This window comes from Callorhinchus milii, unplaced genomic scaffold (assembly GCF_018977255.1).
Source record: "Callorhinchus milii isolate IMCB2004 unplaced genomic scaffold, IMCB_Cmil_1.0 Scaffold14, whole genome shotgun sequence".
Lineage (NCBI taxonomy): Eukaryota > Metazoa > Chordata > Chondrichthyes > Chimaeriformes > Callorhinchidae > Callorhinchus > Callorhinchus milii.
In genome coordinates, this window is record NW_024704755.1 from 6,522,439 (window position 1) to 6,594,527 (window position 72,089).

Genomic DNA, 72,089 nt, shown 5'->3' on the forward strand with positions numbered 1-72,089 from the left:
TTGAAATTACAGAATCGTAAAATTTTCCAGCACAGGTGGCCATTCAAAACAACATGCCTGTGCTTGCTTTTTGAAAGAGCTATTCAACTAGTTCCATTCCACCCCTCTTACCCCCATCGCCCTGCAAATTTTTCCCTTTTTGTGTACCTAATTCCCGTTTGAAAGCTATTATTAAATTAGTCACTTCTGCTGTGTGCAGTTGGCTGGCGCATTTCGCCCACAAATATACAGTCAATTCACTTTACAGTCTATTCTGTGAAGTGCTTTGAGACGTCTAGGAGACGTGAAAAGGGCTATATCAAATCCAAGGATTATTTTTATTGTTATTATTATCGAATCTGCTGCCACCACCCTTTCAGGTAGTGCATTCCAGACCGTAACAATTCTGGGTAAAAAAAATTCTCCTCGTCTCCCCTCTGGTTCTTTTGCCAATTATCTTAAATCTGTAAAATGGATCTAATGTTGTATATTCTGCTACCACAAGAGGTCTAAGAGTCCGTCACTTGGTTCTAGATTATGGTTGCATCACCCTTTCACGTGCATTCGGTGTAGATGCCATTGCAAGTGACTGAAGAACGAAATCATCACAAACAATTGGAGTGAAAAGGATGTTCGTACAGGAGCGAATTGGCCTTGTTCATACATTACCCACTCGGATCAGGTCACCAATATTTGCTCAAGTCTTCGGTCGTTTATCTTTCGATCAGATGAAAAAAAAAGCACTTCTGGCCCAGTTAGACTAAAACTAATTAGAATGAAAGAACTCGCATTGTCACAGCACATTAACTCGTCAAACATGTCAAAGTGCGCTCAAATTGCTTTTAAACAAGAAGAGTTTATCCCAACCTTCCAAAATGGACAACATAAACTGTTGGATTAACGTGATGGTGTTTCAAGGAGAAACATTGGAAGAAATATTTGGTTAAAAAANGATTTGACTAGGTGGAAAATAGTGAAAAGGTTAGAATTGGAAATATTCAGACGCCGTCTGGGGTGGGGGGGGCACTATATAAACCCAAGTTGTTGTTGTTACTGTACAAATAACTAAAATGTACATTTATTCTGAAATGATTGATTTGGCGGATGCATTTATTATCGTCTTCGCCACCAACATGATCAAGCCGGCTTTCCCCCGCTGTACCCAGAATTGTTACGGTCTGGACAGGAGGGCCTCGGTCTTGTTGACATCCCGACCGAAGAAACTTCGCTCTCATCCTGCGCTTGACGTGCGTCCGACGGACATCGGGGTCAGGGCAGCAGTGGTCCCGCAGTGGACCGGGTGGGAGGGGGTGGTGGTGGAGTCCAGGGTAGCGGCAGAGACGTCTTGCGCCTTCACCTGGAAGGCTCTACAAGAGTAGACACGCGCACACAACACACCTAATATATACCTGTGTGTGTGTGTGTGTGTGTGTGTAAGATACTGCAGGAGGTGTGGGAACTCACAAGCACAGCTGAGGCTCTTATCTGCATCGTGGCACAGAACATCTACCAACCTCTCAGGCACAGTCACTTGCTGATCCTGTTTGGTGTTGCATCATTCCGGACACATAAGTCCACAGTGCCAATAACCTGCCGGATTTAGAGTGGGTGGTGGGTGGGGGGTGATGTAAAGAGGAAGGGGAGTCAGAGAAATAAAAGGAGGGACTGAAATTTGCAATTTCTTACAAGCTGCTTTTTTCTCTCTCTCTCTCTCCTCCTCCTCCTCCTCCTCCTCTCTGAATGTGCATTATTTTTATATATATATCTCAAGCAAAAAGGGGGGGGAAAGGCCACCCTCTACATCTGTGGGAAGGTTTCTGCCATTTCTTAATACTGCACCAACTGGAGAGAGAGAGAGAAGAGAAGAGAGGAAGAGATTGAGAGAAAAGAGAGAGAGAGAGATTTAAGAAAAGCCCAGAGAGAGAGAGAGAGAGAGGAGAGAGAGAGACAGAGCTGTTTGGTTGCAGTGATAGATACAGGAGCGAGTGAGTGAGTCAGTGCTATTGAGAGAGGGAGAGGGAGAGGAGAGGAGAGACAGACAGAGAGAGGGGAGAGATAGATAGATAGAGAGAGAGAGAAAAAAAGGAGGGATAGATAGATAGATAGTAGATAGATAGATAGATAGATACAAAGAGGAGAGGAGAGGGAGAGATAGAGAGCAGAGGGTGAGAAAGAAGGAGAGATAGATAGGATAGAGAGAGGAGAGAGAGAGAGAGACAGAGAAGGAGAGATAGAAAGAGGAGAGATAGAGAGAGAGAGAGAGAGAGAGACAGTGAAGGAGAGATAGAGAGAGAGAGAGACAGTGAAGGAGAGATAGATAGATAGATAAATAGATAGAGAGGGAAAGAGGAGAGATAGATAGAGAGAGAGAGAGAAAGAAAGAAAGAAAGAGAGATCACAGCCCTCCCTCCCTCCCTCTCTCCCTCCATCGACATGTCCAACGCGAGGAAGAGGAGCTCGGGTTCGCCCCGAGAGGAGGAGGAGGAGAAGGAGAAGGAGAACGGCACCGACGGACCAGGAGGAGGAGGAAGAGGAGGAGGAGGGGAGGAAGAGGTGAAGGAGCGCATGTTGGCGGCGGCGGCGGCGAACGGGGAGCCGCTCACCTCCCGGCGGCGGCGGCGGCGGCCGAACGGCGGCGAGAAGGAGGACCGAGGAGGAGCGGGAGCGGGAGCGGCGGCGGCGGCGGTTGACGATGAGGAGGACGGAGGAGGTGAAGACGAAGAAGCCGCCGAGGGCGAGCCCCGGGAGGTGGCGCTGAAGCAGACCATCACCCTGACGAACGGGGTGGCCATCGTGGTGGGCACCATCATCGGCTCGGGCATCTTCGTGACCCCGACCGGGGTGGTGAAGGAGGCGGGCTCGGTGGGCTTCTCGCTCGTCGTCTGGTCGGTGTGCGGCGTCTTCTCGACGGTGGGCGCCCTGTGCTACGCCGAGCTCGGCACCACCATCAGCAAGTCCGGGGGCGACTACGCCTACATCCTGGAGGTGTACGGGCCGCTGGTGGCCTTCCTCAAGCTGTGGGTCGAGCTGCTCATCATCAGGCCCAGCTCCCAGTACATCGTGGCCTACGTCTTCGCCACCTACATGATCAAGCCCGCCTTCCCCCACTGCCCGGTGCCCGAGCAGGCGGCCAAGCTGCTGGCCTGTCTGTGCATCAGTGAGTCCCCCCCACACACACACACACACCCCGGGGAGGGAGGGAGGGAGGGAGGGGGGGAGGGAGGCCTCTTCTGCTGCTGCTGCTGCTGCTTCTTCTCGTTCGTCTCCTTCCTCCTCCTCCCGCTGTCACCGCCATCGCCATCGTCGTTTTCACTCCTCTCTCTCTCACTCCTCTCGCTCTCATCTCTCACTCTCTCATCTCTCTCTCTCTCCGCTCTCCTCTTCCCTCCCCCTCTCTCCATCTTTCTCTCTCTCTCTCTCATCTCTCCCCTCTCTCCACTGTCCTCTTCCCTCTCTCTCTCTCTCTCTCCACTGTCCTCTTCCCTCTCTCCACTCTCTCTCCACTGTCCTCCCTCCCTCTCTGTCTCGTCTCTCTCTCTCTCTCCACTGTCCTCTTCCCTCTCTCCACTCTCTCTCCACTGTCCTCTTCCCTCTCTCCACTCTCTCTCCACTGTCCTCCCTCCCTCCCTCTCTGTCTCGTCTCTCTCTCTCTCCACTGTCCTCTTCCCTCTCTCTCCACTGTCCTCCCTCCCTCTCTGTCTCGTCTCTGTCTCTGTCTCTCTCTCTCTCTCCACTGTCCTCTTCCCTCTCTCTTTTCATCCCCACACACACACACACACCCTACACACAGACACACACACAGACAGACACAGACATCCCCCAAAACTCGTGGCGCAACGTGCGCGCACCAAGTGTCAAACGCAGCGATTGCTTTCCGGGGCTCTCGGCTCTCAAAGCGCAGAGAGAGAGAGAGAAAAAAATGTCTTTTGGGTTTTACGCTGTAGCTGAGGCTTTCGGCGTTTCATTCATATATATATATATATATTATTTATTTTTTTTGGGGGGTGTGTGTTGGTTGTTGTGCCAAATGCTGTGCTGGAGAGATGGAGTCTGATCCCCACGTGCGACCCATTGCATTGCTCTTCCGCGTTGCATTAACCATTTAATTGCGCAACTTGTGGTTCCTCCACTCCATTCATTCCCTCTTCCTTCCTCACATGGGTTCAGCAATGACTTTCATTGTGTGTGTGTGTGTGTGTGTGTATACGTGTATACAGTGCGTGTGTGTGTGTGTAAAAAAAAGAGGCTATATTCCCAGGAGGAGACCCTGGTTTGACTCCCTGGTTGGGCGAAACCTTGGCCAAGTTTTCCTTTCTCCCCAATCCCCCCTTTACCTAACAGTAAACTGTTTACCTAACAGTAAGCAGCAACCTGGTGGTTAGGCGACCGGCGGAGCGCTTTCGCATGGGTCATAATCTCCTCAAAACAAAATAGTCACAATACTATTCTGTGAAGCACTTTGAGGCGTCTCAATTACGTGGTAAAGCGCGGTGTCGGACGCAGGGGTCGTATATCTTTCACTCCGATGTAAGAGTTGATACGCGGGGGGGGGGGGGGGGGCGGGGGGGAGTTATGACGGTGGACGCTTAACTAGGATCTGTCTGCGCTTCTTCTGCCACTCTGCTCCCACCCTCTGGAACTCCGTTCCGCAGTCCCTCCACTTCGCCCCTCCCTTGCCTCCTTCAAGACCCGTTTCAAGACCCTACTCTTCGACCGTGCCATTCGTCATGCCCCTACCCTCCCCGATCCCAACCACCAGCTCTGGTCTGAAACACTGATTGTCCAGCGCCATGGGATGTCCTCCCGGCGTGAAAGGCGCTATACAAATGTAATTTTGTTGTTGTTGTTGTTGTTGCACTTTCCAAGCTGTGAGTTTTGAGAGCGACACGCGACAACCAATTGTGCACAGCAGTATCCGACAAACAGTCGTAAATTAAGGGGTGAAACTCACACCAAGTCAAGCACTTTGAGATGCCTCGACGACCTGATAAGGATTTATTTCAAATGCAAGGATTATTATTATGAGTTCAATCCACCAGTTGCGCAATTCAAATCTAAATGCAAAGTGATTAAGTGAGACGCCTAAATTTAGCTCCCCTTCTCCGCTGTCTTTTTTCCTTCCTCCCTCTTGCCCCCTCTATTCTGCTCATTCTCGATTTATATATACATTGTGGGGTTACTTAGGCACCAACAGCTCTATAGTTTGTCGCCCAAGTGTTTTTTTCTTGTGTGAATCCAGTCAGTGATTTTCTGTAAGCTATTCTGCTGTTGAATGAATGGCCATCACATCTAAACCTGATCCTCTATTCATTCCAATACTGACTTCTTTCTCAAAAGTTTATAATGACTCCCTCATTGAAATCGTTCATTCATTTCATGTGTGCAAATTGACTGCTGCCTTTGCCCACAAAATACATAATGAGCACATATTACAGTAAATCGCTGCATCACTTTGAGACTTAGTTCTGACATAGAAGGCACTATATGCAACAATGATGATTATTATTATTGCGAAGCAGTGGAAACTGGATCAGTATTACAAAAAAAAGGGGATTGCGCTGTATTGTTTGTATTTTAACTTTTTGGTGTGGAACAAATTTCTACATTAAACATTACTTGTCCCTCCACATACGTTTGATAAAATTTAGCACTTCAACCACATCAGAATCCTAAGCAAAAGCTGATTTTTAACAAAAATAAATGGCAAAATGTTTATGATATTAGAAAAATGACACATTCAACGTTTTCTTCTATATAATTATCCTTGCATTTGATATTGTGCCTTAACAAACGTCTTCAAGACATCTCAAGTCATTTCACAGGATACATGTTAAAGAAGTTTTATTCCTAAAGACTGACTCTAACTTTTAAATTGTTGTGGCTTGTACTTTTCTCGATAATATAACTTCCACATGATCCTTTAAAACGTAATCACTGAGTGGTATATCTAGCATGTACAATGCAGGTGGGCAGTTCAGTTGGTGCAATGCAAACATCATTTGCCCCTTTAGTAGACTGTCACAAATTAGTGTTTGTTATCTTATTATTGTGAATGACATAGATGGTTTTAAGTTATGATTGAACCTGTGACTTTCTGGTTTGTGTTTAGTGCTACAGCACATGATGCATTTACTCCCTTGGCCTTTGAGGGAACCTGCAAAATGCATTGCAAATGCAATGTATAGTCCAATTCCCTTTTGATCTTCCTGATTCTATATCAATTAATAATAATAATCCTAGCATTTGAAAAAGCGCCTTATCACGTCTTCGAGACGTCTCAAAGCGCTTCACAGCATATACTGCAAAGTGAATTGACTGTATATTTTATGGGCGAAATTAACATTACACAAGGCATTCCCAATAATAAATGAAGGTTGCATTTTGATGCAATTCCTTTCACATTAGGAGGAAAGGGTAAAATCACTCCATCAGATTCACTGTAACGAGCACGTATTGTTCCTACTAAATTGAAGTCTCAGCCCATCACAACCGGGTAAAAGAAGAATGTGTTCTTGTATGTTTCTTTATATTTGTAAAGCTATGGTGAACACGATAAATTTTAAAACCAATTGATGTAACATTAAAAACTTGGATGTTCTTTCTAAAGTGTTTGACAATATTTAGGTGCTTTACCCTTTTTTAAAAAAAAGTAGCAGAATACCTTTATCAAACCTTTTGACTCCTTGTTGCACCTGCATGACTTCAGTCCTAAATGCTAATTTTATAAGATCTGGCGTTTCTATCTCTTATCCACCCTGGTGACGTTTAAAACAGTCAGGACTACTATATGTCAATTTACTTCAGACAAGGGACAAAGGACAAATTAAACCAGTGAATAAGGTTTTGTGAGCACCACTTCACCATTCATTGAATGTTTCTTCAGTGTGAGCCCAGAAAGTGAGCATTACAGGTAAATTGACTATGGAATGTATTACAGCTCAGCCCGAATTTGTTCTCGTCCCTTGTCCCAAATCGGGAGCAAACTTGTTTGGAGTTTGTTTTTTCCTTAGCCCGGGGAATGCTGAATCTAGCTGTAAGGTAACAGTTATCAGTTCAAAGGTGGATGTTTTCAGTGGGTGTGTGCCTCAGGCAAATGAAATAGGAGGGAGCACAATGAATTTTAAAAAAAATGTCCTTGCTCCGCACGCTTCTTGTTTACCCAACAGTAATAGGAACCCAGTTGTTAATCGATCAGCAGATTGTTCCCAGAGATAACCCTTTTTTTAAAAAACAATTTGATCACTCAATCCACGACTGTGGGACACTGCTGTGCACAATTGGTTGCAGTCAATTCACTTTACAGTATATTCTGTGAAGCGCTTTGAGATGTCTTAACAATATGCTGAGGTGCTATATCAAGTACAAGGAATATTATTCTATAATATGTTATAATCCATGCATTTGGCATTGTGCCTTTCACGATGGGAGGAGATCTCAAAGAGCTTCATGGGATTGATAGTAAAGTAGTGACTGTGTAATTGTAGGCAAAATATTAACATTTGTAGAAAACAATTGTGAGTTTTATCTTCCTTATTCTGGCTTCCCACTATGTATGATATGCTTGATATTCATTTTAATCCAACATAATGTGGCTCGCCAGATAAACATGGCAAATAATTTTAGCCAACAGATTCTTTTGACACAAATTCACGAGAGAAGAGGCAGGCCTATTGTGACCAATGCTCACCATGAGTAATTTTAACTGTTTTATGTAAATAAAGGTCTTTTGAGTTGTGGAAATTCTGTTTCCAGAATAATGACATTATTGCTTTATGGTTGAGGAAGATTAACAACCATGATGCAAATTTGTCTGATGCAAGTTTGCCATAACCTTGCATGAACAATGGAATGACTCATGCAGTAGAAAAATGACGCTACGAGTAAATTTGTATGGTAAATTGAACCATGCTTCGCAAACATGAATGAAGATTCATTGTGCGATACTTACCTATATGTAAGAAATAAGAACCCGGTTGTTAGTCGATTGGCGGATCGTTTTTGCAGGGGTAATAATTCCTTAAAAACATTTTTTAAAAAATTATAAATTGGTCACTCAATCCACATCTGTTTGTGGGACACTGCTGTGCGCAATTGGCTGCCGTGTTTGCCTGGAAAATACAGTCAATTCATTTTACAGTATGTTCTATGAAGCGCTTTGAGACATCGCAAAGTTGTGATAAGGCGCTATATCAAATGCAAGAATCATTGTTATTATTTATACTGTCTCTTTTTCTTCTATTCCCCCCCTTTTCCCTAGTGTTTCTCACAGCGGTGAATTGTTACAGCGTAAAAGCAGCGACAAGAGTACAAGACATTTTCGCTGCAGCCAAACTGCTGGCTCTGGCTCTCATCATTATTGTGGGCTTTGTGCAGATCGGCAAAGGTGAGTGCTTCCTTATGTTCTGGTTGTTACAGATTTTATTGATTAAATTAGGTTAATCAAATCTGTTGTTCTAGTCATGGAAAGTTACATGCAAATTAAAACAGGGTAAAACATTGTATAATCCTGCCAACAATAGGGCAAGGGGCTTGCAGCAAGTCCCAATTTGCTGAGCGGAGGCAGCAAGCAGCAGAGTGGGGCAGCAGAAGATCATAGAGATACGGAGGTGCGTGGGCGTGAACACAATTTAATACAATATTTTGAATGATGTTTGCGTAATGGCAGAGGTTCAACGACTAAAACTATATTTAATAGATGGTGAAAGATGACTTACTATTTATTGTGATAAGAATTAGGAACTGCTTTAATTGTTCACTATATTTTTCTTTTGCGTTTAGTGGTAACAAAATAAGCGTAAAACCAGTCACGGTGAACAGTTTCATTGCCTTTGGCAAGTGAAGTCCTGTAGCTCAGTGGTTAAAACACCCACCTCACAAGCAAGAGACCTGGGTTTGATTCCTGGCAGAGGGAAATGTTTTTCAAGTTTCCTTACTCCACACTCCCCTGTTTACCTAGCCATAAGTAGGAACCCGGTTGTTAGTTGATTGACTTTTCCGAGGATAATAATTCCTTCAAAAAAATATAATAAATTTGTCACTTCAATCCACGACTGTTTGTGAGACACTGCTATGCGTAATTGGCTGCCACATTTCGCCCACACAATATACAGTCAAGTTACTTCACAGTATATTCTGTGAAGCGCTTTGAGACGTCTCAAAGACATGGTAAGTTGCTATATTAAATGCAAGTGTTATTATTGTTAGCATTTACAAGATCTATGTGCCTGAGTACAGAAATACGATTTTATGAGGTCGCTTATAATAATAATAATCCTTGCATTTGATATAGCGCTTTTCACGTCGGGAGGACGTCCCAAAGCGCTTCACAAGAGCACACTGTAAAGTGAATTGACTGTATATTTGTGGGCGAACGCGGCAGCCAATTGCGCACAGCAATGTCCCACAAACAGTCGTAGATTGAAAATGACCAATTTATTATTGTTTTTTGTTTTGGAGGGATTATTACCAGGGTCAAGTATCTTGGCATGGTATTTGACTAGCACCAGACCAGGCCTCTGCTAATGCTTCTGTACAGCTGGCTATTAGGGATAGCATAATTCTATGAATTCTATGCCGATTCAGTTTATTTTCTCATCATGTGGGGAAGCACCTGGTTTCCACTTACTGCCTTCCCACAAGGAATACTTAACAGCCCAAGGTCTCTCTACTTTTTCCCGTATTGATCTAAATTTCTCTTATGATCTTGTGACTGTCAGGATCTGCATTAATTTCCATTGCTGGTTGTTGAGTACCTAAGGAGGAATGACTATGGACTGACCCATTGCATGCAAGCTTCAAACAGCTGAACGAACACAGTTTCTGAGCTCAGAATTCTTTTTTATAGCTTGGACTTGGCTGCAGCTTATTGAAAAAGAATGACGGCTATTGTTTTTTGTGGGGGAAAAAAAGCTCCCAAAAGCTATATCCATAAATAAAAATGAAGTATGTTTGATTTGTAGCACAGCCCTGAGATGAGGACAGAACAATCTGTAATGTTCAAGCTACAGTAATCCGTATAACTTACATTCTGTCACATGAACAAGCCATGTTACTCATGCACAAAACTGATTATAAATTATAATTTATAATTATATTATATTTATAATCTTTTATATTTTATAATTTATGATTATAAATCTGATTTATAGGTTATAAAGCTCCCAATTCTGCCTTAAGTCTATGTCAATCTTCATTAAGTAAATTAAGCTATCGACAAAGCTGCTTTCTCTTGTCAGAAGTTCTTTGAAATAACAACTAAACATTGCTTTTTGCACCAAGTCATTAAAACATTACAATAGTTTCCAAAGTAGTTGGAAGTCGTAACAACTGCAGTAACATGCCCAGAAGTTATCTTGAACTGGCATCTGAATGGCTGGAAACTGCTCACGCAATGCTTGTTTGCGGCAACAGAAATAAATTCTTGTCATTTTACCATTTTGTTGGCGCTCAATCCTTAGCCAAAACAGATAAAGATAGATGTCTGTCTGTACAGCAACTGAATGTCAGGTAGGTTTCAAGACTGACCTTGCATGATCTCAAGTCATTCTTCTGCCCGTTTTATTCTGCAGCACATTTGCGACAAATTGCTGCAGAACATTTGCGGCAAATGTGCGGCACCTAAGAAATACTGATTGAAATCTAATACTTACATACTTCGCACCTGCGCGCCAGAATTTTAAGAAGCGTCACGAGGAAATGGCCTTGTGATAATGTTGGTGACGTTCTGCCCAGTGCGTCATCTTGAAGGAGGCCATCTATACAGAGGCCGATTTCTGAAAGAATTCTACCCAAAGCATCAGGAAGCAACTGTAAACCATTAAGGTACGGTGTGTGCACCCATCCATGGTCTTGAAGAGACTGACCAAACCTATTGGAGATATCCTCTTCATCCCCAAAAATTGGGATGGACCCATATTTGGAGATACCCCCACCCACCCATTCAAATCTGGGACCCAGGCTTTTAATACATGCCCAGTCCAAACTCCAGAAATTCGGCCACTTCTTACTCCCATCTACTGCCCTAAACCAAAGAAAACCAAGTGTAGCTAAACATCTGGGGGGTTGAAGCCGGCTGCAAATAGGGCAGGAGTGATTGGATGTGGATCGTGCGGTAGTGACTAAGGGAGAACGGAACAATCTGGTCTTTGCATACATGGAAATCAACAAGAGAAATTTCTCCAAACACCAGTGAAGGAATAGGAAAATAAGTAGATTATGCCCTGAAGAAGAAAGCATGGAATGTAGCCAGTGCTTCAATCTTCAGGGCAGTTTGCCAAATGGCATTTTCTTTCATCTCTTGTCCTGTTTGCAACGATATAGTTGTTGCCATGAAAGATTTATCAAGAGTATCACTGTATGCAGAGGGCATCTTCCTATATGTCCCAAATCCCACCACTTACCTCGCCTGCATCTTCCAAACCATGGAGGAATTAGTGGAACTTTCTACCAAGTCTGCTTTAAAGGACATTCTTCCCAACCTCTTCCAAAACAATTTTATGCAGAGTTTAACAGATAAATCAGACTTTCCATCTCCTTGTTGAGCCAGATAAATATCAACAAAGGCATAACCAAATAAGCAGAGCTCTGTAAAAGGAAGATCTGAATCTTCCCAGCTCTAAATATAGCATCACACCAAGGAATAAGCATTTTGGCGTGGAATTGATGCAGAAAAAAAAGAATTGTTCCTAAAAGTATGGTGAATCTCATTAAATCATCATTGTAACCTTATTTTTCTGCTTTTATCAATACTGCAGTAGTTGTTCCCAAGGTCATAGAGTTCTATAGGTTCGTAGTGATTAGTCTACATGGAAGTGACAATCTCAGCAACCTGAGGCAAGGGTGTAAATACTGCCAAGCAAATCTGAACCCAAAAAAATTCAGCCATTATTATTTACACGTAAATGTCCTGGAATAGTTACATTCTCTTTTTATCAACTTGATATAATCTGGTTGACTAAAACAATGACATTATCAGCTTCACACAAATGGAGCCATTGTAACATGCAGAATATTTATAACAATACAAAACTCTATTAGCATAGTGCTCCCATGTTGCAATTTATTCCCTCTTTTAACACAAACCAGAAACAACTCAAGGTTGGGACCTTCTGATAATACAGAATTGAAGGATTGTTGTTGCAGCAGATTTTACTAAGCTTGGCTTTAATCAGATTAGTTAGAAACCTGCTGGTCTTGTGTAATTACTTGTTAGATCAGAGGTAAGCTGAAACGTATTGAAATTTATTAATGTGAACTGAAACTTACTGTTTTATGATTATCTACTTTCATCTTCCTTCCTCCCCCCCCGTCTCTCTCATACACACACACACTCGCACACACTTTCTGCAAAGCAAGATTGTTCATGCCTTGAGCACGGACAGTAAATGTCAGCAGCATCTGTATGGCCATTAGGAACCAAGTCTGCCCTAACTCCCAGCTGCCACCCCCGCAGCTTCCAACCCCCAACCCAAACCACACCTCAGGCCCCCCCATCCCCAAGTCCCCAGGCCCAAACTCCCAGCCCTTCAAGCCCTCACCTAATAATCCCACATGTTCTTTCCATCAACCACAACAACTTGCATTTATATAGCATCCCTAGCGTCCCAGAGTGTTCCATCAGACTCCTTCCTTCACAACAACTACTTGCACCCTTCTCGCAGGTAACATCCCAGAACACTTACCACTGTCACGACTGACAGCAACCGAGGCTCTTGCTGTGATGCAATCAATGACTACCACATGACACATTCACCAGCAGCACTAAGATCTCAGAGCAAGGGAAGGGATTCAGGCATATTTGTGTACTGAGAAAACATTTGCACTTGCCTTTCTCAATCAACAGGGCTTAATTTTGCTGTTGACAATGGCTATTATTGCTCCGTCAACATTAACTGACAACAGACTCCAATATGATCACTGCATGCTCAGTAAAAGTGCTGTGTTCATATATGACTGCATCTCTACATGGCTTAATGTCATCAGAATTGGCATCTACAAACTGAGCCTGTTTCAATAATGGCAATAAACGTGCAAACCCCATAACATTTTTAAAAGTAGGTTGCATGCTGTCATTATTCAATGCAATAGTTCCTCCTGTTCCCCTCACCCCAACCTTCTGTTACCTACTACCTGATGTGAGCATCAAGTTCTCTCTTACTTACATTGATTACCATTTGCTTCAACCATAGCTTATGCAGTGCTTTCCACATTCCCATCATGCTCTTACTTAAAGTTCTTTTTCTCTCTCCCCCCACCCCCGACCACCACCAACCCAGAAATACTCAAACTGCACGGTAGGTCAATCAGCATCCAATAGCGCTAAATAGGTTGACATTGCACTGCAAGTTGGTTTTGTTTTGAAAGAGTATTCTGCTCACTGCTTTTAACTACCACTTCAAAGAATGCTGTCTGTACCTGGCTCAGAAAATCACAGTCATATTACTTCAAGTAAACCCTGAGCTAATGAAAGTACTTTAGATGTTGGCATTCAACTATCTTTTGCAATTCCTCACTGAGATTGCGAATTTTGGAATGCTGACTTGAAACTGAACCAACTGTCCAGGAAACCTGGATTTTAGGTTTGTCTGGCTGCTCACTCAGTTGCTAGTCTCATGATGACTTTATTTTAAAATTCTTCTTGTTCTTATCCATCAAACTTTTATCAGAGTCCCATAACAAATGTGTTACAGCACTTGCCTTGTAAGTGAGAGGACCCAGGTTTGTTTCCCGGAACATGGCAAAACTTTGGGCAAGTTTCCTTACTCCACACACCTCTGTTTACCTAGCAGTAAATAGGAACCCAGTAGTTGGTCAATTGGCAGATGGCTTGTTGTGGGTAATAATACCTCCAAAAAAAAATAATAATTTGGTCACTCAATCCACGACTGATTGTGGGACACTGCTGTGCACAATTGGCTGCCGCCTTTCACCCACAGTCAGTTCACTTTACAGTATAATCTGTGAAGCGCTTTGAAACATTTCGACGACGTTATAGGGCGTTGTATCAAATGCAAGCTATTATTATCAGGGCGTAGATTGATTGGTTTAACATCGAAGGCGTATCACAGCTTGTGACATGTCCCAGAGGAAAAGGAAGCAAAATATTAAAAGTTTTGATGAAACGAGAACGTTTAGTTTAACCTGTTGATCAGATTGATCAGAACCCTTCCTATCCAGGCATTTTGCTGACGAAACTTACCTTGACATTCATCTCGTTGGGTATAAAAATTGTTCCCACAATGTCAGCTGAAATCTCATGAGCTGAGAATAATGATCGAAATTAGAGTATGTCAAGCACTCTTATGTTTCTTTTAGTTTAATAGGCACCATGTTGCTGTGAGATTCCTAATGACTCATAAGAACAAGACCTCAATTGTTAATCTGGGCCTTTTTCAAATAAAGGCAACGCAATGCATTTGCAATTTATTTAAAAAAGAAATTAACTTTTAAAATTCCCTGTTCAAATACATGGCTGGTATTGTTCAGTTTGTGTTTTCCCATAACCTCGTCTGGTCATGAACTGTGGAGGAATGAAAGCTTTTGTTTACTGAGCTGAATATTAAATCATTTCTAATTGCAAAAAAGAAGTTCATGCATTAATGAGTTTGTCTTTGCATATGAGCTCACACTTAGGAATGAATGAGGGCCAAATGTTAGGCTTCCTACCATTCACAGTATACTACAAATGAGTGAAGGTTACTACTGGGTTTAGGCCAGTAATGAGCTCCCCTTGCTGTCACTTGCCACTGCTGAGAAGTGAAACCACTAGGACAAGCCAGTAGGGCTAAATGACCAGTTTCACTGCTGTAATCTATAGCAGAGTAGTCCAACTAGCAGCCCTCAGGACGCATCCGGCCCTCCCTCCATTTCATCTGGCCCGCCTGCTCCCTCTATAACCCGTAAATGTTATGTTACTTTAAGGGAAACACAAAAATATTGCTTATGCGTTCCGCAGACCTTTCTCAAGTAGGGCAACTGGCCCTCAGTAGCCAAAAGGTTGAACCACCCTGATCTATAGGCTTACATAGAAGGGCTGCAGCACCAAAACAGGCTATTCAGCCCAACTTATCCGTGACTATGTTTATACTCCACATGAGCCTCCTCTCCACTACCCTTCTGTTCCTTCCTCCCTCGCGTACACATAAAGTTTACTCTTAAAATCTTTGATGCTTTTAGCTTCAAGCATGGCTTCCACATTCTCTCTACTCCGTGTAAAGATGTTACTCCTCAACTCCCCGTCGTTCAGCAGTAACACAAACGCAGCACTTTCGATCAGTATTTCTGGCTGAAATGTCTTTCCTTTGAAACCACGTGTCTGCTTTTCAAATGATTAAGATTCAAATTGGTAAAAAGATATGAAAATCTCATGCGTTGAATGCGTTAATTTGGTGGGCACCAGCATAGTTTTGGTCCCAGTTGTCAACCTTGAACTATTCAACATTTTCTTTTTCAAAAATCTTTATCTGTACCAACAGATGTTGAAGTCCAATTCATCTTTATTCAGTTTGACTCAAAGTGTACAACGTTCATGAGTTCAGTTTAAACAGCTTGACCCAAATTCCAATGCCAGACAGCAGGAAAATAGTACCGACTGCTCATTGTGTGTGATGGTTGTAAAAACTGTCCATTTGCTCGATGACCAGAGAATTTCCCCCTTTGGCGATGAGTTTAGCCATTATATTTTGCTTTGTGTACCGTCACAGGACAAGTTGTTGGATCTGTTTTACTTTGAGATGTGTGTGGAGATGTTCTGTCTGAAACTCTCGCTGTAACTCGAACTTGCTGTGTGAAGTAAACAGGGTTTTTGTAGAACGCCTTTTACCCCAGTAGGCAGGCATGTATCGCTGTGGTTTTGTGTGTGTGTGTGTGCAGACTGTGCTGCTGTTATGTGTCCCACCCATTTGGAGATTACAGCACCTTGTTAACAGATTAAGTGTCTCATCTGCCACCTTTCACAAAGCCAGGTATCTCAAAGCACCTTCTAGACATCTCAAAGCGCTTCACAGAATATACTGTGAAGTGAATTGACTGTATATTTGTGGGCAAAACAATACCATGCTGTGATGACTTAACCTGCTCTGTTATACCATTGAAACAAAAATCGTTTTTAACAATAGTTTCAGTTTAATTATAAAGTCTCACTCGGTGTAATCAGGAAATCAGCATGTGACTGTTGGTGGGTTTGTCCATTAGTCCCACACATCTAGTAACAGTTATTTTCAGTACAGTGAACCAGAACTGGGTCTTTCAGATAAAAAGTTACACAAATGTGCTGCACGCAATTTGGTAGCAGTAACAGCAGCTGAACTTCAAAGTCTTATATTGTTTAACTTGCAAAGCTTTTTGGAGTCAAAGCCTTGCTTTGTTCACCAGATTGGCTGAAACCAAACCTTCAGTCATTAATGCAGATTAGGTCACAGTGGTGTAGCCGAGCTGTGCTGATTTATAATTACAGCTTCTGTTTGTTACACTTGATCCACCAGTGAGTTGACTCCTAAGCCAGTCAGTGTGAGTCTGGGACAGTATTTCAAGAGTCTTTGACTTGGACACTCGGATCCTGCTGCGTGGGAGACAGTGATACTGTGACCATAACAAAGTGCTGCATTGTATCTCGGGCACAGTTAATATCCTGTGTTAATTTAAAGATGTAAACTGAATAAATTGTGGTTCATTCATTCAGAGACTTAAGATGTCAGCGCCATGTGATGAAGTTAATAAAAAAAGATACAATTTCCCCAGCGTATTGGAATATTTAATTGGGCTGTCGTAATTGGAATTTTATCTTTGTTAGCAAGACGAGCTGCAGACCCATTAAGTATGGCTCTTCATAACAGTACGATTCAGTGTCACTAAAAAAACGACTGAAAACCTGAAAAACCTTAGCCGTATCAATGAACCCAAGCTACCTTTACTTGGAGTTGTGTTTTGACTCTGTGAAGTACCAGGGGGTAGGGTTGCATTGTTGGAGGAGCAGTGCTACAGATGAAACGATAAACCAGGTTCCTATCGGCCTGTTCATTTGGTGGACATTAATGGTCACAGGGCACTATTCAAAAAGAGAATGGCTTTTCTCCTCCACAAGTTTTAAATGAAGCCATTTAACAGAGGTGCAAGTTATGACAAAACGGTTTTAATACATCAGGGTATAGAGTCTAACCCAAATTCCTGAGATAGAATAATAACAACAACAACTTGGATTTATATAGTGCCCTCCACGCCAGACGGCGTCTCAGAGTGCTTTACAGTAACGGATCCCGGGGCCGAGCCGGGGGGAGGGGGAGGAAGAGGAAGGTGACCAAAGACGTGGTCGAAAAGAAAATTCTTCAGCAGAGACCTGAAAATAGGAAGAGAGGGGGCAAGGTGAAGGGAGTGAGGAAGGGAGTTCCAGAGCCTCGGGGCATAGTGGCTGAGAGTGGAGCGGAGGACTCGGGGGATGAGGAGGAGGCCAGACCCGGAGGAACAAAGGCAACGGGTACTGTTTTGAGGAGAGAGGATGTCAGAGGTAGGGGGGAGCAGAGGAGTGGAGGGACTTGAATGCAAGGGTGAGGATCTTGAAGTCAATCCTCTCTGGGACAGGCAGCCAGTGCAGTCTGGCGAGGACTGGGGTGATCGGGGAGCGGAGTTTGGTGCGGGTGAGAATGCGGGCGGTAGGGTTTTGAATATCTGGATTTTATGGATGGTAGTGGATGGGAGACCGCCGGAGACCGGCGAGGAGGGCGTTAGAGTAGTCCAACCGAGAGATGACAAAGGCATGGACCAGGGTTTCAGCGGCTTTTGGACAGAGGTATTGGCGGAGACGGGTGATGTGTCGGAGGTGGAAGAAAGCGGTGCTGATGAGGGACCAGATGTGGGGGAGGAAGGATAATTTTGGGTCGAACCTGATGCCTAGGTTGTGTATGGGTTCGGAGAGTTTTAGGGGGAGGTCAGGTAGATGGAGGAGGTGAGGGCCGTGAGATTTTAGACGTTGACGAGAGCCAAAGAGTATGGCTTCCGTCTTGTCAACATTCAGCTGAAGGAAATTTGCGCTCATCCAGCCCCTGAGGTCTGACATGCAGGCTGACAGTACATCAGGGGACTGGGGGTCGCAAAGAGAGGTGGAAAAATAGAGTTGGGTGTCGTCCGAATACATGTGGAAATGTACCCCATGTCTGTGGATGACATCCCCAAGAGGGAGCATGTGGATCAGTAAGAGGAGGGGGCCGAGGATGGATCCTTGGGGTACCCCACAGGTGACTGTGTGAGAGCGGGAGCAGAAGTCGTTTGTGCAGATGTACTGCTGGCGGTTTGTGAGGTAGGACTCGAACCAGGCGAGTGCGGTCCCACTGAGTTGGATGACGGAGGGAAGGCGGTGGAGGAGGATGGCGCGATCGACTGTGTCGAACACGGCAGAGAGGTCCAGGAGGACAAGGAGGCAACTTTCACAAGCACAGTCTCTATACTGTGGGCAGGGTAGACGCCGGACTGGAGGGGTTTTCGCCTAATAATTGTTTTTCACACAATTCTTTGATTGCAATGTCGAGAATATAAAGGTCTCTGACTTCTCCACAGTTTGCAACCGTTGTTTTGTTCCCTTGGTTGCCTTCTGATGTGAAAGACGCAGTTGCGCAAGAACCATATGTTAAGATGGATGATGTGATAGTGACTTTTTAGTCACAGTGAAGCCTTTTGGATATTAGGAAGCTCGGAATTTACTTCAGTATTAAGTGCTTTTAATGTTTGGTGCCAAAAAGCAGTGCCTGAACAATTTATATTGCAAGGTATTGCCTCCTCTACAAATAAACATAATTACTTTACGCTTCATGATTTTAACAATAACAATCCTTATCGTTGATATGGCGCCTTATCACGTTGCTGAGAAATCTCAAAGCGCTTCACAGAATATACTATAAAGTGAATTAATTGTATACTTTGTGGGCGAAATGCAGCAACAAATTTTCTGATCATACTTGTTCAGAAACATTTGTGGAAAATGTAAGGAGATGCAAATGTCTGAGCAATTTAAACATCAAAGCCATTCGGAAAAAATAAATTGCCTCTGTAACAGGCATACGTTCCATGTCTCAATTTTGACATTCATTGAACATTTAAACTAAAATAAACGGAACGAAAATCAAACCAGATTGTACTAGACTTGAGTAGGCTAATGAACATTCATCGGACTGTTATATCCTGAAAGTGACAATTTGCTTATTCAGCAGTAAATCCACTTGTCTGAAATCCTGAGTAGTTAGAGCAGGTCAGGCTTAGGGAGATGGCCTCAGTCTGTGGGAGATCAGCGCTCTCGAGCAAACACGAGCAGAGCTGTCAGAAGGGATTTGTGCCACAAGCTTAGGGTGCAAAACAATTAACCAAAGCATTTCACTGGGCGAGCTGCCTTTTCCTCATCATAGTTATACCAGGTGTAACAAAATTGTGTATTAATTGTATATTGTTTACGGTGGTGCACAAGCAATAAGTAAGGGTGCTCAGGTTAACTGGCCTTAAAAACCATGGTGTACAGTACTTACTTGAGATCTGAGCGTTTAGCAATGGAGTGTAAAGTGATCAGACCAAGGGATAGCTGAATGCATTCCTGTGTTAATAGGTACTGTACTGCCACGGTGAACTTCTCTGGAGGCTTTGTACCTGCTACCTACCGCACCTGCGTCTGTACTGAAATATAATCTGTCTCAGTTACAATAAGGACACCAGCAATGTTGGAGCATAAGTGCCACCGAATCATTCCTGATGACTGGGTTTAAAGTGTAACAAAACAAAGCATTATTTGAAAATGCATGGAGATACAGTGGTCACGTTGTCTGTTTTGGTCGACTTTGAAAGGAAAAAAGTTATTGTAAAAAGAAGTTTCACTGTGTTAATTGACTGGAACTATAAAGTGCTGTCACATTATTTTAAGAACCATTCGGAGCAAGTTGGAGGCTGCCTGAATCTCTTTCCTTTCAGCAATGGAGGATTTAACGTGTTTTTTTGAACATATAAATTCCCCTCATGATTAAATACCTCTGTTTCCTGTTTACTTGAACGGCAGAGTTGCAGATTCAGTTGCACCCAAAACGCTTCTCTCCCTCCCCCCCACACCGTCACCCAAGTCCCAGGACATTCAATAAAACTCTTCCAGGTGAAGGTATTTGAGGAGTATACCATCTCGGTTTCAATGTCATTGCTACTATTTGTAGCTCTCGTCAGTGAGTCATTTATTTGTTTACCAGACTGACTGAGCGTGAGAGGATGAACAGATTATAAATTGTGCAACTTACTTTAATATGAGTGCATTTCATGTCTTACATCTTTTGCTCTCCCCACCCGCACATTATTGGCGTTCATTCTCTCAACGCAGCAAAGGAGGAATTCATTCCAAACCACCGCTTCCACATTTCCCAGAAATAAATGTCTTGTAAATTATTTATTTGCAGCACTTCAACAACAAATGGTATTCTGTCTTCCAGCACTCGTCGTGTCCTCATTACCAACGTTTTCATGTTCTCATTCAGGGACTTGGTGGTAAGCCAGGAGGTGAATTAAAGGGGAAAGAATTTAAATGTGGAGTCCTGTAGCTCAGTGGTTAGAGCACTCGCTTTGCAAGCGAGAGACCTGAGTTCAATCCCAGGCAGAGGGCGAAACCTTGGGCAAGTTTCCTTACTCCACACAGAGCCTAATAATAATCCCTCCAAAACTAAAAACAATAATAAATTGGTCATTTTCAATCTATGACTGTTTGTGGGACATTGCTGTGCGCAATTGGCTGCCGCGTTCGCCCTCAAATATACAGTCAATTCACTTTACAGTTTATTCTGTGAAGCGCTTTGGGACGTCCTCCCGACGTGAAAAGCGCTATATCAAATGCAAGGATTATTATTATTATTATTAAATGGGGAACATTATCTATAACAACATTTGATTATTAATTATCATTATTATCTGTTCAAAGTCTTACCCTAGTTACTATCCAGAACAATGCCTATCCCACCCCCACCCCGCCCCCGCCACACACACCTCAGCTCCACAGGCTGCCCATCTCCCAGTTCAGGCGACCAGCCAGCAGTGTGAGAGTTTTGAGACATCCTCCTGACATGAAAGGTGCTGTGCAACTGTAAATTGGTACCTGTGTGTTGGAGAATTCCTGAGCATGGGTCTTCGAATAAGGCACTGTTTTTGATTGTGCCCCTCAACAATTTAGTGAGTAACACTACTAAACATAGTGTGCAGGTAGTCTTGGATTTTTAAACAATTATTAACATGTCTTTTAGTGTGAGGTTTCCTGCCCTTGTTCCTATGCTGAATTATCTCATGTACGGTTCTTCTCCACCAATTTCGAGGTCTCTTTGAAATTCAATTCCTGCAGCTTTATTTTCAAGTCGCTGGCTCTACAGTGATTGATCTGGTCCAACTAGATCCCACCATCTGAGAACACAAGACGTGGGTCTAAGAGTGAGACACCTTAGAATGAAAGCATTTGTCATGGGACTGTTAAGAAACCACTGGAGGAGGTGGAACAGTTCTATATCGAACATGCAAAGAGCTTGTAGGATCTGAGCAATGTGGGAAAAATCACATAAATGCAGATCAGAGCAAAAGGCTGAGTGTCTCTGCTCCAGGTGACTGGTCTGCCTATCATCAGCAGCGCCCTGGCTGACTAGTGACTATCTTCCTTGGGGAGGCGGAGGTAAGTGGGGTCTCATTGGAGCTGAACTGGCTCCAAAGTGACATGTTTGGCAATGGAATGTCAGAATCAAGCCAGCACTGTGGCGGTCTCGGTAGTCCGGTTCCTGAGCCAGGCAGCTCCGCAGTCCTCCAGGGAACAGCAATTATGAGAAGGGAATGCAGTGTGTTTTTTAATATTAACGAAGAGCTGTCTACTTTTATTGGCTTATCATGGACAACAATTATATTCAGGGTGGTCCAGACTGCCTGGGAAATCATAAGACTCAAAAAAACAAATTATATGTCAAAGTTTGTGTTGCGATGAGAGAACTGACCTACGCATTAGCTTATCCATGCGTCAACATTTGTTGGAGATATATGTGTGTGTCTCTGCATTAGAAATAATGAGAATTTATTAAGGTGCGTGTGGATAAGAATTTCTTCCAGATCTAAAATAACCAAAACAGGCGGAACATTAATTATAAGTTATAAGCTAATCTAAAAGTAAACGTCTTAATTAATAATTTATGAATAGTCTTATCGGCATATTGTTCTAAATATTGATTTGATTAAGCATTCAAAGGGAAGATTAATGGAATACAAATACAGCGTGGAACATGGTGTTTTGAACTTTTGAAGTTGGGAAATAAAATGTTGGGAAGAAACGTTGAAACAATTCAGCTGGACGGTCTCAATGGATTTTTAGTTCTATATGTTTATTCAGTGTTGGGGCCGAAAGGGGAACAATGATACAAAATTTAATTGCGAAAGTCGTCTATGTTTACATGCACTACCATATAATTCTCTTTTCAAACAGGAGACACTCCACATCTGGCGCCTGAGCATGTGTTTGATGGAACAACCAGAAACGTTGGGAAAGCTGTCTTGGCTCTCTACAGTGGCCTCTTTGCATATGGTGGCTGGTGAGACAGATTATTGTTTGGAATAACTTATAGGAAATGTATCTATTACTCTAACTCTCATGCACGAGTGCCGTTTGCTGTCTCCCAGAGCTACTTTTGCAGTTCATTTCCCACTTGTGCTTCAATTCATGAAAAATACCTTCTACCTCCCCAACGAACAAGAGTGTTCTTCCTGTCCTCCTGCAATCTTCGGTTCGAACACCATTTGCTTTCTCTAGGTCCTGCGTGCGAGTAGTTGGTTTTGCTGCAATCCCACAGCTTTCAGGTGCATGAGCAGGAACGTGCGAGAACAGATAATAATAATAATAATAATCCTTGCATTTTGATATAGCGCTTTTCACATCGGGAGGATGTCCCAAAGCGCTTCACAGAGTAGACTGTAAATTGAATTGACTGTATATTTGTGGGGGAACGCGGCAGCCAATTGCGCACAGCAATGTCCCACAAACAGTCGTAGATTGAAAATGACCAATTTATTATTGTTTTTGGTTTTGGAGGGATTATTATTAGGCTCTGTGTGGAGTAAGGAAACTTGCCCAAGGTTTCGCCCTGACCTGCCTGGAATTGAACTCAGGTCTCTCGCTTGCAAAGCGAGTGGTCTAACCACTGAGCTACAGGACTCCACAAATCAGATGGTGATGACTTTCTGCTGCTCCTTTACCTTTGCAGCTGGTGACAATTTTTTTCTCTCCCTTACAAAGCTGTTGTAAAAACAATTCAGTGCCATCTTTCGCCCATTTGCTTTTTTTAAAAAAGAGTGTGCCAAATGGGAAGATGTTAAACCGAAGCCCAGTCTAGCCTATTCAGGTTGACGCCAAAGTTTCCATGGCATTCATTATTCAAAAAGAGAAGAGAGATTCTCCCAGTGTCCTGGCCAGCAATGCTCCAGATTAATTGACATTCACTTCATGTCTTTTTGTAGGACTTTGCTGTGCACAAAATAGCTGCTGTATTTTCCAACCAACAGTCACTACACTTGGCATCAATAGCCTGTGAAGGCTTTGAGATATTGTTGTGATGTGGTGAGCGTATATCAAGTGGAAGTATTTTTCTTATCCGGATTGTTTATTGCTTTGACCTGTGTACTCGGGTTTCACGTGACCTCAGTGGCTTGGCACATGCTGACGAGCAGAATATCCTCCTCACTGACTCGGTCATCAGCAAACTATAAGAATTTTGCAACCTAAAATTGAGACATTAATCCTCTTTTTTTTTCCCCTTGTTTTTTACTGGCAGAAAATGTCTGTTTCCCAACTCAATTAAAAATAAGCATAAGGGAGAATTTTTCCCCAGAATATACAGAGTACAGAATATACATTGTTCTAAATGGTCAGATTTCTGGTGCTTGCACAATATTTTTTTGATATATTGGAGACATTTTCTGGAGCACTGTTGGTTGTGCTGTATTTAAAAATGATCCTGGGGGTAATATAAAACAGGGGAATTTGAAAAATAATCATTTATTGGGGTTCGTTCTCCCTTTGAGCTGATTAACTTTTAACTATTTAAAAGTATTACTTTACTCAGTTTATATATACAATGCTCTACATTCTGCCTTTTCATTGATGTATATTCTCTCAATCATTGCAGGAATTACTTGAATTTTGTCACTGAGGAAATGATCGAACCATATAAGTGAGTACAGCGATATTTGTATATTTACTAAGGCTATCAATAAAAGACCATTAATAGAGGTTTTTACCCATTTTCACTGATAAATTCCGAGTTTAAAAAAATCACACACCAAGCACCACCCAATTTTTTCCTGTTTTTTTGGATAATTACTGTTCAATAATCTTAATAATAATCCCAGGATACAGAGACTAAATTCAGTCTCTCCCAAGCCTATCATGGGATAATTATTAAGGTTTCCAGTACATTTGTCAATGGGAGGATGGCAAAACAATAGCTTCTTCTCGGTAGGAATTGGAAGCAAGGATAGTGATAGGAATATATCTTTGATCTTCCGGTGCAGAGAGCAGCAAGTTTTAAATACTCGCTGAAGCTGGTTTGCACTGTGCTGCCCTTTTTAGGCTGGGTTTGTTACTCTGAGACAGCAGAGAGTTCCATCTTTGAGTGGAACCTCCTCTCTTTCCTCTTCCCTCACCCAATAAATCTGTGTCAAAGAAGCATAGTTCCTATTAGCTCGCGCTGCAATCTTTCCTCGATCTCTGCGGTTGGAATGTGTCCTCTTTGGTATGTCAGAGGCTGAAATTTGGGACACGATCTATTTTGATCTCTGACTAGAGACAGATGACACCGAGGCGGGTGGTGGGGGGGTGGGCGAGAGCGGGGGACGGGTGAACTTAACTAGATATATAGCTATGGCGTTTTCTCTTATTTGTTGGAGAAGTGCCCCAAAAAGGTTCTGTATCATGTTTTAGCACTAGATATGAATCCGGCACAGTGGTGATTAAATCTACATAGAAAGCTGCCCTTGACTCTGCCTTCTTTCAGCACGCATTTAAAGTGCTTGCAAGCTGTTTGAAAGCAGACTAGCAAATAACGGATTGCTTAAAGAAATTAAACAACTTGACACAATTTTAAAGACCTAAAGAAATCTCGTAGAAAAAAAAATTGTAATGTCTTATCATACGGTATACTTAACTATTTAATATTTTGTTTACTATTTAATAAGCTCCTCTCTCTCTCTCTCTCTCTCTCCATTCCCCTCCTTTCCCATTATTTGTCAGTTTATAAGCAGCTAAAAAAACATCCCCTCCCCCCACTGTGCTGGGGATTTCAGCTCCCAACCTTCCCACAGTGGACAAAATCAGAGCTCTTTTATCAGTTCGGCCACAGCCATTATTGGGGGGGAAACTAATTGCTATGAATGCTGCATTAAATTCACCTTTTTACCTGTTTAATATCAAGCTGAGGTTTCTGCTAACCTTTTTTAATCCAGCATATTGAACTGCTATCAGAATATATTCATGGAGGGAGTCTCTCCTGATGTCCTAGCCACAAATTCCTCCAGATAAATTATTTATTTACCTCATGGCTTCTTAGTGGGAACTTGCTGTACATAAAATGGATGTCAAGTTTGCCAACAAAAATACATTCATTACATTTGCCAGTAATTATTACTGTAATTGCTTTGAGAAATTTCAACATGATCAGAGGCTTTAAAAATCTAGGTTCTTTCTTTCTTTGGCAACGATGAGTGAAAAGCGTGTTTTCCCAGAAAAAATAGCTCAACAGCTCCACACCCTTCATAGCAACTACCAATGTAAGCAAGTGTCATTGCTTTATGCTTTAGAACAATATCTAATACTTCATTTACAACATTTGGCAATGGTGTGACAAGGTGAACAATAAGATATTGCCGCTTTCAAATTCAAAGCCTCAGTGTGCTTTTCTCTTCTCTTCCAGGGGCAGGAAAATTAAGGGTGGGAGTCGGGCTCCGCCTCTGTTTATCTCTCCGAGACACGAACAAGGGGTTTATATCAATACATATTGTTGTTATCCCACATTACTTTCCCCTTTTCCTCCCTTACTTCCTTCAAGGAACGCCTCAAGGCCCTCCTTGATCGTGTCTTCATCTGCCCTCCATCCTCCCTGATCCCAACACCCCTCCCCCACTCGGGTCCCAAACCCTGACTATTCAGCACTTTGGAACATGAAAGGCACTTTACAAATGTAATTTTGTATTGTATATTGTGATGTTGTTCTCGGCTCCAGGAGCTGTGATTAACTATACCAGTCAATCTGGTTTCTCGCTACTGGTAAAGACACTTACTTCCCTGCTTTTGTCCTCATCAGAATGTGGTTATTTAAAATGGTTTCTTGTAACTAATCTATATCTGATTAGCATGGTTTGGTTGGTTAGAATGTGTATTTGTATATATGTGAAGTTCTGTGAAAATCTAAAATTGCAAGTATATCCATGAGTGCAGGAAATCAGCTTTGTCTTTGTGGCTCATTTGGAATGAGGATGCAGTTCTAGTTTTAAGGGTGCAGTGTCCACACAGAGTATTTGTTTGGGCGCACAATGTTTAATGAGTGTGTATATATGATACTCATCAATGCAACTCCTGAATGTTTACACTTGTGAACTTTGGATAGCATAGTGCAATAATAACTTTACCAAAATACACAGTTTTAAGCCCCATGCTTAGTCCTGACCTGCAACATCTGTTGATAACAATCCCGGGATTGCTTTGCCTCCTGTCTCAATTTAAAAGGAAACTTGATGCATACATGAGGGAAAAGGGAATAGAAAGGGAGGGGGCAATAGTATGGGTGGAGGCTGGCAGCGAGAATAACCAAAGCACTTATTAGTTGGGCTGAACGACTTGTTTTGGTGCTGTGGATCTATGTAACACAAAAATTTAGAAATGCGATGTGAATGCTACTAAATATGAAAAGTTTGTTCCATGCTTTCCTTCAGTAACTTTCTTTCTTCTTCAGGAATCTACCTCGTGCTATCATCATCTCCTTGCCCATAGTGACCATTGTGTACGTGCTTACCAATCTGGCATATTTTACAACCTTGTCTCCAGAGACCATGCTCCAGTCTGAGGCTGTTGCTGTGGTAAGTGATTGAACATGTTTATTAAGCCACCTACTTCTTACTAACTATGCACAAATATGAGACAAAATAACACAATATTGACTGTAGCGGTGAAGTGACAGTACTTAATTTCTGTCCAACTTTTTTCATCCTATTTTCCTTGCTATATTTGCAGGATTTTGGTAACATCCATCTGGGAGTGATGGCCTGGATTATACCAGTGTTTGTAGGACTCTCGTGTTTTGGATCTGTCAATGGATCTCTGTTCACCTCATCCAGGTAAATTAAATGGTGGAATTTTATACTGAACTTGATGGCTAATGGAACTATTTATTTACTTAAAGCTTTTATTGACATAACTTGCTCGAAGATTAAAGATACATTTTAAAATAACACTGCATCAATAAGGGATTTATTGTCCTCCCGTTGGTCAGGCTATAGTATGTTACCTCGACCTGTAAAACCAGATTCTGAGAGGTGGCTGAGTTGTGTTTGATCCAAATACAGGGGTGGATGAACTGCTTTACCTGTCTTTATTAGGCCAAGCTCCAGAATCCAACTGGCAGACGTACAGCAGTGCAAATTCCAAAGAAAGGGATTACCCGCTGTGTAAATGAGCTTTTAAATACATGATGTATTTTAGCCTGTGAAACTGTTAGCACAAACTCATACTGCACTAAGTCCTTAGCGCATACAGATGGGTTTCATTAGGACTATTGAGATAATGCTGACCAAGTCAAGTTGAATCAAAAAGTGCTTCAGAAATTCAAGTGACTTCTTGCTTCATCATAGTATCCTGATGCCTGATGTTCTGAAGATTTATCAGACCTGATCAATACAAGTCGATTGGCTGTATCTACAGCAAATGCTTACGTGTCCTACATTTACTATGCAAATTTGTCTTCAGTGTTTGAAGTGCTTTGTTATTTGCAGGTTGTTCTTTGTTGGCTCACGAGAAGGTCACTTGCCTAGCCTCCTCTCTATGATACACCCGAAGCTCTATACACCGCTGCCATCATTAATATTTACTGTGAGTATCTCTGAATCCTAGTACCAAGTGGCAAACAATTGCTCATAATAAAAGCTTGGATTCCTAGAGCATCTTTTACATTAAAAAGTGCTGAAACGTTTAACAAAAATATAAATAATAATCCTTGCATTTGATATAGCGCCTTATTACATCTTTGAAACGTCTCACAGCGCTTCACAGAATATACTGTAAAGTGAATTGGCTGTTTTACAAAAATATAGTTGATTACAAATCAAATTGGGTGTTGCATAGGCAGTTGTTATAACGGATTCCAAAACCTAAACCTGTTCCAGTGGGTGGGTGTAGATGATGGACTGCTTCTCTTGCTTTTGGAACCTGTCGTATTTCCTTCAGACATGATAAGAACAAGGAGGTAAGTACAGGAAGTGTATTTGAACAGCATCGCCCGTAACCCTTACATTTTAACATCCAGATTCAGTTGCTGGCTGCCTTTCAGTTCATTGATTAAGATGGAAACCACTTATGCTGGCACTTGCCAAACATCCTGGAACTACTTGTTTCATGAGAAAGAAAGAGTATCTGTGTGATTTAACTTATCCTTGCATTTCCTTGCATTTGATATAGCGCCTTTCACTGTAGGATGTCTCAAAGGGCTTCACAAGATTTACTATTAAGTGGAGTGATTATGTGTAGGTGAATGCGGCAGCTAATTTGTGCAGAGCCATGTCCCTCAAACAGCCATGAAATGAATGACCAATCTGAGGTTTTGTTCATGATGAAAACAGTTGCCTGGATTGGTAAATGGTTTTGCTTGTATCTCGGGAAAGTGAACGCTCTGCATATCAACAATGGAAGAAACATAAGGTGTCAAAAGCAGATTCCTGAGATAAATAAAATTCAGATACAGTTTTTGGCAAAAAACAAGAGTTGTCTTATGACTGCGCTATCCAAGTGAAAAACAATAAGATCAAGTGAATCTGTCAGTAAGGCACAATATTCCCTAATCATATGTGCTTGAGTGAGGATAACAGCCTTAAGCGTGACAAACACGAGGTCAAAGGAAACTGCAGGTTCACATGGCAAATGAAAGGCTTGACTTTTCGAGCACTTTTCGTGAACCTGTAACCAAAGTATGCCCTCATTTTGGAATCTTCACCAATTGCAACTAATCAAATTTTAGAGAACGTTTCTGATCCATCAGAATCCACAACTGACTAAAAGTGTTAATTTACGCAGGATTATAATTGGTTTAATTATTGTGGATTTCTAGTCATGTTTGCAACTGCTCACTCGTTTCACACAGGACAATTACAGAGAGAGAGAAAAGAAAAAATGTCATCCCTCAGTCTGGGCTGATTCAAAGTTCACAGGGTTGAAGGGACTATGTTCCACATTGCTTATTAAAGTTCAGATCTATTGCTTAATTTGGCATTGGACCATCGATTACAATAACATCTGTTTTGGAAGAGGGACGATCTTTTTGTCCAGCAAATCTCTCTGGTTGAACGAGGTTCAGTACAAGAGTTGAGGGTATTTTGAATTGAAATTGTTATGTAATTGATTGGGAACCACACCAAACTTCCACAAGACCTGCATGTAATTGCTTGTGGTGTAACCACTGTTATACCTCCAACCCACAACCATTGCAAACTTGAGCTAACAGGGCCTGACATCAGCAAAAGACTTGGTTAGTTTCTGGAGCCATTCCAAGGAGACAAATTTAAAAATGTCCTGCCATTAAAATTGGATTTAGCAACCGAGCGGAGACAAGTCTCATTGCTCAGCTTGTGCAAGCTGGCTCTCAGTCATGTTGCTCCATTGACCTGAATCAATCAAATGTCAAAACGTCAATTGCTTCACCAACCAGAAGAATGAGTGGCCACAGCTGTTTGTGGGTCATTGCTGTGCAGGAACTGCCTGCCACCTTCACCTACAGTCACTGCACGTTACAGTGAAGTGCATTGAGACGACTCGACAGTGTGATAAGGCACTATATCAAATGCAAGGATTATTATCAAATGGAAGGATTTTTAATATCTCTTTATGTTAAGTAATATATACATATATATATAAAACATGGGAACTTTTTTCTTGTTATTTTATTTCTAAACACATTTTTTTTCTCTATTTTCCAGTGTTTGATGACTTTGCTATACGCATTTTCCAACGACATCTTCTCTGTCATCAATTTCTTCAGCTTCTTCAACTGGTTATGCATTGCGCTGGCAATTATTGGGATGATGTGGCTACGTTATAAGAAACCTGAGTTGAAACGACCCATCAAGGTAAGCAGACTGACACAATCCCAAGCTATTAATGCTTTTTAAAAAAAAGTCGTAGAATATTTTTAAAGTTCTTCAGAATCCAGCGTACTTGAATCAAAAGCAAATTGCACTGGTGAGGTGCGAAGCAATTTTATATTTACAAACTATTTTACATCTTTCTTTGTTTCATCTTCAAGGTCAACATCATACTTCCGATCAGCTTCGTTCTTGCCTGTGTCTTCTTGATTGTTGTATCCATATGGATGACGCCTGTGGAATGCATAATTGGATTTGCCATAATCCTCTCTGGAATTCCTGTCTATTACATTGGAGTCCGGTGGCAAAACAAACCCAAGTGTCTCTTGCAAATAATCTGTACGTATGACCACAAGAAGAATAGCTCATTTGTGAAAAAAAATCTAATTTAAAGTGAAAGATTAATTGCATGTCTCATCCTGTCTGACCTAGAACCTAGTCCTTATGATACTTTGGTTCAAAGTATGTCAGCGGGGTCTTTGTGTATTTCTATTGCATAAAGACTCAAATCAACAGGTTGCCAATGAGTAGTTTTGTCTGCTGTGAGGTGTGGGATTGAAGGAATGTTTCATTGCCTCCTGTGACACTGGCATTTAAAATATCAGGCTGATGGAATTTGTAGCCATACCAGCAACAGGTTTGTCTATAAAAACCACAACAACAAATTATATTTGCAAAGGGCCTTTCATGTCAGGAGGATGTCCCCAAGCCCTGGACAGTCAAGGATTTGTACCCGAGCTAGGGGTTGGGATCAGGAGAGGTATAGGAGGGTGACTGAAGAGGAGGATACGGGTCACTATTATTGACAGTAATTTCATGTAAAGCACTTTGAGAAGTTTCAACATGATAAATCCTTACACCAAATGCAAGGATTCTTATTATTTATTATAGATTACATGTTAACGTTTCATAATTTTATCAGGAAATAACTCATTTTTTTGTCTCCATTTTTCTTCTTGCAGTTTCTGTAACCGCCTTCTGCCAGAAAATCTTGGACGTGGTACCTCAGTCTTAATAACAAAAGTAAAGATCTTCATAGAAAAACGCACAAAGGTTCAATCAAAAGGAAGCACTGTTACACTGTCTGAAGTCAACGTTTCATACTTAAAAACATTTTTGTTCCAGTAAGGAAACAGATGGGTGGGAAAGCATCGGATAATTTCTTCAGTGGAAAAGGATTTTAATATTACAAAGCTGGTTCTGTGTGAAGAGCCAGCAGTTATTTTTTAGTCTGTGTGTATGTGCTTATGTGCATTTGAGATTGGTTGTGCTTTTTAAGGATAGAACCAGGATTTGCCACACAACTTTTTTTTAAATTGTAGATCAGAAAATTAAGATTCTGAATTATTCTCGTGCCTGATAGCCCTACCTGCTGAAAGATCCTGGGATGCAGATAAAACTGACATTTAACTGACATTATGTTATGGATATAGAGCCAGTGATAATACTTCTGTTACACTTCTTTCTCTTCAATAGTACACTGGAGGAAAATTTGGATTGGGGTCAGCTTTGCCAGAGAGGTGAAACAAGTACTGTGTGATCTCAGACCTTTGTTTTTCTGATAGAAGCCGGGTTCACAAAATCCCTGCAGTGTTCCCCCTCTGTCAATCTGCCCTGTAGTGTTTTTATTTTGGATTAATATTTCATAACTAAATATACGCTTTGCAGAAACATACCGCCCACATCCACTAATTTTATCCATTTATTTATTTTATTTATTTTTAAAATGCAATTTTCACATACCTTCATGAGCTTGCAATTTCTTTTTAAAAAGACTTTAAGAATTAAGGAATGGATATCACTTTGTGCAACCACCACCCCTGTCCATATCTCCAGCTCGCTACCTAACATGCTGTCTGGAAAATGTAGAGATGAGGTCTGTTAGCCTAGTGAGATGACAGGGAAGCTGTTCCACTCGGAATTCAAACAAATAATGAGATGTTGAGAAACAAAAATATAAAATAAGGTCTTTCAAACAAAACTAGAATATTGTTTTTTAACATAACAGCAGGATAAGAGGCCATTCAGTTCATTAACCATGAGCAATTTATGTTATGTCAATCTCCACCCAATTTACACCCATTGTCTTCTAAGTCGCAATTCACAACAAAATCCCACTTCCATATTTAAGATATGAAAGCTCCTGGAACAGCAACGCAATTAAACTGCAGTGTAATGCATTTCTCTTGAAAAACTGAAGTAGCCGTAGTTATAAGATGTTGTTATATTTATTGACATCTTGAAAATCGAGCTCTGCAGAATTGCAAAGAAAAGGAGAACTGCACTCATCTGTTCCAGTCATACTATTCATATTCATAAAGTGGCAACAGCAAATGCATTTATTGGGCCGAAATAGTGAAGAATTCCAATTGCTAAGTTTAAGGATCAGTTCTCCTTGAGGTAGGGTTTTTAATACAATTCTGTTACATGAATCCCAAATTATTAATTTGATGTCAATTTGGGCTTAAATAAGCTTTGAAAAATAGCTTTGAAAATCAGAAACTTTTTATTGAATAATTTGCGTAAAGTTGGGTGGCATTGTTCCATAATGTGATGCAAGATGACTTGGTCTCATGGTATTTTGGTAACTGTTTCCAATATCTTTTAATTCTGTGCTGTCATAAAGGGACCTAATATCTGATCGCATCTTATTCGTGCTTGTTCCTGTTGTCAATGGTGTATGCTTGTAATGTAAGACCAATTGCAGATGTTTAACAATAGGATGTATCAGTGGATATCCAGTCAATCATCAAATAGAACAGAACACATCTTTTGTACATGTGAATGTGAGTGTTTGTGTACAAACAGTAACAACTTTACACTGTTTGCAATTGTGAATTTGAATTGCCTCCATTATCTGATTTTGGCAACTTTTTCCTGGATGTAGGCAAGGGAGAGGGGGTTGACTACTACTTAAAGTTTCCACTCACTGCCCTCAATCACTTCCCCTGATCCTAGGTAAATTGCTGATAGTGTGAATTTGACCAAGTAAAAACTTGACAAATTCCATAAAACAGAAAGTAGGTTTCATAAAATACTTAAAACAATTAGGCATCCAGACATGTAAGGTGTATATTGGGAGGAAGGTGGGTAGAGAAATTACACGTGATGTTGCACTCGGAAAACTAAAATTCTGCCTTATGTGACGGACTGCATCCTGAGTCATAGCTCCAAAAGACACGTGGAACAATTGCAAATCTGTACTGGAAACTGTATCTCTTCTATTTGAGTGTTCCGTTAAATAGTATTGCAGTTGTATTAAAGGCTTATGGTCGTGCTTTCCCAGCTGTTCTATGTCGAAGTATTGGTAATTATAAAGGAGACTTCCTGTTGTTGTGCTCGGTCTTAACTGGGTTTGTGGTAATTTTGCTAAAGATTTAAATGTATGTATCGTTATCTTAATAACTTAGTGGAAAGTTTAGTCTTCCCCTAGTTATTCTTGTTTAAATATTAGTTTTTAATGAGATGATCAACAGTTTGTAAAGTAAACCTCCAGTTTACTCTGTGCATTGAAGTGCTTTATGACATTGGGTGACAGTTACAACGGACCATGTTTTGTTATCACCTAATTTGTGTTTGGTATCTCTTCAAGAAGAATTGGATGTTGTTCATCAATTTCTAAGTCATTTGTGCGAGTTTTAGTATGTAGCGTGATGTTCATTTATTTTTTTCTTTAAAAAAATGCTGCTTAGCATGTGATGACTACTGCTGATTGCTGGGATTTGCAAACCAAAACATGTTTTGTCAACCTATAATCTAATAGTAATCTATAGATACTTCACAGCACCCCTGCACAAGTTATTTTAGCTTCACATTATGTCTACTTTTTGGGATGGCTCGTGAAATGGAAATCATCTTAACATATACTGCTCTAATTAAAAACAAATACATGCCATTAATAGGCCACAGAAATCACTGGAGGCACTCCAGTCAAACTTAAACTAAAAAGAACGAAAACCTTTCTATACCCACAAGTTGCATCGAACAGAATTCATTTCAAGATCCGAGAGCAAACATAGTCTTGTGGAAGAATGCTGAGCCTGAATTGTTATGAGTGGAGTGGTTTCCTCACTCCCAGTTTGGCCAAGCAATTTGTGTTTCTGAACACAAGCACCATCTGGTGCATACAAAGATATTCATGTGGCAAAGTTTTTCTGTTGCATCAGCAGAAACAGGAGGAAGTATTGTGTTCTATCACATTTGTTTCTTTGGACTTACAAAACTACCGCTGTTTTTTTGTGTTATCAACAGAAAAAATTGTATGTTTTAGTATGTCCAGTTCCTTTAGAGAAAATAAGAAGGAAACACTGTGCTCATTTGTAAGGTGACACTTTTTTTATTGTTCTTCATTCGGTCACAGAAGTGCTCCTAAAAATGGTGAACACATACCGCTTGGCAGGAATCAAAATTCTTTTAAGTGGCTGACAAATAAAGACTTGCAGGTCTTTTTGCACCAGTAACTCGAATGAACAGTTAGTTTATTAAAATGCAGCACCATGTTTATACGGTCACAGTGCCCTTTGAGGTTTCCAGATCAGTGCAGCACATTGTCAAATCTGAACAAGTTTACCATTGACAGTACAGTGCAGACATTGTGAGAGAAGAACCTATTCCTCTAGACCTTTGAACATCAGTAGTTTACAGAATCTGTCTCGGGTAGATCCAGGGCGAAACCAGAAATGTGTTCTACCTATGAACGGTGGCATAAAGCATGAACAAGCACATAAATTACACGTGCAACCTGAAGGAACAAAAAAAATACTTGCAAGTTTGGCTTCATTCATAGAGCCTGGAGCAATAATGGTTCCTGTTGACTGAGTTGTTGAGTCACATTGACAAGCTGTTGGTGCCTGAAATTTTCCTCCACACTTGCCCTCCAAGACCATTTTGTTTTAATAAAGTTTAAGATTGTGCAGGAGAATTGTGGACAATTCTTAATTTTTAATTAACAATTCTTAATCCTTTAAAAAGAACCGACTTCCATATGAAAACTGAATTGAAATATTTTAAATTAGGATTGAATTTTAAGAATTTTCCACAATTCTGCAGAATTTCACATTTTACAGCAAAGTGGCCTGTCTTACAGGCTAAGACTTTGGGTGGAATTCAGGCCTCTGTCAAAGACTGCTGAGCAAGATTGGTGATATGTTTTAATCAACGGGTTCAATGGGCAAGCAAGTCCGAAAGATAATAAGTTTTTTAAAAAAAGGCATTGTAACATGATTAAGAAACACTAATTAAAGATTTTTTATTTCAAAGATAGTGATCTTTCACCATTTTTAGTGAAAAATGTTTTGATAGAGTTTGAGAAACTAACTTAGTATTTCTTATCATCTACATTGATTTATTTTTGTGCACTATTTAGTTCAAGATGTTTTTCCCTTTCTTTAGTCTCTTTTATGTTGTAAAATTGCGTGTTTTTTTCTTATGTTTTTGAAAAGTTTATGTAATCTGACCTGTGTTTAAAATGCTGTGCTGCCACCGTTAATACATGTGTTGTAAATAATTATGAGTTAAGTATTCTAACACCATAGTGTTTAATGGCATGTAGTGATATACTTTTTACACAATGCATGCTGCATACACTATTATTACCGTGTAATACCCCCAAAATTTGGGGATTAAGCTGCTCCTTTTGCACTTATTTTACAGGGTTTAATTGAAAGGGTTGCTAAAATGTATCTCTCTCTCCCCCCCCCCCCCCCAAAAAAAAAAAAATCTCTGATGGGTATTGAGTAGATTCTCCAAATCCATAAAAATAACTCTTTCCAGTGCCCCATGGATCTGAAGAAACTGGATGTGCAAAGGTGATAAATTGGATGGGAATAGAGAAATTATAACTCAATTTTATTGTACCCCTTTTTGTATTTTCTGGACCTTGCAAAGCACCTTTGTTATGGCACATATTAAGATACCTTTCTTACTCCCCCCTCCCCCCCCCCATCTTTTTTCTTAATGTACTTTTTCAGTGAATTAACCACCTCAATACTGCAGTGTTTCACATCTTTCATTAATCTCTCCCTTTTGGAAGAAAAGCGTTTTATTATTGATTATTTCCAAAGGTCTGTTAATATGTAACTGAGTCGTTGTCGAATTATAAAACAATGCTTCTGTGTTTTCTGATGACTTCAAACACCTTTGATTTGATTCGGTTTGATTTTAGTTATTTCACCACTGTTCTGAAAATCACTATTTCAGAAGAAAACTTCAATTCTGCCTGTGTCGTACTCCAATGTTTTGTCAAACTACTATAAAAATAACTCCCGAGTTCTAGAGAATGCTTTTTAAAAATATATGTATATGGTTGACCTGCTTTCTTCTATGTAGATTTTTATTTCCTGTGTTTTAAAAAAAAGTTCAATAAAACTACTGATAGGATTTCTGTATTTTTCGACTTATTCTTGCACCTTATGTATCGCTCAACAGCTACTTCCATTTATATAGTGACCTTCACACTGGTAGTGTCTCGAAGTGCCGTGTACCTGTATTGTTCCGTCTTTAGTGTGATTTGAAGGAAGGTTAAAGTTTTGCTTTCCCAGTTTTACAGTCTCATTTTCAGTGCCATGGCAATAAAAGAGCATTAAAGAAATAGCAAAAAAGCAAAGAAATGCTTCCAGTTTGACTCCCACTGTAAGGTGGTGTAAATGTCCGTGAATAGATTAAATTACTAGTTCGGAACGTGGAATACATTAACACCAACAGGGTGTAACATTGGAAGTAATGTGCCAATGGACTCTGTTAACCCTTCAAATCAACAAAGAATTGCAATTTACATCGAAGGAGCATTTTAAAATACTGTGCTATGGGTAGTGGTACATCCACAGACATGACATTAAAGTATTGTACCATGGACAGCGTACTGCACACAAAGAGGTGGCTAAGTGCAAGACATCTCATTCTACGACTGAAGGTTTGTTGCAGATAGAGTTGGTAGGTTTGGTATGCGCTGCTAATGTAGAATCTGGGTACATGTGGAAATGGTTGTTTGACTCCTACAACAATACTGATGCATCCACATACACTTGACTAGATAATGGCAAAAATCAGTTGCAAATTTGCCCGGCTCTTTCCCTGACTTGGATCCACCGGGCTGATAAACAAAGACAAGACTAATTATTGGGCGTCTTTTTTGACCTCAATGCATGAGCAAAAAAGCTGGGTTATTGTGTTAAAACCCTGGCCCATGCCTTTGTCACCTCTCAGCTGGATTACTCTAATATCCTCCTCGCGGGTCTCCCATCCACTACCAGCCATGAAATCCAAATCATTCAAAACTCTGCCGCCCGCATTCTCACCCACACGAAACTCCGCTCTTCGATCACCCCAGTCCTGGCCAGACTGCACTGGCTGCCTGTCCCAGAGAGGATCGATTTCAAGATCCTCACCCTTGTATTCAAGTCCCTGCACTCCTCTGCACCCCCCGACCTCTCTGACCTCTCTCCTCAAAACAGTACCCGTTGCCTTTCGTTTCGACTGCGCATTTGGTCACCTTCCCTCCCGCCTCCCCCCGGCTCGGTCCCGGGATCCATTGTTGTGAAGCGCTCTGAGACGTCGTCCGGTGTGGAGGACGCTATATAAATCCAAGTTGTTGTTGTTAATTAACAGCCACTTAATTTTGAAAAGGTGTACCACTCTCTGATTTTGCTGGCTTGTGTATACCATGTACCAACTGGATTTGTTCTATCTTTGGCACTTGTCACTCTTTAAAGGAGTTTTATGTGTCTTCTGATACCGTAACGTTCCCTGTAATGGTGTAATCCTGCCAGCTTTCCAGGTGTGGTTTAACGAGAAGGGCAGCAATACTACACAGGTACCAAGCCAATTGATTCTGCTTCAAACACGGATACTGAAAAACTCTTCTTGTAGAAGGCTGAAAGAAATGAAATGTTCCTTTTTTTAATAACTATTTATTCTTCGAAACCACTAGATAAGAACATTTAAAGTTTATCTTAAAGGGCGTGTGTCATCATCAAGGATTTGAACCCACACTGCTCTCAGTTTGAAAATGGCAGTATTGAATGCTCACTCCTCCACTAAGGTGCATAGGTGACTGCAGAAAGAGGAAAACATTATGTAATGGTAACAATCCTTGCATTTGATTAAGCACCTTATGTCTTTAAGACGTCCCAAAGCGCCTCATAGAATCCACTGTAAAATGAATTAATTATATTTTGTGGGAGAAACGTGGCAGCCAATTGCGCACAGCAGTGACCCACAAACAGTCGTGGGTTGAGTGACCATATTTTTTTTTAAGGGATTATAAACCCCAGAAAAGCGATCCGTCAATCGACTAACAACCAGGTTCCAACTTACTGCTACGGAAAACTGAGATGTGTGGAGTTAGAAAACTTTCCCCTGCCCAGGGATTGAACCGGGGTCCTCTTGCTCGCGAGGTGAGTGCTCGAACCAACGTGCTGCAAGACGCAGAAAAAAGATAAGTGACATTCATAAATGTTACTGCTTACCTCAGTCCTGGTACATTGAGCAGGAATTATGACGGCAAAGCTCTGTGTTTCCTTATCTATTAATATTTTCATCAAATGTATTTCCTGCTTCAAAAGTAATTTCCTCTCCATCGATTGAAGTCTGTATCAGTTAGTTTTTGTGAAATTAAAGTCAGACTGCCTTCATAACAATGTTACAAACTCATTGAAGTGAGCCTGGAAGGGGTTGACATTTAATGTTTTCATTGCTTGGGAGTTTAAATACTCAATAAATTAATTTGGGACACAAGCTGTTTTCGTTCAGTGCTATTTTCCCTCTAATTATACCTCTGTCACTCATCTTCCTACAGCTCTATTGCAGCAGTCTACAGATTCCATGTTGGAGAGAAAGGGACAAAGAACCTATTTGTCTCAATGTCAATGAACTCAAGTTCACCTATTTCAGACAGAATATGCTTTTCCAGCATTATCCTGCAGCTAGGAACGTATATTATAGCAACTTTTGAAATTCACTCTAAATTCCCTCATTCTTATTATTTCTTAAATATTTCTCCAGGGTAATCCACATGAAGAGGTCAGTGAAGGAATAAATATTTCCACCGCTTTGTATTATACAAATCGTTCGAAAACTGCAGAGACAAGCATATTTATTTATTGTTTGTCGCACTTTGTCGTATGGCTTTGTCGTACTTAACTTTGATAACATGTTATGTTACATGTGGTTCATTATCATTTGTCTTCATAGTTTAAAAAAAGAATAATAATAATAATACTTGCATTTGATAAAGCATCTTATCAAGTTGTTGAGATAACTCAAAGCGAGTCACAGACTATATTGTAAAGTGAATTTTAAAGTGTTTATTTTTGGGTGAAACGCAGAAGCCAATTGCACACAGTGTCACAACTCAATCCCACAGCCATGGATCCCTTTCGCCCACAAACATACAGTCAATTTACTTTACAGTCTACTCTGTGAAGTGCTTTGAGACGTCTAGAAGACATGAAAAGCGCTATATCAAATGCAAGGATTATTAAGTGACCAAATTATTATTAATAGATTCCTCTTACAGCTCAGTTGGGTTATTCAGTGATTTAAGCTGTAATGGTCGTAACGGATCCAGGGTTGATCCTTGGTGTGTTAAAATTCGTCTGAGCTGCACTAAGCCAAAGCAAAGTATGAAGTGTCACAATTGGCATCAGCACCCTGGGTTTAGTGAGTAGAAAATTCTCAAAAGTGTCACCAGAGGTCACGCAACATGGGCAGCACGAGTTGCAGATCAGTGTACATCAACAAATACATGTTACTCAGAAAAAAATGCGTAGTACCGTTATAAATAATGTGACTATCCAAAATATATAGAAACTAAAAAATGTGAAACTAAAAAAAAATTAATGAACTAACCATTTTAAAGTGTCAGCTGTCTAAATATATCTGGGTTCAAATGGGTGGGTAAATTAGTCTGAGCCGTTAGGGGATGACATTTTTTTTTAAGATTGCAATCCTTGCTTAACCATATGATTAAGAAGGTTTGGCGTATGGAGCACAATCTTGCCTTAACAAGCTACACTGTGTTGTCCAAATCAGCTGACTCTAATACTCCTTCTAATACCGCTCTGTGTCGCCCACTTATGTATGAAAAGGCTAAGTGATTCTAATTAGACTACACGTTACAACCAGAATATAGGAAGATGAAAGAAAAGGGTCAGGGAATGCCAAGGCAATAATTTTAAGGCACTGCAGGTGGGAGGTGCTCATGACTGGAACGGCTACTGCAGGAGTCAGCATGCTCTGAGTTCTAACCCGCTGAATGTTTCACGGCATTGCTCTAGCATACCCTGCTCTAAAACATGGTTAGATTTCGTCATTTTCTTAGTGCACAACAGATGCATCTTTCACGTTTCTTGCTTCCACTTTGCCCTAATTGTGATCTGTGATGTTGTGGGAGTTTTTTTTTGTTCAAAATCCTTGCCCTCTTCAGAAGATGCAGCGTTATGAAACTCTGCGCATTTAAGATCAGTGTGAGACTGTCTCTCCAATTCACCTTGGGTGATTAGGTGAAAGCTCTTCCCAGTAATCAGTCTTAAGGGCAGTTATTATGCCTATCCCTGGCTGCCACATAATCTTGTTGCAGAACACCGCCATAATCCCGTGATCATATATTTTGCCCACAAAATATACATCAATTCACTTTACAGTATATTTATTCTATGAAACACTTTGAGGCGTCTCGAAGACATGATAAAGCGCTATATCAAATGCAAGGAATACTATTTATTATTTAGAATCAAAAAATCTGCCATATGCTGTGCAGCAAATGTAAAGTATTTAGACTTCATTCTAGAACTGTTGCAATCTGTTGTTTGTATTTTTGGAAACTTCAGACATTATTTTAAACATATTCAAGGTGTGCTATTCTCTTTAGACAACTCTCACGCTTAGACTTTGGCTTTGGCTCTTCCGTCTTGATTCCTGCTTCTTACCAAAGTCCTACTGACCTTTGGGGTCTGTTATTTCTATTGTTGCTGTAAATATTTTTTTGCAGTTTCCATCTTTTACTAACATTTGTCACCGGGTCTCAGTTTCTCCTCCTTCCTTGGGCACTGGTGGTTCATAGCTCCAAGTTGGCTCCAGCAAGAAGCTGGATCAGGTAATGCAACAGATCTATAAAGCTATACAGTCTTCACACTTCCCAGTTTGATAACAGCAGAATAGGTCTGCTTCACTGTCAACTTCTCGCTGGAGTTTCTTCCTATTCATTTCAATTAGGCACAGGCCTGAATTATTAGTGAACCCTTGAATTGTTTTCACCGGTTGTTCACATCTCTGTGATAGTTGCAACCTTGCCTTCAGTGGGGCACAATTCCAACTACGAGTTCAAACTAAAGAGACTGGGTGGAACCAATTGTTAACTTAAAGCTAGAAATAAAACCATCAAAGAATGTTTGTTCCTGCGGGCGATTTGTCAAAATTCTCTGTAGTCTCATTTCAGAGTCGCCAAAGATACTGGATTAATTTCTGACTGGGAAATCTGTTTCCATGGAATCTAAACAATAAATGCTCCCCCAGAAGTGCACTGTGAGGTGTCTCGAAGATGTGATAAGGTCATACATCAAATGCAAGGATTCTTATTAATTAAGTGTTGTTATATGCTCTTACTTTGGGATGGAGCTCAAAACACGGTGTTGTGTCCTGTTAACTGAAATCTGTAGCCGCTTGGTGCATTGTCGGGGATGCCATCCTTTGGATGAGATGTTAAATAAAACTAAGGTCCCATCTTTCCTGATCAGGTGGACTTGAAGGATCCCATGGCACTATTCAATAAGAGAAGTGAGTGTCTCTTGGTGACCTGGCTTACAATAACCCAGGTAACAGTAGACCTGAGGTTGAATGTTATGTGTTCTCCAGGTTTTAAACCTGGAGTCCAATGTTTATGAGGTTTCAATATGCTCCACTACCGTAAATTCCAGTGTAGTCTTGGATTCAGAATTTCACAGCCCTCGGCATTGATCTGTACATTTCAGGAGAAGAGCACTGTTCACAGGCAACTATCCTGAGTCTTATAAGAACATCACGAAGGATGGAGAAAGCAAAAATAAGCTTGATCTTGGCTACAACCCCTTTATCCTCTGCCATTTCATGTGTACATGGCTCAAAGGAAAGTAATGTGAGAGATTATTTGAAAACAGATTAAGACTAAAGCACACATTCATAAGGCAATTTCTGCCACATAAAAATAAGTATTACAAGAAATAGTCAGGATAAAATAATGAAAATGTAAATGGAGCCTATAATTGAAGTTATAGTTCTCAGATCAAATACAAAGCCAGTACTACATTAATATTATCAGTAGTAGTAATGGATTGAGAAGTAGGTGAGCAATATTAAGTGTTAAAACTATTTTTTTAAGGATATAATTCTCTTGATTAATTCAACCAATTACTTGCCATGAAGCTATCTGTTTAATTTTGGTTCGAGAATTAGCAGTACTTTTTATCCGTGTAAAGAACAAGTTAGGTTAGCTCAAAGTTAGACTCAGAAATATTTTCTCAGTGTTTAACAGACTGGACAAATGAAGCAATGGTGAGAGGCTAAAATCAAGTAATGACCCATAAAATTAGGATTTTAGAAGTTTTTCCCCCTGAGCAACTAATAACAGCCCTGGATTAGGTTTGTGAAACAAGCAATCTCGCCCTTAGGGAGGAATTAAGGTCTGCTGACAAGGTTTTGCTGTTAGGTAGAGGGTTGAGCATATACCATTCTATTTCCAAGTCAATGCACTAACATTTCAAAGTATGGGAAAAAGAATGTTAGGAAAATAAGTTGTACAATTTATATCTTAATCTTTTGGGAGTGTGTAGTTGATTTGATTACTAACAAAAGTTAAATCACAAAATAATGAATGATGTTTATTGAAGAATTCTTCATATAATAGGAACTCAACCTAGTCTATGAAATCCACAACGACATTTAGGTCATATATTTGGCTGCTGTGTAGAGTTTATAAACTGTGACTAAGTTGTTAGCCTTTGAGATTGGAATGTCCACTGCAGGTTTTCAAAATACCCACTTTTTCTGTTGTAACCCCCATACAGATAGATTCTTTTTCTAATCAAAACGCCTTTTTGAAAAGTTTTATGTCAAATATTCTGTATTCAGAAGCATGTTGAGATTTATGGTAGCACGAGGGTGTTGAGCTGTATACCTCATTTGTAGTAAGCACAGACTTGCCTCTCAACTCTGCATGCCAGTACAGTATCAGTAGTAGTCACCAGCTTTTCATAAGATCACAGGAGAGGTCTGTATGAAGAAAGCCCTTTAGGCCATTTGACGATCCCATCCTTCCAGAATACTCTACCGCCCTCGCATCACAGTATCAACATGTTTTTTTAAATGAATCTAAGGATCCTGGCCTCAACCACCTTTCCTGGTAATCTGGTCTGGGCGTTAATTATCCCCTGGATAAATAAATACTTTCTCGTGCTCTGTCTTGAAAGTCCTAAACTCTTAGTGCCCTCTTGTTCTGCTGTCTCGGTGCCCCTGAAAGGATTATTCTGAGTTTAGGTTCTAAATCTCTTTTAAAATTTTGTATACATTGATAAGGTCTCCTTTGAGAACTCCTTTCAAGACTGTAGAGCTTTAGGTTGTGTGATCATTGCTCATCGCTTATTCTTCCAACATTGGGAATCACCCTGTTGCTCTCCTCTAAATTTGCCTCTTGTGTGGCAATGACATCCATGCGCCCAACACACCCACCCACTCCCACACACACGGTTCACATTCTGCTTGAGGCAAAATACCAACTTGCCTAAGGAATTGAGTGATATTGTTTTTTTTTATTTTGTTGTTTCTTCACTGCAGCCACTTCTTTCAAATGTTCTTCCTTCCTCTCTTGAAGGAGAACATAGACTCCTCTTTGCAATTGTTCATACCTTGCCCAAGTGACCATTCTCACATGTGAGTTCAATTGATTCTCACAGTATTTCAAACAGTTTTTTTTTCATCCCTGAAAGCCTTTAAAACAATCTAGGGTTTCTTCTGTTTGTGTTATGTAGAACACCAAAACTTGGCACTTGATCACAGTGTGTGGAAATACCTTGTTCGGACTGAAAATACTGTATGGTGTTTATTTACCTAAATTTCATTCAAGACAAATACACCCTCATGTTAGGCTTTCATATCTAGTAACAAATCAGCCTCCTCAGCATGTTCTCAACAATGAATTGAGCTCTGTTACTGAACACCAGCAAGGTTTGACTGTTGTCAGCAAGAAGATCAAAGTTTCTTCAAAGTTGAAAACAGGAAAAGAAAGAACATGTTTTCAGAATGTATTCAAAAGAGAACAATCTGGATGTTTATCCCAAACCCGATGATTCAATTATTAAATGTTCTGTTTAGAATTCAACCTTTGCCTTTTCCACAGTTGGGTCAAAAGGAAGCTATCGCAGGAAAGTGGGGGGGAAAAAAACACAAAAGTTGTAACTTACATTGTTACATTGAAATATAAAGGCGTAAACCCTGCCGGAGACAATATCGAGACCGCTGACTACATCGGGCAATGAGGTTAAAGGGTCCAAAGTTTAAGATTTCAAAGCGCACTCAGTTCCTTTGTCTTTACTCAATTAGTATAGAACATTCTTTCTCGCTTGATAAAATGCACGCCATGCTGGGAAGTCGAATTAACGGGGATGATATTGCTATTGCTTTTCTGCAATACTGATCCAATTGTTGAACTGCTATTTTGTTAATTAATATCTTACAGTATGTTTATAATTCCGGTGGATTGACTGATATGCAAGCCAGCATTGACTTTTTACAATGTTGCATTTTCCAGAGATTTTTCAATAACGCAGTTGATCTAGTGAATTCTTATCACCATTTCAGGATCTCCAACCAACAGCCCCTTATCACTTTTATCGTGAGGGTTGCAGATCTGTTTAATAACCACTGCAACAGCATCATCTGTGTTCGGAATACTATCATGAATGAAATCTGCTCGCCTTGACATTACCCAGTTGCTTTTCCATGAATGGTTCTGTTTCAACAGTATGACACAACATATTTAAAAATAGAAAGATAAAGTGAAGCTGCTAATCCTCAAAAAATCAGTATGGCTGTCAGGTGATCAGACACCATTCAGTCACATCTTGTGACTGACAGTGAGTGCAATGAAAATACAGTGGACATGGCTTTCTGCTGGGCGAAGAGTAGTTAGTGAGGCAATGTTTCCATTGCAGAATCACATGTTTCCAACGGTTTTGCGACCAACAAAATTTTTTCTTAACATCGTCTCACTGTCCGTTCTGCATAGATGCTGCCTGACCTGCTGAGCGTTCCCAGCGACTTCTGTTTCTGTTTCGAAATTTGTTCTTTGTTCCCCCCAACAAAACACAGTAAATCCTGTGAAGTGCTCTGAGACGCCCTCCCGATGTGAAAGGCACTATATTAAATGCAATTATTGTCATATTGTTATTACTATTTTATTAGGTTGTGCCTATGGATCCTGGTTTTCATATAATATAAAGAGTATAAAACTATTCCTTAAATTTTCTTCATGTATTCTATATCTCAGATAAGTCCAGATTTAATTATTTATATTAATTACAATGTTCCTCTCCACTTTGTCTCTTTCTCTCTCGTTTATCAGTAGCATTCTGCTGTCTGTTCCGCTCAACTTCTTGTTTCTTCCTTCATATTTTTCTTTTTCTCTTGCTCCACCTTCCATTGTCAAAGAACTCGCTGTGATTCTGTTTTCTCCTCTCTCTCTCCCTACTCCCTCTTCAAAGTAAAAGTATGCTGGTGATTGTGTATTGTTTAAGAATGAGGAACTGAACTTCATCTTCCCACTAAGTGGAAACCTGAGCTCACCCACTGACAATGATAGGAATTTTATTGCAACTAAAACCTTTTATTGCTGCAGCTTCCTTATTACAAAAATACTAATTTGGAGGGAGGCCCCATTCTTCTCACAGATATGGTGTACTTTCAACCCACCTTCCTACAGGTGTATCGGACGCTTGTGGGATATGCACATGAGCCAAAAATAAATGCATCCTGTGCACAAACTCACTAAGTGCATATTCAAGTGCATATTTATGCCTAAATGCACCAATATGGGAGAAAATAGATTCCTGGATGTGTCGAGCCTAAGTCAGTACAGTAAATTCATTTCAAAACATTGTACTTCACAGCTGAATGCTCATTTAGAGCATTTTATGATTTGGGCACCACTCTGTTTAATCTGTCTAGAGACGACTGCTTCATTTGAGTCCTGTTGTCTTTACTAAACAGGACCAATTCATAGAGTTGTGAATAATGTTTAATTGATTAATTGCAGTCAAGTTACTGTACAATCCAAGGTTGCCAACCTTTCCTATCAGTTTCTGCAGAGCACCAATGATTGTCTCATGTAATTTTTTTTCTTTTGTTTGGAGAACAGAGAGAGGCCATTCGGCCCATCGTGCCTGTGAAGGCTCTTTGAAAGCGCTATCCAAATAGTCCCATTCCCCCGCTTTTACCCCATAGCCCTGCAAAATATTTCCTTTTCAAGTATGTATCCAATTTCCTTTTGAAAGCTGCTATCCAATCTGCTTATACGCTATCTAAATGGTTAAAGGTTTAGGCGTAGAACCAGTATTGAAGATTGAGCAAACTTCATCCTCAGTATCTCAGTATTATTGTTATAAAAGTAAGAAAACGTCTTAACCAATCTCATCTCTGTGAACATTAAGCCTTCATTAGAAAGTAAAATGGGCGTGATTCATGTTAACTGGTTTTCCATTCTAGCTCAAGGTTCATTAAGTATTTTTTAAATTAGGAAACGTAGGGATGTGTTGAGGCACTCACTGTATTGAAGCATTTGTGCTTGTGGTTCCAACAAGCTGAACTCCACATTCTCATCTTGTCACAGGAAAGATACAAAGCAAATAAGCACAGAGGTATTTTCCCACAAAGGGAAAGTTAATACCCAGACGATAATTCTGCCAGTTCAAGTGATCATTAACAACACTATATGAAAATAGTTTCTCGGTGTCTTGGCCAGTAATCCTCCAGATTAATTGACCATTCACCTCAAGGCTGTTTGTGGGATATTGCTGGCGCAAGTGCCTGAGGCATTTGCCAAAAAAAAGGTAACTGCATTTGACAGTCATTACTTGCTTGCTTTGAGACTTTAAATGCAATAGGCTATAAAAGTGCAAATTATTTATTTGATCCAGGGACATTTCAGGCAGCAGCTGTCATTGGTTTTTCAAAGTAATCCTGGAGGTATTATATTTCTGGTTATGCTAAACAGACGTCTTCAGTGTAAATTTCAATTAAAATTGTTTATTCAGCAAAGAAATGCAAATAGACTAAAGGTCTAACTTCTTCGTCACTTATTCCTACTATTTATAGGATGTTGTTGTCTAATCTCAATGCTCCATATCCGATATCCTCAGTGTTTGACTGAATCAAATTGCTTCGAGACGCTATCCAGCATGAAGGGCGCTATGTAAATGCAAGTTGTTGTTGTTGAATCCAAATTTCTTCATCAATTTCACCCAATAGATCTGTGAAATCTTGCTTGCAATCCATAATACGCTAATTCAGAAGAGTCACTTTTCAAGATTAGAGGTTTACTATTGTGGTATATGAAAGCGTAACTTGCTGTGCTTCATAATGCAAAAAGTCAGAGGCTTGAAATCAATGGCATGATTGGCCTTTTTTAAGTGGCACTTAGGGAGGTGATATTGCTAATATTACAATTCCACCTTCAAGCATCTTAACTTTTAAAAAAAACAAATCAATTTAACATACTTTAAATTAATAGAAGCTCGCAGATAGCACTGCAATATTGGCAATGCTCCACAAATAATGGCTTTTAATTGCTAATAAACTATAGCTCTGCCAACCCTGATCTCTGAAAGGATTCCCTGAGCGGTTTGTGAGAAAGTTACAGATGTGAGACGCTCACTATCAGTTTTGTCCCTCGTCAGTGGGAAAGGGGGAATTGGTTGTGTGCTTTAAGTGTGTATTTTTTTTAATTCCTTAAAAATAAATGGTCCCTTCAGAGAATTCGACAACAGTATACTGTACTTGTATTCAATTCTTTTTACGCGAGTCGCATCTTTCCTTCAAATCCCTCAACAGGGAAAATCCAAATCGATGAAAACTCTTTAAGATAAATGAAATTCATCCACCTTTGGCTGTAAACAAAGTAAAGGATATGCGTTTTGAAATTTGCTTTGAAATTGTAACCTAGCAGACAGCGCCCCGCTGAGGATGATGTGCAATGTTTCACTTGCCTTCCAGCAATTATTAAATACAGAAATATTAGAACCATACATAAAATGTATAGTTTGGATTATTTTTTCTCTTAGCGCCTCTTTATTCTCTCTGCTGTGGACATCATTCCTGCCAAAGAGCCATCCATTCCCCAAGCTTAACAAACTGCAAAAAAACATTGATGCCGTGAAATTATCCTCATAAATGAAATACATTACACTGTAACATCACACCTTGCATTTATAAAGCACCTTTCACATGGGGTAGCCTCTTGGGGTACAAATGTTACAAACAGGATAGCTCAAAATAGAGGTTGGTGGAAGACTCAAAGGACTTTGCAGGATTTACTGTAAAGTAAAAGAGAAAGGAGTTTCCCCCAGTGTCCTGGCCAACAATCCCCCAGATAAAATTGATCATTCAATCATAGACAGTACTACGCACAAATTGGATGCTGCATTTTTTTGTATGAACATTGTATTAACTGTATTTTAATTAGTCTCCCACAAGTAGTCATGCCATTTTACAGTATCCTGTGAAGTCCTTTGAGACATCTCGATGACATGGTAGGGCACTAAATCAAACGCAAGGATTATTTATCATTAGATATTTTGCAAACTGTTTTGAGGTAGTTTTTACTTGGAAAGTAACCATGCTGCTGTTACCACTTCAGCGAACGAGCAGTAAACGTACGGCGGAAGAGGCTCCCTGGAGTGACGGTGTGAGCCACAAAGCGATGATTCTTTCAAGAACAAAATTACGATTTCTTGTAGGAAATAATATCTCGGGATACAGTTTGAGACGCGACGTGTCAAGCGACTGCCAGGATGGTGGAAGGATAGGAGTCCTGTAGCTCAGTGGTTAGAGCACTCGCTTTGCAAGCGAGAGACCTGAGTTCAATTCCAGGCAGAGGGCGAAACCTCGGGCAAGTTTCCTTACTCCACACAGAGCCTAATAATCCCTCCAAAACCAATAATAAATTGGTCATTTTCAATCTACGACTGTTTGTGGGACATTGCTGTGCGCAATTGGCCGCCGCGTTCGCCCACAAATATACAGTCAGTTCACTTTACAGTGTGTTCTGCGAAGCGCTTTGGGACGTCCTCCCGACGTGAAAAGCGCTATATCAAATGCGAGGATTATTATGATTATTATGATTATGATTATTATTATTATTATTATGGTGAATCCTGAATGATCGTTGGTCTTCTTTTGTCCAGCAAATTCTCATGCTGCTGTGAATAGAAAGTGGTCCTTGCTTTGTAAGATCTGTGACCAGTGAATAAACATGGAACATGTTACACAGTGCAAACACAGGTGATAATAAAACGACTGACTTGACAGCAGGGGATGGTATGCAGAGGTGCGCACTGGCCACTAGGGGGGGGGCGCAGTCTGAAGGGGACACACGCCGGCTGCCAGAGGGCGCAGTGAGCGGCAGTGACCACCGGGTGGCGCTGTGCGCGGAGTCACGGTTGCAACGCTTGACCTGCCGCTGCGGCCCCGACTCTTGACGCTAACGTGACCCGGCGGAGGGAGCACTGTTGGCGGCTTGGGTTAGAGGCGGGCGCCCGGGGCCGCAGTCAGACAGGCCCGGGAGGGTTGGGCGGCAGCCAGAGCGGCCGAGGGAGAGAGGGAGAGAGAGAGGGAGAGAGAGAATGGGCAAAAAGAATAAGAAAGAGAAGCCGAAAGGCGCGGAGAAGACAGCGGCTAAAATGGAGAAAAAGGTCTCGAAGAGGTTCAAGAGAGAAGAGGTGAGTGAGTGAGGGGGAGGGGGGGGGGTCTGAGGGGGGGAGGGGGTGAGGGGGGAGGGTCTGGGAGGGTGAGGGGGGGTCTGAGGGGGGAGGGGGTGAGAGTCTGGGAGGGGGTCTGAGGGGGTGAGGGTCTGGGAGGGGGGGTCTGAGAGGGGGGAGGGTCTGGGGGGTGAGGGTCTGGGAGGGGGGAAGGGGGTGAGGGTCTGGAGGGGGGGAAGGGGGTGAGGGTCTGGGAGGGGGACTGAGGGGGGGAGAGTCTGAGGGGAGGAGGGTCTGGGAGGGGGTCTGAGGGGGGAGGATCTGAGGGGGGAGGGAGGGAGGGTCTGAAGGGGGGAGGGTCTGAGAGGGGGGGGGGAGGGTCTGAAGGGGGAGGGGTGGCGGGTCTGAGAGGGAGTGGGGGGGTGGCAGAGGAGGTGAGGGTCTGGGAGAGGAAGGGGGGAGAGAGAGAGAGAGAGGGTCTCGGGGGGAGGAGGTAAGTCTGATCTCCTCTCTGTGTCGGGGAGATGTCCCTTCATCTTCTCCATCACACGGTCCAGTCACTGGGGACAGGGAACCCTCCCATTCAGCTCCCGTTAACCCTTCTGTTGTCGGGTGGTCCGAGCTGGACAAGCAGTGGGAAAGCTGACCAGGCAGCAATACCAATGGCAAACTATGCTGTTCCAGCCGGTGAGACTCCACTGCGCACTCTGGGCTCCCCCCCCCCCCCCCAAGCCTTGGCTCTTGCCAACCTGCGCCTAATACTTTCTGGAATTAGATAAGCAAGATGCGTCCCTCCAGGGAGAGAGAGAGAGAGAGAGAGAGTGCACGTTCCACTCCCACAGTCTATCTCTGGGATTTCCACGCGTAAGTGGGATGCATGAAAATCTCTGCTTGGTTTGGATACTCCTTAGCACGTCGACGGGTTTCCGCATGTGTCAGACACCCGGCTGACCCCCCCCCCCCCCCCCCACCCCAAAAAAATGGTTCCAGGTTTCACAAAGTGAATCATTCTAACAACCAACGGGAGGAAGTTTTAAACTCTGAAGCCAACGTTGATGTTTATATTAGTGTAATGTCCAACCAGGTTAGTTGATTGTCTCTCTAGCAATATTTGCTTTCAAACTGATCTCAATTTGTGAAGTATTTCAAGAAGTTCCTTTAAATGAAAAAAGAAAACACAAGTACTGGGATACCATTAGCAACGAGCAGAGTACCAAAAGACTACGGATAAGATTTTTTTGATGATATTCCACACTATGTTAAACTATATTAACCACCTTCGGAATAAATATGATAAGATTTTGGGGAAAAAACAGAAAGATCCAAAGTATACCAGACAACAAATGACCTTAACGCTGAGTTAATGCATATGACCTCCACATACATCTAGCGCCAAAAAGCAGCTCTATTGTATTTCAGTGAAGACCTAAAGCCACAGAGCTCTGGTAAAATTGAGCAGTACAGTATTTGTCCCTCTAGGGTTCCGTAATCTGTGGGAATGGTGTTGACGTTGCTAATGTTTGATCCCAGATGTAATACTATTGTAGTTACAATTGAGATCCTCATGAGGAATTGATAGACTTTTTTTAAACTTAGGAAGATCTAGAAAGTCTAATAAATGAATTCAGACAATTGGATGCGAAAAAGACGCAAGTGACAGAGGTGGCGTGTTCTCCTCCATCGCCCCGGTGAGTAATGCAAAGAGCCATGTTTTTATTAATTCAGTGATAGTTTTACAAAGCATTGTGCCAAGCTACATAATATCAGAACATACTTATCTTGGTGGAAATATCATAATTTAACACAATCACATTAGTTAATAACAGCGGATCACAAATATCTGCTAGTCACAAAGTTTGAAGGATGAACTTTTGGAAAATGTTTAAACATTTCTATGAATTGCGGCTTGTTATGCAAGTGTTGGCGTACTGAGTCATGGGTACTACTGGCCTAAGTTCAGTACTGAAGTTCAGCAGTATTGCAGTCTTTTAATATAATGAGATCTTATTGTTGTAGTATTAACGTATTAAATCCTTTTTATGTGTTCTTCAAAGGTTACATGCTTCACTGTCTCCTTGTCCTGAGAAAGATGAACTGATCCTCTTTGGGGGCGAATACTTCAATGGCCAAAAAGTGAAGTATTTTACAGTTTCATGACCTTCGTATAGTTATGGCCTTAATCTGTATATTAGTGTTTGTGGTGGAGGATTAATATGGGCAAGGATTTATAGTGATAATGTATTCATTTACACGGTTGGTTAAATGTGAAAACTACAGGGTGTTTATAAAGTCCTGTTACGCCCATTATTTTTTCTACAGTGCACTGACCAACAACTAAAACGTGGAAGAATGATGATAATTGTATTTAGAAGTACTTAACTGTATTGAGTACAAGTGTTTAACTATTTAGAGGATGGGTGTCAGCGCAATCATTTTCATGGCAGCCTGGTATAGGCTGAAGAGGACACTAAAAAATCAAATCAAAACACTTGCCAATACTGTGGGCTTTCGTTTTTTCCATTCCCTGATGATATTATTATACTATTGAAATAGCAAATTCTAATCATTCCTATATTACAAAGAATGCATTCAATCTTACAAAAGTTTGTCTTTAGAAAAAGAGGTTCCATAGAATCATAGAATTATACAGCACAGAAGGAGCCCATTCAGCCCATCGTGTCTGGGCTCTTTGAAAAGCTATCCAAATCAATCCTACTTAGCCGCTCTCCCCATAGCCCTGCAAACTTGTCCTCCCCAAATAATTATCTACTTCTCTCTTAAAATTTGTTATTGAATCGGCTTCCGCCACCCTTTCAGGTTGTACAGTTACCATTAAAATGTTGACCTTGAAAGAGGATTGTGGATGTAATGTGCAACTAAAATCTATATTCAGCACAAGCAGCCATGACAGGGCTGCAATTGAGTAAACATTCAAACAGCCTACATGTGAATAAGGAATGGTGTTGCTCATCTTTCAGAACTTTTACGCCTAGTGGCTGACAAAGCTCCGTTTTTCGTTACTGAACTATATATTTATTCACTGTCTATATTCAGTTAAATCTTGATTACTGGACATAATAAGCAAGGCAGATAATCCACAGAATACTGTTAACTTTGTAAACAAAAGTACTGCATACTTCGGGAAAGAGAATTGAAGGTATTTGTATAAAGAAAAGATTTTGCTCGCAACATTTTAAGACTTTTGGAGGATTTGATTATTAACTGCAGGCTTGCTATTCTTTACCTGGTGCAGACATTTCTTTACAATGAGTTATACTTGTACAACATCAAGAAGAACTCGTGGACAAAGTTGGAAAGCCCAAATGCACCTCCCCCTCGTTGTGCCCATCAGGTAAATGTGAATAACAAAACTGTAACATCCATTGGGGATTGAGTATGTAATTTTTGGCACCTTCCAACTGATATGATGGGGTGTAAGTAAGTTGCTAATTCTTGTATTTCCTGTGCCACATCCCCAAAACCTATCAATTTTTCACGTGAAATTTGAAATCAACATATTCAGAGGACTTGGATCAGATTTTTAAAACCGTGTTCAATAATGTAACGTTTTGTGGTCTTTGAACATAAACATTTGTAATGGATTTGGCAGTACCCAATTTTGACTTAATAATAGTAATATTAAGGTAAGGATGTCACAACAATGTTGGGAAAAACTTCTTGCATGTTCTTTTTGTGGATCAGCTATATACAACAATTTTCCAGTTTTTCTTTACCTTCTATCTTATGTTACCCCGAGCCCCATGCCATGGTTTGTTTGCCTCACATTCTTCTGCAGCATTGAGGATGGTTAAATGTGGTCTGAGGGTCCATGGCCACAACTGTCTTGACTGATACACAAATGGAGAAATCAAATGGCTGGGAATCTGCGCGTGCACAAATAAAAAGAAATTGCTCCCAATGGTGATCTAATGTGTTGCATTGCCGTGCTTTCTTTCTCCCCGATAATGCACATTTATAATAATAATAATACTGATTATTTGATATAGAGCATTTCATGTCTTCTAGACGTCTCAAAGCGCTTCACAGAATATGCTGTAAAGTGAATTGACTGTATATTTGTGGGTGAAACGCGGCAGCCAATTGTGCTCAGCAGTGTCCCACAAACAGCCGTGGATTGAAAATGACCAATTTATTATAGTTTATGTGATGTGACGTATTCTTACACAAGTAATTCTGCATGTATTCTGTTATTTTCAAAGGCTGTGATGGTCCCTCAAGCTGGTGGGCAGCTCTGGGTGTTTGGAGGAGAATTTGCATCCCCAGATGGTGAACAATTTTACCATTACAAGGATCTATGGGTATTGCATCTGGTCAGCAAGAAGTGGGAGCACATAAAGTAAGAATTAACACCTTATTGTAGAATATTTTCTCTTTTGCACGTTACCCAATTGTGACCAGTTAGTTTGGTGCAAAATGCTGCTGAAGTCCTAAAGTCAAAACTCACTCACAGTGTAGAGAAATGTCTGCACTAGGTAAAGAATAACAAGTCTGCATTTAATAATCAAACCCTCCAAAAGTGTAATTGATGTTGTGTCCTTTAATCTGTCTTCCAGTTCATATGTACGTTGCACATCTGCTGTGTGAGTCTGTGATGTGACCAGATTAATCTTCAACTTTCAACTTTTCGTTGATTAAGGGCTGTTTGAAGCTGGGGCTGACAGTCGATCAGGAAGACTCAGTTCGTTTGAAACGTGTACGAGTTAAATTATGTTTGGGCTATTCCAAAGAGAAGTGATGATAACAGAGTTCAGCCTTTTTGTGAGCGATAATTAAAGCGGTCGCTTTGATCTTTTGCATGTCCGTTCCTCAGAGAAGTGTTAAATTGGGTTAGAGGGTTGAATTTTACACACAAAATATACAGTCAATTCACTTTACAGTATATTCTGTGAAGCGCTTTGAGACATCTCAAAGGCGTGATAAGGTGCTATATCAAATGCAAGGATTATTATGGTTGAATAGAGGTTTGGCCGCAGAGTGGTCTTATGATCTTGGTGATTCCAGGTAATTTACCAGGTAAATCAAAGGTTCTATGATAGCTCCATCCGCAGCATGCTTGGACTCAGCAGCAGAACAGTACTGAATGATGCTCTGTTGCTAATGGTAACAGAGCTGCTTAGTCCTCGGCTGTGGGTTTGCCTAGTGTTTTTTTTAAAAAAATCAATTTTTCATTTAAATCGTTTTATTATGATGAATAAAGCTGGTTGCATCCTTTAAATGAAAGATTCATTAGATAAGATCAGCAGTTTGAGGATAAACAGATTTTGTTCTTCAATAATGAAAGTCCTGTCGCTTAGTGGTTGTAGCACTTGCCTCGCAACCAGGAGTACCCAGGTTCGATTCCCGACAGGGCGAAACGTTGGACAAGTTTCCTTACTCTACACGCCTCTGTTCACCTAACAGTTAGTAGGAACCCGGTTGTTAGTCGATTGGCGGATGGTTTTTCCAGGGGTAATAATCTCTTTTTAAAGAAAAAATAATAATTTGGTCACTCAATCCACGACTGATTGTGAGAGACAGCTGTGCGCAATTCGCTGCCGTGTTTCTCCTCTCAAAATATACAGTCAACTCATTTTATAGTATATTCTGCGAAACACTGAGACGTCTCGAAGACGTGATAAGGCGCTGTATCAAATGCAAGGATTATTAGTAATGACAGCACTGTATCTAGCTCAAGGGTCACTGAATTGAAAATGAATTCATTTCAAATTTAAACCACCTCTTACGTGCTCATTGTTATTTAGGTGTTGTAAGATGTCATTTTTACCAGTAAACTGTTTAAGAGGAGGCAATGTCCCTTTCCTTTGTTTATCTTCCCTGTGAGCAGGTTTTGTGTGCGTGAGAAATTATTTTAATTTGTGAATATGGGAGATGATGGTAGGGGGGGGAAAGAAAGGAAAAACGGAGTGGGATGGAATAAAAAGAACCTGCGGGAAAAAAACTGAAAAATTCGAAGGCTTTGAGGCAGGATAGTTTGAAGCAGACATTTCTACTAATTACAGGATGTGGTATCGGAATCACCCAGTGGGATCTCCAATCGATGGTGGCTGCACAAGCATACCGCTGCTATCTGTGAACAGCCTCCTTGGACCCCAAATAGTTAGTCCTTCCACTAGAAAAGTGGGGATTAGCAGGACCATAAGACGTAGGAGCAGGAGTAGGCCATTTGGCCCCTCGAGCCTGCCCCGCCATTTAATAAGATCATAGCTGATTTTCTAACTGAATTCTATTTACCTGCCCTATCCCCATATACCTTAATCTCTCTATCCTTTAGAAATCTATCAACCTCAGTCTTGAATATGTGCAAGGACTGAGCATCCACAGCCTTCTGAGGTAGATAATTCCAGCATGTTAAGATGAGATCATGAACTGGATATCAAAAACTATGCCTGGATGCTTTTTCCCTCCATAAATCTAAACAAAACTAGTAGCATAATATTTTCATGGATTACACATTCTGTACTTCTTCCAACAAAACAACTGACTGCACACAACATTTTTAAAAATCCTGATTTTCTATTTTATTTCTCTTCCAGAGGAGTTTCTATATTTATGTTTGAATAATATTGTTGCTACTTTAGGGTGGCCCTGACGTCTAAAATTGGAATGTTGCCCAAATTGCTGCTCTGATATTAATAACTGCGTAGCTTATTACTGTTTATGTTACGTTAGTAAATTTATACAAAGACTTTATAATTATGAAATTAATTGCAGAATCAATCTATAAATTAAAATAAGCTTCTGATGCCCTGAGGAGAGGGACAATTCTCTGGCACGCATTTTTTAAGTATTTGAACTCGAATTCTTTGTCAATCATTTAAGAACCTGCTGTGAGCTGCCTCTTGTTGAGAGAGGTTCAGGTCTACAGGAGGTGTGTGGGTGGTCAACAGCCCTGAAGACTTGGTTTGGTTGGAAATAAAATAACACAAAAATAGCCTGCAATTTCCTATGATTCAGAACCCCGTTCTCTTTGGCCGTTGAAGATTACATACATTGCCATCAGCTGCTTGACAATGCTGAACTAATTGCATTGTTCATAAGGAATAGGAGCTGCTGAATATGCGCTACTGTGTCACCAGCGTGGAAAAATAAACATTAGAAAAATCAGAATTACTGCAGCAGTCGGCAAAAAATTTGAATCCATAAACAAAGAACAATAATTCACAAGTGGGGGTGAGTTCTGTGTAACGTGGATGCAACATTTTCCAATTTGGAAAGCGTGGTCTGCATTTCAAGTGGAAAGTTATATATTGAATAATTTATTCTTCACGAGTTTTCTGTTAAATAGAGAATACTTAATGTTTGAGAATGTTTGCTGTTGAATAGGTCGTATAGGCAATTGCCTACAGAGTCACTGCATTTTACAGTACATCCTGGAAAGCGCTTTGCGGCATCCTTCTGATGTAAAATGCTCTATATCAAATGCAAGGATTATTAATATTATATTCACCATGCTTTTAAATTGCAACTCTGTCATTTGGGGTTTGGGAAAATATTAGAAACTAGTATTCTTGTTTCAGTGACGCTGATTCTTGTAAACGTCCCCAAATGCTGCAGAGCAACTGGGGTGGCAAGGAGTTCCTACTGATATTTTGTCATTTACTGCATCTCTGTTAATGACTGCCAAGAGGGTGGTCATAGGCTTTGACAAATGATATATTGCAGCAGTTCCAGTAAGTTATAGCTGGAATGATGTTTCTGGTAATGGGGCTTAAATTGTTCAATGAACAGATGTCCTAGAATGACTTTGATTGTTAGCTAATTTTTATTTTAACTTTAATATAAATCCGCAAGAGATGGTCTGTCATCAGTCTATTGTTCTGCTGATTGTTCCCCATCATGCTGGAAGACGAGCAATTCTAGTCTTTCTTTAGGCAGTTCCACCTGTATCTCAAAACAGCAATCGTAATCTTACAATAAGAACTTACAGAATCGTAGAACTGACAGCACAGAAGTAGGTCATTCAGCCCTTCGTGCCCATTCCAAATTTGTCTGTTTGGAAAAGCATAGTCCATAAGTAATTGGTCTTTGAAGGGGAAGGAAAAGGGCACTGTAGAGTAGAGAATGTTAGATATTTATTTTCTACATTGTGTTGACCATGATTTTGTTATTTCTGTCAATAGAGTAACAGGAGGACCATCAGCTAGAAGTGGACATCGGATGGTTTCTCGCAAAAGAGAAATCTTAGTGTTTGGTGGATTTCATGAGAGTGCAAAGTAAGTTGCTTTTTGAACATGAGGAGTTTAGAAGTGAAATATTTGATTAATATTGCCCAAAGGGAAACCTCTTAATGGGAAACAATGGTCAGTTGGGTTGGTTCAAAGTCTCAGCAACAATGTCATATAAGAAAGGCATAAAAGAGATTGATTACCAGGAAGTTAGGTTGATGCCAATGCCATTTCATGCATATGTGTACAGGAAGTGTCGCTGACGTCAGTTCCTTTGTGAAATGTGAAATGGTGTCACCGGCACTAATGCAAGTGAAGTCAGCGGAGGTTCCTGTGCAATAGCGCATATGCATGCAGAACATAACGTAGTGGCCACCTGATTACCTGGAAAAATTGGCTGTTTATTTGCGTGGGAGCCAGTTAGCATGAATCCATAGTAGAAATGAGGGCGCACTGCATGAAATGGAGTGCTGTAACCGGCTACCCTCGTATTTGTTTCAATGTCCACACATCCAAAAAATTGATTCTCAATGATCATCATGCAACAAATAGTGTATTTTTTGTTGGTGGAGCTTTTTGGTGTGTGTTAATTTCTCAAAATCTGAACTATGTCGTTTTGAGAGAACAAAAAACGTGTTAATTCACATTTTTTGAGGAGGGGAATTTCACTCTGTGTTAAATGGGGTTGAAAATACAAATTTGATGCAACACGTCAAGAGTTAGCAGATCACTTTTGAGATTAAAAACATTTCATTTCTTTTTCTGTTAGGGATTTTGTTTATTACAATGATGTTTACTCGTTTAATTTGGATTTGTTGACGTGGTCAAAGTTGGCTGCCAGTGGGATGGGGCCCAGCGCTCGCTCTGGGTGTCAGATGGCAGTGACTCCAGATGGCAATATAGTAATATATGGAGGTTACTCTAAACAGGTGAGTCATTCACATCTAGACTCTTTTACTCCCACTTGTTTAGTTTAGCATTATATAACATGTAGCACAGCAAAAAGATGTTGTACCAATAAAAACTACATTAAAGTCATTAAATATTAAAGTCACATTAAAATATTGCTTTGTTTTTTAAAAAATTAGGTGAACATGATTCACCTATAGTTATCTAGATTTCTTGGTTATATTATATGTGGGAATGTGCAAATGCAATTAATTCCATGTACTTTTTGGCTTGAAAGTGTTCATATTTTCCTTCACAGACCAATTCTCTTCCTTCCACCCCCTCTCTTAAAGGTGTTTCCATTCCGTTTTCTCATTCCTGGGACAGATCTAACACATCTTCCCAAGTGGTATTTGTTCATGTAGCAGCCTCAACAGTGATTGTCAGCAATCTCCCCAACAAAAAGGATATTACAGCTAACCCTGATTTTTGTCCTAGCTGGACTTCCAAATAAATGTACCTTCCAGCAAAGACTACTAAATAGCAATCAGGAGCAGCAACGCTGGTTGATTTCCTCTCTCTATCCCCTTTCCGTGCCCCTACTGTTGCCTGTCTGGGACCACTGAATTTAGCCCAAACTGTCAAATGGAACCTTTCTGGTCCTCATGGCTCAGTTACTCACTATATAAAATTGTTGAAGCCTAGAGGGAGCTCTGTGACAATATTTAAGAAGTTCTAATTGACATCTCTAAAGCAGCATTAAATGAAGTTTACAGCTTATTCTCAATGTCCCAAGTCAGCAAAATTCCAAGTATAATGAAACTTATCATTTAGCAGCAGCAGTGAGTCAGCTATTTGTCTGACCACTTTTGGCTTCACTGTGTTCCAGAATGTGCCGAAGTCCAAAACAAACACTGCAAATTCAGATTTATTTATTATCTTATTGTTTGTTATCTTATTTATCATAAAATGTTAAGACTCATTTTGCGTAAGAATTGATTTAACATGTTTTTAAGGAGATTAGGTTTTGAACTATATAAAATACATTTGATATACTGTTTTCTATACAAGATTTTTTAATTTTGCTACAGGATAGTATTGTATAATATTGGATATTTCCTCAGAATAATCTGATTTAAACTTGGGGCTAGTTTATTGTCTCGGGTTAGAATATGAGAATAAAAGTAGATTGGTGAAATCATAAGGAAATAAGAACCAGCATTAGTGATCTTATTTGCAGTCTTACATTAATCTTGTTACTTCAGCTTTGAATTGTACCTCTATACAAATGGCCAATGTCTAAAGACTTTAGCTTTGTACTTGGATGAATCCATGACAGGAAAGTGTTAACTGAATTCTCAGTAATTCTAAGAGGAGGTCATATTAGTTTGTGCAGATCTTCACACTGATAGTCCCTTTGTGTAGGCCAGGGCTGCATGCATAAGAGAATAGAAATCACTGAGGTGAAACACCATCCACATTCATAAACAGCACATGTGACACAGCTGACAGAAGGTAACAGCAGGTGTTATTTATTGTACATCCTAATGATGATATATTTGCAGAGGCTCCTGCTATTTCCAATTGTCTCAAATATTTCCTCATTAGCCTTTTTAGCTTGGTAAAAAGGTTCTTCAGTCCTAATGTCTGTTTTTGAATTACTTGATGCATATTTGTGAGCAAAGTTAGTAATGTACAGTACAATGATAGGATCACTTTTTGTGTAATGAGGTCAATTTGCAGTTTCTAACCCGTATTAATGACATTACAGGTGCTTTAAAACAGTTTTTTTTAATCTTCATTGACAATATAACATTCCTGAAAAATGCACCTATAATGCAATGACATATAAATTGCAGCAAAATCTCAAACGTAAACTTATAATCTTCTTTAGAGTTGAGCTTGAACAACTGATCTACAAAATAAAAAAGATTTGATTTTACAGAATGTGCAAAGTTTAAAGTTCCTTATCTTGTTGTATGTCCATAGTTCTGTTTGTGAATATATGTTGCATCTGAAAAGATGCTTAGAAGCATTGCCTGTGAAAATCTAACTAGAAGTGTGTGTGTGTGTACTTACATTAAATGGAACACAGTATTGCTAGTTTCGCAGTTAATTTGAAAATGAAATGTACAGAATATTTTGCCTTGTTCATCGTGCAGAGAGTGAAGAAAGATGTGGAAAAAGGCACCGTTCACACTGACATGTTTCTACTGAAAAATGAGGGGAAGGAAGGACAAGGTATGTTTTTATATACATGTATGTACAAGTAGAAATGATTCTCCAGGAACTGAATGTTCCAGCTTCAGAAATAGAATTGCAGTTTTGCTACTCTAGCCTCCTTATAAACACGTTTAAACACAAATATATAAAAAGCAGATTAGTCCAGATTAGTCACTGTATGGAAACCATCCTGAATCAGGTCAGTGGCTCCACAAAGTAACATATGCATGTAAAATCTGCAAAAATGGAACAGGCCATATGTGCGGTGAGCCCTGCTTGAACTGAAATGAAATCGCATTACCAAGCTTTTGGGTCTTGTTGATCTCCCCACCCCCCCCCCCCACCCGCCATCAATGATAAGATGATAAAATGGGAGGGAAAAAATTTATTGTCTCTTCATTGTGCAAAGAGTAGATACAAGCACACAACCTAATTATCACCAACTCAATGTAATGTAATACCGAGATTGCCACAGAGGGTTGACTTAATGCCGGCATTCTGTTGCTACACACGATACATAGTGGAGTTATCTAAGACCCAAGGAAACCCTGCTTACTTAACCAGTACAGCCAATTACTCAGGGCAATGGAGCAAAAGGGAAAACAAAAAATACAGCCAGAAGGTTCAGCAGACAAGCATGTCATTTGCTATTTATGTATAAATAATTAGTTGCTTCCTGTGTTCATATTTGGAATTCATTAGCTGACCTCATACTGACAATAAATGCACAATTTCCTTTTTTAAAGAAAAGTTTATAGGCACAGGCCCTCAGTCAGTTTTGCTCCATTTCTCTGGACAGTAATTTCAAATCTTTCAATTTAACTTTAAGGTTCAGAAATCACAAAAAGCTACAAGTTAACTGACAGAAATTCCCAAATAAATATTTTCTGCTTCTTTTCCCTGCACATAGTTTTTTTTGTGGAAGAATTGCTCTGACCTCGGCATCACTTAATAGGGATGATTTGAATAAAAAGGACATGTTACCCATCATTGAGTATCACTAAGTAAATGCGCTATGTGGTATGGCAATGAGCCGTCTTGACCAGAAATGTCTGGGGTTTGATCCCTGGTTTGTGCTGAGCATGCTGATGTTGGCTCGGGCAGTATTAGTAATACTACAATTTGTTTTCGTGTCCTCAGACTAGATTAGTGGGAGAAAATTTGGATCAGTTTTGCAGTCTGATTGTTGTACAATGATCTCTGTGGGTAAGTCTGTAAGTATGTGCCAATGTTGGGCTAGAAGGGAGTCTGCCTTGGTTATTGCGGCTTCCAGTGGGTACTTAGTTTGATTCCTGTCCAGGCACGAAAGTGAAGAGCCATCAGACGATAGAACCACAATGCAAATCACCATCTTCAGGAAAGGAGGTGAAATAGATGGAAAAATAGCAAAAAATTACCAACTCAAAAAGTAAAACCATTATTCCATTCAGTTTTAGAAAGCTAAAACTTATCATCTGTATGTCAGAAAATAATAGAATGACGCTCTGCTTCCTGTATAATACATAGTATTTCATATGAAATTTCCTTGTTGAGCTCATTCTCAAATGGATTTTCTTTTATTCCTCAGATAAATGGACCTGGGTTCGCATGAACGCTTCAGGAGTGAAGCCAACCCCACGATCAGGGTTCTCTCTGACTATCGGCCCTAATAATAGGACTGTGCTTTTTGGTGGCGTGTATGATGAGGAGGAAGAAGAAGATCTCCAAGGGGAGTTTTTCAATGACATTTATTTCTACGATATGGTAAAGAATCGCTGGTTTGCGGGGCAGTTGAAGAGACACAAAGGTGAAAGGAAAAAACGGAGACGTGCAAAGAAAGAGGAGGGAGATGGGGCGGGAGAGGTGATCAATGAAGAACCCGAGGGAGTAAAAGAAATCATAAAAGAAATTGTTGCTGAAGATGGTACTGTGATGATTGTTAAGCAGGCAGTAGCTAGTTCTGAGGCCAAACCAGACTCTGAAGAGGAGGATGAGGAGGAGGAAGATGCTGAGACTGCCAGCATGATAGAGCCATGTCCCAGGTCGAATGCCATGACAGCTATTAAGTACGGGATACTGTATGTCTATGGTGGGATGTTTGAGGTGGGAGACAGGCAGTTTACATTAAACGACCTCTACAGCATCGATCTACACAAAATGGATGAATGGAAGGTTCTGGTGGAAATTGATCCAAGTAAGTATGTGCACTGTTTGGTTGATTCTGTGTTTTGTTGTTGTTGGGCCTGATTTAATCTCCATTTCGTGTTGAGATCCACAGTCAATCAATTTAATATGCTCCAATAGTGTGTGAGGAAAAACTGGAAAAAGTAGATTGAGCTGAGGAGCTGTTTGTTGTGAGTTTTCTGGCAATTCATGTCACGAGTTTTATTCCACTGGGTTTAACAAGCTGAGGAGCTGTGATTATACTGCAGCAAGATGCATAGATAATAACGGAAGCTGTCTATCTGGAAAATGTGCCGAGTACTGACTTAAAAACTGCCACAAATTTGGTCCAAAGGACCAGCTAATTTAGGTACAGTGAATATTTATATTTTTTATCAGAATACTGAAATATATAGTTATGAAATGCTTTGAACTCCCATTACATTACAAAATCTTTAGCCTCGCCAATGTTTAATCAAGATGGAGATTTTTTTTCCATTGATGAAAAGAAGAATATGATCCAGATTTTTAAAATGCTGAACCACGAGGATAATGCAGATGCAGGCTATTTTTATTTTCTTTTGATTATGAAAGTAGATCTTTTAAAACCCGAGTACAAAATCAGAGGCTCATGATCAGTAAATATTCGTGATTTTTTACAGTATTTAAATATTTCAGAAGAAACTTTATTGATTCACATAAAACGTGCAAATGAATGGTCAACCTTTGTTATAGAAATCAGTGTTGCAAGGCACATTTTCATTTGAATTTTTAATTTGAGAAATTTCCAGTTTAGGTCAGGAAGTGATTTATGCATTGGTTGGTTCAGTGTAGCCCTATTACACAAGCAAGCAGTGTAAGTTGCCTTGATCTGTATTCCAGTCCTTCATTGAGGAACTTCAACTATAATCAGCAGCTGTTTCTAAAGTCCTTGCACCATCTGCCTCTTGAACTGAATCTTCAACAAGTTCATGTTTTGAAAACGCTCTCGAAGGACTTGAAGTTGAAACTGACATCATATACTTGATGAGATCAAAAGCATCAGTGGAAAGTTGCCTTTTTATCTTGCACAGTGGTTCTCAGCAAGAGAGCATATTGAGATTCTTTGAGTCTTTCTCTCAGCTCTTGGAGAGGCTTGCAGTTTCACCTGTTTTTGCCTTTCATCAGAGACCCAGGAGTGGCTAGAAGAAGAAGAGTCGGAGGAAGAGGAGGAGTGTGAAGGAGCTGAAGGAGGAGGAGACGAAGAGGAGGGGGAGGAGGACAGCAGTGAACATGAACAAGAAGGTAATGATATACACTATTCTGCGGATCCAAAAAACATATCCGTCCACTTATTCTTTTAAAAGGTCAAGTTGCAAGGTTTGTAAATTCTCCAATCCTGTTAGAGGAGCAGCCCATCCTCAGTTTTACAAGTCCCTGACCAGCACCACCTGCTGCCAAGTGTTTTGAGCCCGTGTGCTATTTTGCTGTGGGAGGAATTCAATCGAAAATCCATCTCATCACCACTTGGAGAAGTGATCTATCCTTCAAATTGGAATATCCACATGTATAAATTGTTCCCCAGCATCATCAAGGAAGAGGTTGGCCCACTAAAATGAAGAAGGTAGACTCAAGTATTTGGGCACAACATTCTCGGGGAGGGTGAACGTGGGATGTTTCAAACCACAGAACACAGAATACTGTTGATGAATTTGCAGGGCTATGGGGTAAGAGCAGGGCAGTGGGACTATTTGGCTAGTCTTTCAAAGATGGGCCGAATGGCCTCCTGTGCTGTAAGATATTTATGCAATAACAGAGGTGCAAACTATAAGATTTCATAATTCTGTGGAAACTGGAAATGTTGATATCAGTACAGCTGTTGATAATATAACATTTTAACAATCGCTTGTTTTTGCCTTGACAGAAAGTGATCACCCTCCAGTCCAAGCAGCAGAAGCTTACCCCGAATACTTGTCCAGGACCGAACCTTACTGGGTGAAACTTGCCAGAGACAATATGGGCCAGGACGTGAAAGAGAAAAAGATTTTAAAAGTTGCGCAGGCCATGGCAAAAGCTTTTTACGATGACGTTTTTGATAATCAGAAGTAAAGGGACGATAAACTTGAAACATTGCTCATTTATTTATGGATGGGAACTATTGCTTGTGGTTTCAACTTCAACCTGGGCAATTAGATTTAATTCAATGAATTGCATTTTTTTTTATTTTGTAAACTTTAAAGCAATTTCTGCTTCTTTTAAATGAGGGGGTATATTTAAATTACTAGGGAATTGATTTTGAATTTCATTTGCAGTAGGACGTATTTCTCTCCAAATCCAGTTATAGCAGAGTTGCTGGCTTTAGTTTTCCAGCAATCCATTTCTTCTCTTGACAGTGTGCCCACAGGTTCTTAACGCCTTTTCCATTCAATTTGTTTCCCTGCTGTCCAAATTCTGAATGATGAAACTGAAGCCAAATGGTGCCTGTTTTGTTTAAAGTACTCTTACATCAAGGAAAATAAAAAAAATCCTCTGATTTAACTATCACAAATTTAGATTTATTTTTCTTTTGCATTCCTGGTGGTGTTCCTGCCAATAATCCCCTGGATAAATTTGTCCATTCACTTCATGACTGTTGGTGGGACAGTCCTGTGTCCAAATTGGTTTCCACTTATGTCTAAAAATTCATGGTCACTAATTTACAGTAAATCCTCTGAAATGCTATGACAATTTGATAAGGGACTATGTGCAAAGTTTCTTTTGTATACCTCCGTAGAAGTAATAAAAAAAAGTATTCACACAGATTATGATTGCTATCTTTGATTGTTTGAAAACCACAATAGGAAAAATTATGGGTATGTAACTTCATTCAGTCAATTCTGGATAAATATCCACATTGGAGTGATTATAATGTAGCTTGTAGTTCTGTATCTTTCTGCAGAATTTCTGCTCATGTTATCAAAATTCGTAAAATATCCTCCTTTAGCATAATTTCCTTAAACATTGGAAGTGTATAGCAAATCTGATCAGCTCAAAACATTTAATCATTTTATTTTAAGAGTACCAGAGGGGTAACTTTACTTTTTGCTTGTTCTAGTAAATGAATTCCAGGTGGAAAGAATAAACTCCTTAATCACTAATTTGTAATTTGGGTAATGGATTCAACTGGAGTCTATTTGTGCTGTGTAACTTGGGGAGAAGGTTTTGCAGACTGGCTGGTTCATTGCTTGAGGAGGGAGGCCATGGTTTCTTCTCCACATAGAAGGGAAATATACAGAGGGACGACTTTGCAATTGTTCCAAAGGGTACAATTTTTCTTTCTTGGTGGTTTTGGTTGATGTTTGTACCAGTTGTACAGAATATGCGTCTTTCTTTGGTAGTGGGTAGTCGATTCCTGAAGCAATTCACCTTGTGAAGGAAAGGGTAATAAACTGCTGCTCATTGCTGTTGGTAAATCACACTTTGATTCTTGTTTACGTATATTTTTATTGTCTCTCCTTGCTTCACCCTGTCCTGGATTAATGGGGACAATATTCTCATGAGCTCATCTCAATCTAAACTTCCTGGCAATTCCAGCATCTACCATACCCTTTGCAAGTTCCCTGCTCAGCAGTTGTGTGGAGGGGTGGATATCAAATTCAGACATTTTACAACATTATATGGGGTGCACGAAACTTTACAGTTTCTAATCGTTTGCCTGTAAATACTGATAAAGTATGCCAGTCACTAATATTATTACCAACGGGAGCAAACACCTCCTTCAGCTCTGAAGAAAGAACTCTGTCTGCTTTACATCATCTGTAGCAAGAAAATAACTCCACTCATTTCCAAAAGCAAATCACTCTCTCATTCCTGTATTATTATAATTACTATCTCCCACAAGGGACCCTGTGCCGTTTTAGTGAAGCCGCGCACAGTCTCCTGTTGAGCCAGACAGTATTCCAGAGGTGTGATTAATGGTAGGGCTGATTCAATGTTCTCGACCTCTAATTTCTGTATTATAGGGAAAAAAAATGCAAAAAAAAAATTGACTGGGAAATGATTCATATTACTGTTACACAAACTAAGTTAATGATGTGAAATCCAAGCTCGTGTCATCACCACATGTTCCAGGCAGAACTTTTAAATATTGCATATTCCAAAAGTTTTTCAAACCACTCTGGTCAATTAACTTTCTCTACAAAATACCAATTAGGCTTTCACCCAACAAGCATCTGCATATTTTCTCATTGTTGTACCTTGTAACTGGCAATTTAAATTAAGAACAAAAAAGTAATGATTTGTATTTTGCAGCTTTTTACATTATCAAAGATCTACTGAAGTAGCTCCTTGAGCTTTCTGTCCTTTCAAAAGTGTCTTAACATGGTTCTAATGGCCCATTATGTTCAACATCAGAAAATGTTCTCCCGTTATGTTTTCAGCGTCCTAGGAAGCATTTTGTTTCCCATATGTGTGCTAAGCATAGAGAATGTTTTTTTTCCCTCCTCCAAAATAAGTCTCAGGCTCATGTGGTTTGAGGGTAGAAAGAAAGTTAGTCATCTGCTGACTAAAACCTTCATCAAATAGGTATTAATTTCCTGTCAAAACTGACAGTGAATGATGATCTCTCTACCAATATTCTGCAAAAGCAAATCTATTTTATTTTCTCTAAGATGCAGAATTATTGATCACCTAGAATCAAATCATAGCATTCAAAAAGGTCTGATTTAAATACCTTGGACTTCATGTAAGTGAGAATTTATCCCAGTCAATACACATAAATTGTTTAGGTGAAAAATGTAATCAGAAAATCCGTTTAATCTTCTGGTATCTCTCCTATCTAACCTTTACACCCGCATATGTTTTTCATCTGTACTGTCATTCTGATTTGCTACTTTGCGATCTGCTAACCTCATGTGATAAATGATCAGAAACTCCATTGCATTATCCTAAAATGTTACTAACAAAAATCTGTAGGCAGACTTATTTCTCATCTAAAAACTCATTGACTGTTCATTGAACTGATTTGAAACGATAAATTATTGTTCTTACCACCAGTTGACTTCAGTCTACGAAGAAACTCTACTACTGCTCTTTCACTATTCCGAATTTCTTTTTTCTGTTGACCATTATTTCTGGGGACACTTCCTTTTTTAAAAAAAAATGACTCCCACTTGTGATTGCTATAAATCTAACCCACAAATCACTTTCATTCTTTATTCATCCAGCAAGGGTGCAGCATTATTAAGCAACTTGGGACGTCCCCTCCACGTGAAAGATGCTTGTGTAAATTTGTATTGTGTAAAAGATGTAGTTTGATAGCGTGAAATGATTGGACATTTTAAATCCATCGGTGGTGTGGGGGGAGGGGGAAGGATGAGACGGCAGAAGACTACAACAATTCATCTCTATTTTATTTCTGAAATCTTGCTCGAAAATACTAAAAGGAAACAAAATGAGATGTCAAAACTCCAGTGATGGATACTCTTGTCCATCCCCTCCAGCTTGTCTTTTAGTGTCTGATATTATTCCCTTGACAGCCTCTGAAAGGACAAGTAGAAAAGTGATGGTCATCTCCACAGCTCTCTTCACGGCTGTTTTTCAGCCTGTTCTTTGGTGGTGCTGAAATGTGACAAAATGGAATCGTTCCTGATTTTGCATTCCTCCTAGTTATTAGGCTTCAGACCTCGTTTCTGGACTGTACCTAGTGACAGAACCAGAATCGGAAGCTATAATTCAGGAATTAAGCCACCCAAGTGGGGAAGTTATCTGAAGCTGAAACTCAGAACTCCTAAATTCATAGAATTATTCCGCACAGAAGGAGGTCATTTGGCCCATTGTGTCTGTGCCGGCTTTTTTAAAAGAGCTATCCAAATCGATCCCAATTCCCCGCTTTCTCCCAATAGCCCTGCAAACTTGTCCTCCCCAAATTCATTGAAATGTGCTGCATTCAGGCAAGTTGCATCACCAAAAAAAAAACCTCCACTGGTAGAGATAGTATTGGATCATCGCAGAGGTGAGATTTGTGTTGTATTAGACCCAGCTTTAACTGACCAAGGCATGTTTGATTATTTGTAAAATGGGGAAATGTTTCAAAATCACTCCTAGCTGTGATGAAAATGCGCAATACAGAAGCACCAGTTGTTTTAAATGCTTTGGTACTCTCTGCTGTTTCAAGAGGTCCAGCTTCCTAAACAGCTGGGAATTCTTCCTCAGAACAAAATGTAAGTGCTTCATTAAACAGTGGAGGATCAGTCTCATTGTATCACATTAATTAACAGAATTGTCTCTTGAGATGAGGTAGGTAATAAAACAGTGATTACAGGTAGAGAATTGGAACTATAGGAACAGCAGAGCCAAAGGTGAAACACAGGAAGCCTTGAATAAGTGCCATGGGAGGTCAGGTTCAGGGCAATGGGAAGGAACAAAAAGGGCAGATCCATTGTAAACAACAGTGAACATGCTTTTACAAGTATAAATTTACATGAGTTGGATATTGGAATACTTTGGGGATTGTCAGCAGACAGTGAGATGCTAGATGCAGAATGGGGTGAATATTCTTGTTCTCCTTTGTCCCCATGTTAATAATAATCCCTCGAGGGGAAAAAAAACAATAATAAAATTGGTCACTTCAATCCACGATTGTTTGTGAGACACTGCTGTGCGCAATTGGCTGCCGTGTTTCGCTTAAATATACAGTCAATTCAATTTAAGGTATACTCTGTGAAGCACTTTCACGTCTAGAAGACGTGAAAAGCGCTATATCAAATGCAAGGATTTTTATACTATTATGTTGTGTTTACTCTTTGTTAAATGGATTGTCAGGAGCTATTCCTGGGGACATGAACGGCCAGAGATTGCTGAGAGATTTGCAGAAACGGACAAGAATAGCGGATCCTCCAATTTTACCCTCCCTCTCGTGCTCCCTCCCTCCTTGTGGGGAAAATGAATGGGGCAACAATGTAGGTCAACAATGAGATTAAGAATTTATCATTTAGAATGAGATTAGGAACTTATCATTTAAAGAAACGTGGGCATAAATCCACATAGTACCCATCTTGACACTGCATTTTCGATGACCTTTCTGTTTCAGTTTCATCATAACCTTTTTGACAGAACGCTATTTTGGGAGTGAGAGAGATTTTAGGATTACTGTCCAGTGATGGACAAAACAGCCCACCTGTTTGCTGAAACAAAGCGGGATTGGTTAAAGCCTCTCGGAACTCTCCTGGGTGAATGGTGAGAAACCAAAAACAACAAGAAGTAGAAGTCTGAAGCACAAAAACTAGCAAAGCCCTTTTATCCCCAGGTTTATGAGTCATACGAGTTAAAAGAGAGCATTGAAGATCAACGGCATTCATGCCAGCAGCTTGAACTATTAGATTGTGGCCTTGCAGACAGGTGTACTGTATGGGAAAATATGCACAATTGAAGGATCCCCATCTAAATTTAAGACAGCAATGCCTATTTCCATCTTTGCCAGTCAGTTGAACTCACTGTCTCTGGGTTTATTTAGTTATCACCCATTTCAATGACTTTGGGAGGAGGGGTAAGGGTCCGCTGAGCTGACAAAATGTAATGTATAGTCCAGAATATTTTCTGTTGTCAGATATTCTTGGGGCAGCTGTGGATAAAGTCAGCAGTGTGGATTAGCCTGTCCTCGTGGCTGGAGGATACATGATAGCAAATAACATGTGTGTACTGGGGATCAAGGGAAATCAATCAACATTTCGCACACACATGACTCTGTACTAAACGTCACATCACTAAGATTGAAAAGGGTGGAATATTCAAGAAGCAGGGCATTTTCGATAGATGGAGTGAGTAACTGAGAGATCAATAAGAGAAAAAAAAGACAAAGAATTGAGGTAACTTAGAGGCATTTCTTTAAAATTAAATCAGAAAGAATATAATTTATAAGTCAACATTCCCTTTTTGAAGCATAAAATCTTCACACATTACCAGAGAGTAAACGTCTGCTTACATGCAAAAAAGTTTTTATGTTGAAAAAACTGACAGATTCATACCATTTAACTGTACTTCATAAGTCACAAAAGGCAACAATTTGTCTATCATGATAGGCATTTTTGTGCTGTCTGAGGCAAAGTGTATATTTCAACAAAGTTTTAGTTTGCATGTTATCAACTGCAGGTAACTCTGTGTCATGCAGTGTTCAGCAGAGTTTTAAACAAACAGAAGCTGTACATTGGACTGAACGTTGGTGAGTTTTCTCCAGCTGGGTATTGTACACAAACAGAATTGTGTATCTGAGGTCCACTTAGCTTCGATGTGCTGATTTCACACTGCAGTATCCCATCTCCAACATGTACATTTCACATCAACTTCACACAACCAAAATACCAACCAGAGAAGTCACGCAGGATGATCCAGGATTCATCTGTAAAAGAATTAC

The 72,089-nt window shown here is 40.3% G+C and overlaps 2 protein-coding genes across 2 annotated transcripts; both read left to right on the forward strand.

The window, feature by feature from the left end:
• The first annotated feature begins 2,412 nt into the window (after positions 1 to 2,412).
• slc7a5 (solute carrier family 7 member 5) lies at positions 2,413 to 36,723 on the forward strand. The gene is made up of 10 exons (XM_007889571.2): positions 2,413 to 3,136; positions 8,237 to 8,362; positions 22,436 to 22,541; positions 24,132 to 24,176; positions 26,952 to 27,075; positions 27,230 to 27,333; positions 27,988 to 28,084; positions 30,181 to 30,330; positions 30,507 to 30,684; positions 31,308 to 36,723. Exons 1-10 carry the CDS (start codon positions 2,413 to 2,415, stop codon positions 31,358 to 31,360), a joined length of 1,707 nt encoding a protein of 568 aa, XP_007887762.2. The 3' UTR covers positions 31,361 to 36,723.
• Positions 36,724 to 50,044: 13,321 nt separating this feature from the next.
• klhdc4 (kelch domain containing 4) lies at positions 50,045 to 67,163 on the forward strand. Its single transcript, XM_007889360.2, has 11 exons — positions 50,045 to 50,303; positions 51,879 to 51,970; positions 52,337 to 52,415; positions 53,536 to 53,634; positions 54,503 to 54,639; positions 58,424 to 58,516; positions 59,238 to 59,397; positions 61,519 to 61,597; positions 63,147 to 63,752; positions 64,889 to 65,005; positions 65,625 to 67,163. Exons 1-11 carry the CDS (start codon positions 50,208 to 50,210, stop codon positions 65,807 to 65,809), a joined length of 1,743 nt encoding a protein of 580 aa, XP_007887551.2. The 5' UTR covers positions 50,045 to 50,207; the 3' UTR covers positions 65,810 to 67,163.
• The last annotated feature ends 4,926 nt before the right edge of the window (positions 67,164 to 72,089 follow it).

Coding starts and splice junctions, on each gene's coding strand:
- slc7a5 (XM_007889571.2), top strand. CDS start 2,413: ATGTCCAACGCGAGGAAGAGGAGCTCGGGTTCGCCCCGAGAGGAGGAG. Junction 24,177..26,951: donor GAAATGATCGAACCATATAA/GTGAGTACAGCG, acceptor TTTCTTCTTCAG/GAATCTACCTCGTGCTATCA. Junction 27,076..27,229: donor AGTCTGAGGCTGTTGCTGTG/GTAAGTGATTGA, acceptor CTATATTTGCAG/GATTTTGGTAACATCCATCT.
- klhdc4 (XM_007889360.2), top strand. CDS start 50,208: ATGGGCAAAAAGAATAAGAAAGAGAAGCCGAAAGGCGCGGAGAAGACA. Junction 51,971..52,336: donor TGTTCTCCTCCATCGCCCCG/GTGAGTAATGCA, acceptor TGTTCTTCAAAG/GTTACATGCTTCACTGTCTC. Junction 53,635..54,502: donor CCCCTCGTTGTGCCCATCAG/GTAAATGTGAAT, acceptor TTATTTTCAAAG/GCTGTGATGGTCCCTCAAGC.